Source organism: Ostrea edulis, chromosome 6 (genome assembly GCF_947568905.1).
Source record: "Ostrea edulis chromosome 6, xbOstEdul1.1, whole genome shotgun sequence".
NCBI lineage: Eukaryota > Metazoa > Mollusca > Bivalvia > Ostreida > Ostreidae > Ostrea > Ostrea edulis.
Window position 1 is genome coordinate 69,385,520 of NC_079169.1, and position 72,089 is coordinate 69,457,608.

General features: G+C 33.4%; 1 protein-coding gene across 1 annotated transcript; it reads left to right on the forward strand.

Annotated features, from left to right (window-relative positions):
- The first annotated feature begins 301 nt into the window (after positions 1-301).
- On the forward strand, positions 302-19,107 carry LOC125648477 (peroxidase-like protein). Its single transcript, XM_048875582.2, has 12 exons — positions 302-539; positions 5,760-5,925; positions 7,157-7,377; positions 8,490-8,678; positions 9,116-9,167; positions 11,832-11,959; positions 12,563-12,658; positions 15,133-15,231; positions 16,423-17,152; positions 17,428-17,606; positions 17,791-17,908; positions 18,694-19,107. Exons 1-12 carry the CDS (start codon positions 323-325, stop codon positions 18,947-18,949), a joined length of 2,451 nt encoding a protein of 816 aa, XP_048731539.2. The 5' UTR covers positions 302-322; the 3' UTR covers positions 18,950-19,107.
- Positions 19,108-72,089: the final 52,982 nt, after the last annotated feature.

The following is a 72,089-nucleotide window of genomic DNA, read 5'->3' on the forward strand; positions in this document are numbered from 1 at the left end:
CAGTTTCAAAAAAAAAAGTTAATCAAAGCTCCAATGATTGACACGTCATAATATATAACTTTATGATAGCAAAAAAGTAATTCATGCGGTTTCCAAAAATATTCATTCAACTTCCTGTGAATGTCATCGATCGAACGATATTATAGCGTCACAATAAAAAGAAGTAGATATGAAATTTATTACTGATTTATAGATATTGATATGTTTTAGTTTGACAGCGTCCATTTGACATTGATGCAGGCATATCTTATATCTTTAAATAGCACGTATTTAAAAGCTCTTTACTTTAATCGTTTTAATTAGATACAGCTGAAGTAGAAGGATGGAAGAATGGTATTGGGTCTTGATAGTTGTTTGTGTGGTAGCTCAAGCTGCTGCACAGGGAATGAATGATATCGTGAATGAAGCGGTCAACAGTGTCTTCAGGGGTGTGGCGGACAGAGGAGGCTCACCTATGGCCAGATTTGGTCAGACATTAGCTGATTTTGGGGGTACAGCAGGGACCGGCCCTTCGCCTACTTTGGGACAAATTCCTGCAAGTAAGTATCGAATACGGAAGCGTATTAGTGCCACGTTTTTACTTTTTATTTTTTTCATATTTTACACTTTAATCTGTCAAATTTACACTTTAATCTGTAAATTTTACACTTTAATGTGTAAAATTTACAATTTAATCTGTAAATTTTATACTTTAATCTGTAAAATTTACACTTTAATCTGTAAAATTTACACTTTAATCTGTAAAATTCACACTTTAATCTGTAAATTTTACACTTTAATCCGTAAATGTTACACTTTAATCTGTAAAATTTATACTTTAATCTGTAAAATTCACACTTTAATTTGTAAATTTTACACTTTAATCTGTAAAATTTACACTTTAATCTGTAAATTTTACACTTTAATCTGTACAATTTACACTTTAATCTGTACAATTTACACTTTAATCTGTACAATTTACGTAAGTGTAAAATTTACAGATTAAAATATAAAATTTACAGATTAAAGTATAAAATTTACAGATTAAAGTGTAAATTTTACAGATTAAAGTGTAAAATTTACAGATTAAAGTGTAAATTTTACAGATTAAAGTGTATAATATAAAATATAAAAAGTAAAAATGTGGCACTAATACGCTTCCGTAATCGAAAGATATAGTTGATAATTGCCCATTCTAAAAGACTTTCTCGCTTGTTTATTGTTTGTTAGGTGAACTATGCATATCATAACTTTTTTTTATTGAGGATATATCTTATGACTGACACTATATTAAAATATATGGGAAGTATCCTGTTGTGGATCTTTTCAATCCATCATTTTGCAACACATAAAATAAAAGTAATAATAATAATAATAACAATAATAAAGATAAATCAAATTTATATATTAATAAATAAAAGTAAAGTTCATATTTCAGGATCATAACGGACTTGTGCGATCTCTGAACGCTTTTGTAAGATGTGCGATCTCTGAACGCTTTTGTAATATGTACGATCTCTGAACGCTTTTGTAATATTTGGATGGACCGTCATAACCACATATAATTACTTTCTTTTGTACATGCAAATTCTTGAATATATCCTTAAAAATTAGAGTTAAATGTTAAAATCAGTACAAATAAACAAATTCAAGTAGCCACCAGATTCTTTTCCAATAATAGCCATAAAGTGGCCCATAACACTAAAATATTATGTAATGGCTCATTAAAACACTTCGTATGAAGCATGGTATCGCCATCGAAAGAGTGATTCAAACTCTCTATTATTTTATATGAATACGAAAGCAAAGATAACGAACAGTGACCAATTTCATAACTCCTATAACAGTATAAGCAAAACAAAATAGAAAGTTGGGCAAACACGGACCCCTGGATATACCAGAGATGGGATCAGGTGATTAGGAGGAGTAAGCATCCCCTATCTTTTGTGATTTTTTCCAGAAAGATAAAATATGTGTTTTGTATGTAAATAAGAAATTTTAGATTCCAAATGTTGCTGTTATTTGATGCATGATTTGAATATTTAATATAACTTGCCTAAAATACTCAGATAGACGTTTTAATTTTTAAAATAAGAAATATTTATGGAAATTAAAATTGAAAACGTTATTTGTTGATATCCACAGATAAAATATTAAATTAAAATGTCTTTTAGAAAAAAAAAGATATATAGGACAAATGTATTTGAAAAAGAAATTGAAATGAAATGACCAATATTCAGAAGGATTGCGATTTTTCAAACTTTAACTAAACCTGATCGGAATTATTTTTCAAAAAAAAGTAATCATAGTGGAGATTGTATCAATAGAAGTACATTCCCTTCATGTAAAATGGTTTACAGATTAAATGAATTGATATTTTAAAAATAAATTTCTTCATGAAATGTGCATACAATTAAAGTAGGGGTCTAGTAGCGTGACGTCATGTCCGGATCGAACTCCAGTATTGGTTCACGTACTATTATTATTGGGTGGATTTATACTGTTTTTACATTTACCTTGATGTTTTTTAATTTAGTAAAATGAATACAATAACACTCCATCACTTATATTTAAGTAGACTATGGATCCAATCTTCTTTCCATTTTTTGTCATCTAATTCACACATAAAACCAGAGGTACATATTTGTTTAATTGATATACAGGCCGGGGTATTACATGTTAAAATTATCTGTAAATTAAAAAAAATTCATGATATGCAATCATGCACTTGTGGAATTAAATAAAACAATTCTGCATTTGTTATATATTTGTTATCTTGTTATATATTTGTTATCTTCTGTTATGTGAAAATCATCTTCAAAATGGTTATTTTGGCCCAAAAATGTAAATATAAATTGAGATGCTGTGAAAATATTATGCTGAGAAAGGGCAGATTTTTTAAATGTATTTTAACAAGCATTCATATATGAACATAATATGTGAGTTTGAATGAAAAATCACAAGTCAAATTTTTAAAATATTCATATTAGTGGTGTTGCAGTGCCGTATTTTTGACTGCCGAGGGCCTGTATTGAGTTCAATTTTGTACCACCATTATTAAAAAACATGAAACTATGTTAAAATTTCACTTTTAATTATTTAGTTAAACATATTTATTTCATATTTGAGGAAAAAAATTGCAGCGTCATACCTCAAACAAAATTTTATGGACATATTCTAGGACTTCTTCAATGAATTCTGATATTGCCGTTTGACAAATGGGGGTACACGTAATAAAAATACCATAATTTACTCATTATACTGACAACCCCCCATTTTTTTGTTTTTATCATACCCTGAAATGAACAATCTAAGTATCTAAACTCAAATTTTTGAGAAATCACAAGTAGGTCCAGGACTAGGGACCTACCTTAACAACAATTTGATTATTTTAGTTAGTTCTATAAATTTGGATCGGGATTGGTACTTTTTTCTTTGGTTGGGTTCAAATATAAATATATAGCGATCGTTCTGAAATTTGGTAATTTCATTTCAATTTCTTTTAAAATTATATTTGTCTAATGTATTTTTTTTAAAGATTTGTATTTTTCCCCATATTTAAATATGTTTAACAAAAAATCTTTATAATTTATATAAATATTTTTTATTTCAAAACGTCTGTGAATCTTCTTTGCCGGTTTTATCAAATATTTATAACATGCATCAAATCAGAACGAAATACAAGTGATCGTTTATGAAGGATTAGCTAAAACTACACTTTTTACACTATTAATGTACGTAATTGTTAAAAATTGTGGTCCAACATCATATCTGCGATGACATCAATTAGATTACAGGGCTTCCTCAAGATCTAAAGAATGCCTGTAGGTACTGGCTGTTATTGTTATCAAAATAGCTCTCTGGTTTAGCTCTAAACCACAGTTTCTGCAGATGTCACTCCACCTGAGATCTATTGTTCAATGTTTGATTGACAGACGGCTAACAGTTTGGGGGTGTTGACTTAAAGTTGGGTCTTTAATTGCTGGGATAAAATTTAGAAATTCATTTCAAAATTAAGGATCATCTCCCTCATGCTTAGCTCTTATCCTTGGACGAATTTGGCTCCATTTTGTGGCACTCTAGTTTTCCTTTTAGCTCTTACAAGTTTATTGTTTTTTCGAATTTCCAAAATTTCGGCTTGAGTATCACTGAAGAGATATTATTTGTCGAAATGTGCATCTCGCGCATCAAAATTGGTACAGTATAAATTTTAAATCTATGTGAGCTCGAAATTCATACTTATATATTTTATTGAAATATATATTAACGGCAAACTGACAACTCAACTTTATGACCAACGGGATGATTTCAGCTTCTACATCATCAACTTCCCATAGATGGAGCAATATTCTTTTATAACCTGCATATGGTGTTTATATCCACAACTGGTTCGATATGCAAGAGTTGTTCTCTGTATGATCAGTTTTTAAATTGAGGCAGCCTACTGAAAACAAGTTGATGCTACAGGGGTTTCAACAGTATCGTTTAAAGTCAGTATTTCACAAATCATATGGTCGTTATAACGATCTAGTTTTCCAATACAACCTATCATTGGGTCAAATGCTATCTGACGTGTTTCACATCGATTGTTAGGCCGTTCTTGGCACACTGATTTTGACTACGGATAACGTTTACCTCATCAAGATATAGGGATCATGGAGGGCGTAACTGGTCGACAGGGGATACTTAATCCTCCTAGGCACCTGACCTCACCTCTGGTATATCCAAGGGTTAGTGTTTGTCAAACTGTCTATTTTGTATTGCTTACAGGAGTTATGAGATTAAACACTATTAGTTTTCGTCATCTTTCATATTCCTATGCAAAACTTTCAGCCAGAATCACCCCACCCCGTAATTATGGTTTCAGTAAGTTTATGCAAATTGCAAGTTTTTAAAGTTGTATGCACACGAATTGAGCTGACAAGTTTCAAACTTTATTATTCCATTTTTATTGGTTACAATGTTTAACTAAAATATTTGTAATAATCAAACAAAATTTGAATATCAGTTTTTTTTTAGTTACAAGTGAGATACAGCACTCACAATTCTTTGTGATGTAAACAAGGCTCGTGCCATGTTTTTGTCAAATTTTTTGTGGAGAGTACGTAATCACAAAATCTTGACTTGTAAGGATGTGTTTTTGTTTACATATAGATTGCTGAATTGAAAATAGCATGTTTAAAACAAAATGAGATGTGCCAAACACTAGAAAATATCTAATTGTGTTAAGAATTAACATGTAAATTGAAAACAATCTGCTTTAAACGAAACTTTTAGTAGTATATTTAACTATGTAATCAAAAACATGCCATGAGCCTTGCTTACATGCAAGGTGAAGATAACGAACAGTGATCAATCTCATAACTCCTACAAGCAATACAAAATAGATAGTTGGGCAAACACGGACCCCTGGACACACCAGAGGTGGAATCAGGTGCCTAGAAGGAGTAGGCATCCCCTGTTGACCGGTCACACCCGCCGTGAGCCCCATATCCTGATCAGGTAAACGGAGTTATCCGCAGTCAAAATAACAAAGAACTGTGAGCTCTGTATCTCCCATGTACCTCATCAGCTGGCATTCAAATTTTTGCTGACCATTAGAAATACCTTAGTTAAGCATTCTAAAATTGGAAAAATAAAATTTGAAAATTTTCAGCTCAAATCGTGTCTATGTCCCTTTAACTTTTCTGCTGAAGTGATTCATGAACTCCGTTTTCAACTGTTTTAACACGATGTAATGAGAGACCAATGATCTTTCTTCATTGATCTGCGACTTTCAGATCGAGTCTTTGGTGGTGGAATAGCATCGATGCGAACAAGTGGTCGGGGATCAGGGGCAGCACGGGCGCTATATAGATTTTCTCAGAGTTATGCGCCAACTAACAATGTCCTTCTCAGTGACCGATCAACGTGGGCAGCAATGACTTCAAAGAGAATAGCCGAAAGGTTTGTATTCATTCCAAAGCAATTTTTACTATTTACGTCATAAAGGTAAGCAGAATTTGTGTTAAGGAATAAGTTTGTTTTGAAACAATGAAAAAGAAGAGTAATGCATGCGAAACCCCCTCTTGAATAATTCTCTGTAAGGTGCCAGGTCCCTTAATGTGTACAGCACAGATGGGGTACAGATATGTGATGGAAATCGTAGTACATAATGGTAGCTTAATATTTAATAGTCATTTCTTACAATATTGTAAGGCTTGCCTCTTATAATCCTCATCACACATAATCACAAGTCCTTTGTAGATCCAATGTTTATTTTCTTCACGTCAAACAATTCATATGGATACACAAAAACTACGTTGGTCCATGATTAAACAATGTAATCTTGGAACCACAACCCGTATAAAATCATAATCTTTCACAGGGTCTTATGAGTCGTGGGAGATAGCTCAAGATTTCAAAAGAATAAAAATAGCATTGTACAGTACAGGGAATTAACTCTGGGAAAGAGAAACTACATCTAGGAATTAATCAATACTACAGTTGTAATAATAATAATTTTAGGTTGTCGGGAATTGAATTGTCAGAAAATTAGATGTCAGGATTCTGCAGTTGTCAAGTTATTGTGATTTTTCCAAATATTAAATAGTTTCTTTATAATGACTATGATCTTTTCCACCTAAGTTTCTCTTTTGTTCTGAAATTCATGTGCTCGTGAAAGCTATCTATAAACTGAGCAGTTAGGAATTAGTCAATTAAATTACTCGAATTCCTGACAAAGAAATCTTTTCTCAACTCATGCGATAAAAAATGTTATCTCGCTACAGAAATGATATACAAAGTAATATTAATTGACTCAATAGAAATAATTGAATACCTTGTTTGGTTAATTTATTCAAATCGGTGCAGAATTCACTGCACTATATTTTGTTACCAAATAAGAAAGAAAATATATCCTTGGACGTGAACAAAATAGTTCAAACCATAGGACAGTTATTATAACAATAAAAGACTGAATCATAACTAAACCTTATCATCTATGTGTGTCTTAAGCTGGACCTTATGTTTATATTAAACAAGGAAAAACAATATTTGAACTAAAGCAATCAATGAACAATAATAAACCATGGCAATTCAACAGTAATATTATAACTTCCTACAATATACCTGCATGATATAGATAATATATAAAAAGGATTTAGATGAGATTTTATGGAGAAAAAATATGATTTAGTACTGGGGGTACCGAACAAGCTTACCAGAGTGCAGCACAAAGTCCGGAAATTGCTGACAGTTTTCAACGAGCATTTGGTCAATACTGTTTTGAGAGCCCTCGGTGTGATCGTTGGGATCCATACCGAAGGACAGACGGACAATGTAACAATTTGGATGAACCTTTACTTGGATCGTCGTTCACTCCCCAGCAGCGTGTCCTACCGGCGGCTTACGACAACTGTAAGTGTTATCATTTCGTACTCGTCCTACCGGTGGCTTACGACAACTGTAAGTGTTGTCATTTCCTACTCGTCCTACCGGCGGCTTACGACAATTGTAAGTATTATCATTTCGTACTCGTCCTACCGGCGGCTTACGACAACTGTAAGTATTATCATTTCGTACTCGTCCTACCGGCGGCTTACGACAACTGTAAGTGTTATCATTTCGTACTCGTCCTACCAGCGGCTTACGACAACTGTAAGTATTATCATTTCGTACTCGTCCTACCGGCGGCTTACGACAATTGTAAGTATTATCATTTCGTACTCGTCAATACAACGGACACATCTTCTGAATTTAAGAGTATTAAAATTGTGAATATACAATGTATGTGTACATGTATCTATTTTCGAGTATTCATAATCAAAGACAGTTGCACTTTACATGTAACTAAGAAGTCTACATTTATTATTGGTGGAGATAACGAACAGTGATCAATTTCATAACTGCTATAAGAAATACAAACATAAGAGCTGGGCGCAAACATGGACCCCCTAGATATACCAAATGTGGGATCACGTGCCTAGGAGGAGTAAGCATCCCTTGTCGACCGGTTACACCCGCCGTGAGCCTTATATCTTAATTAGGTAAATGGAGTAATCCGTAGTCAAAATCAGGGTGTAAAGAACGGCCTAGCAATTGGTATGAAACACGTCAGACAGCATTTGATCCAATGAAAAGTTGTATTGGAAAACTGGATCGTTATAACGACCATAGGATTTGAGAAATACTGGCTTTAAAAGAGAATGATAAAACCACTGTAGCATCAACATGTATGATTTTATGCTTCATTTTCAATCTTCGATGTCACTTACATTCCGTGTTGTAAATCATTTGAATTCATCACTGTCAACTAAGGCTCTAGAATCGTTTTAGAAATACCATTTGAAATCGTTACTGTCATCAAAGCATGTAGAATCCCTGTAGGATCCGTTTTGAAAATAGCAATTGAATTCATTGCTGTCATAGAAGCGCCTGTAATCCGTTCTTAACATCACATTTCTATTATTTACAGTCATTGCTGTGCTGAACATAGTCCCGTCTCTAAATTGATTTGGGTTTACTTACAGTTATCGACCGCCCTAGAGTCCGTTCTGTAATCCCCTTTAAACGTCTCCCCAGTGCTAGAACAGTCAGCAACAACATTCTCCAGCACACGTTTCGGGCTATGACACCTGTAAGTTCCACATTCTCGACGTATCTCACTCATCACGGACAGTTTATTGACCACGATATCATCTCCACTCCCACCGAAACTGGTAAATATTCTGCAAAATGAACAACCGTTATATCATCTAATTCTAAAAGAAAGAAGAAAGTGTTTCGAAATATTACTGGAATGTAATAGAAGTCAATAGTATTGCAAGATCAACTTGACTTGCACTGTAAAAGCCAACATATTAGATAGAGTTATCGACCCCTGTTTTATAGATGAATGGGAAGACGACTCCAAGATTTTAAAAAATGATGACAGCTTTTATCCATTAGCTGCAAGGTTTTACAAAACAAAACGAAAAAATCAAATAATTTTGTTTTAAAATGTTCTTGATAAATATTTCGAATTTTGAGTTACTTAGAACTATTCTATTGTACATGGGTGCGGAGAGCTTTCATTGATCGAATGTATCGTGCGTTACATAGATAACCTGTAGAGTAATTTTCAAACACTGACGTCTTCAGTATTTATGAATTTTAGCTGGAACCATGGAAAATCCAATATCAATTGGAGACTGCTGTTTTCCCGTAAGGTAAGATTCTTCATTGATATTTTACTTTTGGTTATAGTATACGTTAAAACACACCATTATCATCAACGAATCACTGGATAGTAATGCTAGTATGTCATCAACCAATAACAGGGCTGATGCTCTTTGCGATATATCATTAGTGACCATACACTGTGAAGATTACTTATTCGTCATCGTTTTTAGCTCACCTGAACCGAAGGTTCAAGTGAGCTTTTCTGATCACATTTTGTCCGTCGTCCGTCTGTCTGTCCGTCCGTCCGTCTGTCTGTCTGTAAACTTTTCACATTTTCGACTTCTTCTTCAGAACCACTGGGCCAATTTCAACCAAACATGGCCAAAAGCATCAATGGGTGAAGGGCTTTCAAGTTTGTTCAAATGAAGGGCCATGTCCCTTTCAAAGGGGAGATAATCACAAAAATGCAAAAATAGGGTGGGGTCACTTAAAAATCTTCTTCTCAAGAACCACTGGGCCAGAAGAGCTGAAATTAACCTGAAAGCTTCCTGACATAATGCAGATTTAAGATTGTTCAAACCATGGCTCCCGGGGATAGGATGGGGCCCCAAGGGGGATCAAAGTTTTACACACAAATATATAGGGAAAAACTTTAAAAATCTTCTTCTCAAGAACCACTAAGCCAGAAAAGCTGAGATTTACATGAAAGCTTCCTGACATAATGCAGATTGAAGTTTGTCCAAATCATGGGCCCCAGGTGTTCGATTGGGCCACAATAGGGGATCAAAGTTTTACATACAAATATATAGGAAAAATCTTTAAAAATCTTCTTCTCAAGAACCACTGAGCCAGAAAAGCTGATTTTTACATGAAAACCTTCTGACATAGTGCAAATTCAAGTTTGTTCAAATCATGGCCCCGGGGGTAGGATGGGGCCACAAAAGGGGGGATCAAAGTTTTACATACAAATATATAGGAAAAACTTTAAAAATCTTCTTCTCAAGAACCACTGAGCCAGAAAAGCTGATTTTCACATGAAAACTTTCTGACATAGTGTAGATTCAAGTTTGTTCAAATCATGGTCCCCGGGGGTAGGATGGGGCCACAAGGGAGATCAAAATTTTACATACAAATATATAGTTAAAATCTTCTTCTCAATAACCACTGAGCCAGAAAGGCTGATATTTACAAGAAAACTTTCTGACATAGTGCAGATTCAAGTTTGTTCAAATCATGGCCCCCGGGGGTAGGATGGGGCCACAAGTGGAGGGGGGTAAAAGTTTTACATACAAATATAGGAAAAAGCTTTAAAAATATTCTTCTCAAGAACCATTGGGCCAAAGAAGTTGACATTTACATGAAAGCTTTCTGACATAGTGCAGATTCAAGTTTGCAAAAATCTTGGCCTCCAGGGGTAGTTGGGGCCATAATAGGGACTAAGGTTTTGCATGCAAATATATATGGAAAGTCTTCAGATATGGGCCAAGGTGACTCAGGTGAGCGATGTGGCCCATGGGCCTCTTGTTACAACATGCATTGATGTAATTTACCATGATGAAATCCGGATTTCATAAATGCTCTGAAATGACTGTCCGGATTATAGTAGTCACTGTCGTTTTTGTCGGAATATCAAGACTTTCTTTACTCTTATGCGCTTGTCTTTTATAAGTGAGATGTACTTTTTAAGCTATTGCATGATATGAGGTTGTGCAGAATGATGCATACAATAATCAGGGCGGGGTTGACCGGTCAATAGGGGATGTTTACTCCTCTTACGTATCTGACCCGACCTCTGGTGTATCTTGAAGTCATTGTTTGTACTTCTCTTGATTTTGTATTCTTTATATGATTTATACGATGGATGACTGTTCGCTATCTTCACATGTTCATGCAGTCACAACATAACTAAATATCTACTTCCCGTATCTCTCTGTGTGTGATGTCCTTTTAGAATATTGATACCATGGACCATAAAAATACTTCAGAATGAATTTGAGTCGAATCTTGAACTTTGAAGTTTGGATTGTATTTTCCATATAACCTGTTCGATCATTTTCGGATTTATTTTTTAAAATACACTTCCTTCTGAAACTGCAATTTCGTTTTCAAACTCTGTCACTTGGTGGTAGATCTTTCACCTATATACATGTAATTCAATGCTATAGAATACATGTCGACCCAAATTAAACGTGAACTCTCGAAGAACATACCAACGTCAAATCTTAACTTGTTAGTGACATTACAGAAACATTCTATGCTTTGACAGAAAGTACGTTTGGACTTTGTACACAACATAACGCTATCAAACACGGATACAGACTAAGTTGGATAGAAAATTGAAGCTAATTCTGGATTTTAATCGATCCAAAAATAATATCTTTGTGGAAAACTACATGTATCTCTGTTTAAATTCGTAATTGACATAAAGGGTTCACAAAAACCTGTCCTATCACTTTGTCTATGAATGTACAGAATTTGTCAATACTATAATATCAATTTTGTGCGGGTCAAATTTACATGAACTGAAAAAAACTGCTCTTTCCGTAGGGTTCCTAGACGTGAAAAAATGGGGAGGGCTCTCTACGGTGTTAATGATCAGTATTATAAAACGATAAGATAACGAACATTGATCAAACTCACAAATACCACTATGAACAGAAACTTTCAAAACTTAGTCACTTTACAGTAAATATTCCTTCCTTCTGATATAGTGAGCAGATAAAACCAGATGCTTGTTTCGAGATTTACGTGGAACAGCCGGATCCATTCTTTCCACCGGGTCAGAACTGCATGAACATCGTACGTCGTACAGGTGCACCACCTTTAAAATGTGAAAATGGTAGGGAATATTGACATTGCTTGTGATATTTTCCTTCTGAATAGCTTAGCACATTTTATGACATTGTATCAATTGTAAGAACTGGGGGGGGGGGGTAGAATGTAACAGTGTAACAAGTTCCCAAGCTTTTTGTTTTTAATTTGCAGTGCATGTAAGAATCATGCAAATGACTGTGATTCAATGATCAAAAGGTTTCCTGTAATTGTTTTTTTTCAAAATAGTTCATTCTCATCTGCTCTAGTATCACAGATTCAGCGATGGTGTATAATATGGTCCTAGCGCATGAGAAATGCACAATATTGTATCATATACATTTTGCTATTTGAAATACAATGAATACAATTTGTATACAAAGCATGGGAAATTTTCAAATATTTTGCGAAATTGGTATATAAAAAGTCATAATTATTTCCATGGTGCGAGCTTGCAGTACAATGAAACACAAAACAATTATTTACTGCTTCTTTCATGATATATGAAGTATATTGACCAATATTGTGTGATTCCTTAGTGAACTGTAACGTGAATATTTATGGCTATTATGTATGTGTCCGCATACAAATGACTGTCAACCATCTTAATGTTTGTGCTTTTCTTCTTTAGGTGTCCGGCAACAAATAAACCAGAGAACGTCCTTTGTAGACGGCTCTGCGATCTACGGTTCTGATTCCATTCTTGAGAGGGACTTGAGGTTACTTGGTAAGCAGTACAGTGTCTGCATGAACGTAAAAGAATACACTTTTATCACATTTACAAAAGAATAAAACTTGCATACTTTATATTTCATGTTCAACCAGCATAAATGAAATTATGTGTTCCTTCTAGGCACCTGATCCCACCTCTGATATATCCAGGAGTCCGTGTTTGCCAAACTCTCTATTTTGTATTGCCTATAGGAGTTTAGAGATTTATCACTTTTCGTTATCTACGCCTTTCTGAAATACAAATAATGTTGACTGAATTGCAGCTTTGTTTTGCTTTTACTAGTAGCTATGAAAACAAATTATCTATGTATAATGCACATTTATGCCAAATGAACTTAAACATGCTAAGTACAATAACAAAACTGTGATACCAAAATATCCCACAACCAAAGCAGTGGAAACAAAGTTCAAAATGCCCGTTATTATTCAACTCAGTGATATAGTGACTGAAGGGGAGGAAGTGGGGATTTGTTTTAGCTCACGCCGAAAATCCTCGGGGCCGAAAGGTTCATGTTAATATCCAATAAGGCAGATGCGCGGACACACTAAAGACTAAAAAAACCCAGATCCCATATGCATGTACATACAAATGTATAGTTATCAAAATAGTAAATGCATTTACAGTAGATCACGTAAATCCAATTATTGTAGACCTGAGGATGTTCAGACATAGAAGCTACTCTCCTTGCCATGTCATATTGTATATACCTTATTCCTCTGACAAATTGAATAAGACACCAGTTGAATTAATAACCTTTTATTAATTAGTGATTAATGTAAACATCTCCAAGGCATTTCTTGGTCTTGGCTTTTAGACAATGAGTAAAATTTATGTAAATTAGCTGATTGTTAATTACAACAATAATTTTACATTGGAAATATTATTTGTGCATTGATACCAAATGATAAAGGTCGATAACACATAATTGCTTGAAATATAAATGAATCAAATATCCATATGTGCAAATTCACTCTTTCAGGTACACTTCAAATTGAATATCAAATAATGTCAAATTGACAGATTTAGTGTACAAAAACAGGAACAACATGCGCATTCTTCCACAAAACGAAAATGAACACATGCTCCATATGTGTACATTGAAACCACCTCCACCATGTGGGGGAAGCGGTTAGTTCCTCCAGCCTAGCCAATGCCACATATCATTTAAATAATTTTTATGACTAATGAAGATTTGGATGCACATCTATCCCAATTGTCTTAAGGTAATCCATCCCTCTAGAATTATAAGTTCTATCTTAGATTTGATTGTTGATTCTTCAAATAATATATCTTAGAATCAAATACAAATGATAAAATAAGTATGTTGCGGTATTAATAAATCTTTTATCAATTAACACATATATACATGTTGTCCGTCAGAAAATTGCAATTTCCCTTAAACAGCATTATCATATTTTCACAAAAAACTGGTTAAAACGATATAATATTATTCAGGATATGGGGCTCACGGCGGGTGTCACCGGAAGATAGGGGATGCTTACTCCTCCTAGGCACCTGATCCCACCCCTGGTATGTCCAGGATCCGTGTTTGCCCAGCTGTCTATTTTGTATTACTTATAGGAGTTATGAGATTGATCACTGTTCGTTATCTTCGCCTTTCATTCATAACAATTCATGAAACTGTTTCTTTTAAAATATACAAAATGTTTGTGAAAAATAAAGGAAATCTATCACATAATGGACATGATAAATAATTTAACGAAAACAGAGTTATTATCCTTGGAATCAATATTTTGAAGCATATAATTGATGATTGAAATATAACATAGACTTTTGAAATATCTTATGGTTAACAAGACTTTTTACAATAACTTGAAAAAGACTCCAACAAAATCCATGTTGCTGTCATGCATAAATCTTATGAAATCATTGACTTTGGGAAATTTTATGGTGTCACAGGAGGGTGGAACTATGTTAAATTGTTCAATTACTGCACAAATTGCATTAAAAATAAATTCGTATCCTGCTCTAGACGAATGAACACCATCGCTTTCAAAGAGTAATTCATCATTGGAATTTATATCTTGATATTTAATGTATCCTCCTCCACCTCTTTAACAACAATGGAGCTGTTCAACCTTTTCAAAGATTTGTTCATGACTTTGACATTTACTGAATATCTCCATTCCCTTGTTGTTGTTTTTCTAGTCAACTTTTCCGTGGTGACGCGATTATCTCTTTTTCAAAAAGGAAGTATTCTAACAACAAAGCCAGTACATGAAAGAATTTCCGGAAATAACCATTCTAGAGTTCATTAAAAGTACAACTCAATTTTTGCTTGATACTAAAATATATGGATTTATTTTTAAATCAATGAATCTTATCATATACATAAATGTACCCATTCTGGTAAAACGGAAAGTTGGAATCATTATGGCTTACATTGTCTTCATTTTTGTAGTTAGAAGTGTTGTAAAAATATTAATTGATTATTTTGTCATATTTAGATCAAGGGAAGCTTAAAGAAGACTCTCAAAATCTGCTTCCACCGCATCCAAATGGATGCCCAGCGGAAGTCATGACCAACTATCACTGTTTCATCGCAGGTATGTTTAGCACATCTTTGAAATCAATTTTGTTTGTTCTATTCAAATGTCTATCACATAAACGTTTACGAAATTGCTGGATGGTATCAGTTTTTAACGTATACAATGTCATTGTATATGAATGACTCGTCGAATTGAAAAGAATTTAAACAAATCATCTTTGTTGACTGTATTACACATGTGTCATATTTAATATGTTATCATTTACAACTGACAGCTCAACTTTATGTAGCAATATTTCATCAATTTTGGCTCTCAACTGATTTGATACATAAGAGCTTGTTCTGTATATGATCAGTTTTTAAATCGATGTAGGCTACGGACTAATTTGATGTTATATTGTTTCAAAAATCTCGTTTAAAATAAGCATTTTGCAAATTCTATATTCGTTATAACGATATAATCTACAAATATAATCTGTCATTGGGTCAAACTGCTGTCTGACGTGCTTCATACCAATTGTTAGGTCGTTCTTTAGATATAAGTTTTGACTAAGGATTACTGTTCAGCTAATCAAAATATAAGGCTAACGGCGGATGTGAATGGTACAACAGGGAGTGCTTACTTCTCCTAGACATCTGATACCACTTTCTGGGGGTCCGTGTTGAACCTTATCTAAAACATTATTCTTCACATGAATTATTAGTTCGATCACTGTTCGTTAAATTAACTTTTACACCAGGCAAATACATCAATCCATTTCCAAAAGTGATTTGCTGAATTCAAATAGGCTAATCCCGACAATCTTATGAATATACAGTTTAGACAAAATATCGATACTAATTTGATTTCAGGGTTTGAAGGTTCAACATCGTTTGAATGGATTTGTAAGGTGGTCTTTACTAAATAGAAACACGAATATTCATCTTTACGTTTGAATAAGTTTAAACTGTAAGCTGTCCTTCACCTTCGATCATTGACCGGTTGAAGTACGATACGTACATTGTACACTTGTCAAGTACAACATAGATATCTTTCTCAGAATAGAGCAATCCTAGGCACCTGATCCCACCTCTGGTGTGTCCAGGGGTCCGTGTTTGCCCAACTATCTATTTTATATTGCTTGTAGGAGTTATGAGATTGATCACTGTTCGTTATCTTTACCTTGCATTCCAGCCATTAGTCATTATTTCTGCCATGGATCTCTTGATTGCTTTAGATTTAATCTTCGAAAAATGCTTTTGTTAATAGGAGATAACAGACCTAGCGAAACACCGACATTAACCGTTATGCACATCACGTGGCTAAGACGCCACAATTTAATTGCTGACGCACTGAGGCACGCCACAGGCATTACGGACGATGAAACTCTTTTCCAGGAAGCGAAAAGAATAGTGATAGCACAGCTTCAACATGTTACATACAACGAATTTTTACCCGGTGTACTTGACGATAAACATATGAATAAATTCAGTCTACGATCAACTCCAGTAGGACATGCTGAAATTTACAACCGCTCAATCGACCCAAGGACAATTAATGCATTTGGCGTGGCAGCTTATCGTATGGGTCATAGCTTCGTCAGAAATTCTATCGGCCATGATAGAGGATTTGGAAATGACCAAGAATTTCCGGTGAACCAGCACTTTGAGCGTCCCGACCTTATGTTTAATAATGGGTATGAATTCATGGCTCGGTGGATGTCAAGAGAGCCGAAATCTAGGTCAGACAGATTCTTGGTTGATGGAATCAGAAACAGATTGTTCGAATCCCCGCCAATGAATGGAACGCACAGATCGGAAACATTATCTTTCGATTTGGGAGCATTGAACATTCAGAGAGGTCGAGATCACGGTATTCCCTCCTACAATGCTTACAGACAATTTTGTGGATTCTACAGAGCTAAATTCTTTGCAGCTGTCAAGGGTGGACTAGAGTTTCATTCTCCAGAAGTAGTCGCTGCACTTCAGCGAACATATAGGTCAGCTTCTCGGATCAGCGAATCGTTTTAAACATATGACCTGATCATTTTATTTAAAAGTTTATTTTTAAAAGAATTGATGTTACTATGTTACAAACAGTAAAAATTAGATCAGTAAGAATTGAACCCTGAACTCGATAAAAGAATTGCTGTTTTTGTCTTTTGACATATGTTTTTGAAAGAGAATTGAAGTTTAGATACGATATACAGTATAAATCAAGTCAGTAATAAATTGAAAAATGTTACATTGAATTGAAATCGTTGTCCTTTGACAGGCACGTGGATGACATTGATCTCTTTGCTGGCGGTATGTCTGAGACTCCTCATCCAGGGAGCATCCTAGGACCAACATTCCAGTGTATCATCGCTCACCAGTTCAGTCTCTATAAACACGGTGACCGTTTCTGGTACGAACGAACCTTCCCAGAAAATCCAGTGGCGGCATTCACCTCTGGTAAATTCACCAACAAAATTAAATTCAAAGTTAGATTAAGAATAATATCTAGGTTGTAAATTCTGTCAACCAAGAAAGTTCCTAGCCTACTACATTAGTTTTACATATATACATCATGTGATAAAATAATGAGGTCATCAGATTTTGTCACCCAGATTAAAGTACTTTTAACTTGCCTTTTTAGCTGAATTAGCACAGATAAAGCAAACAACATACTCCAAGATCCTGTGTTCAGTTGTGAAGAATATAGGAGTAAGGCACTCTTTCCAACCCAATTTGATGTTACGACCTAATATCCCAGGGTGAGCTCTCTCTCTCTCTCTCTCTCTCTCTCTCTCTCTCTCTCGTTGGAATTAGAGTTGATTTCAGTAACTCTATTTTAAAATCAACTTTGTTGCGCAGGAAACTTATTTTTATGATTGAATCTTTTCGAAAAGCATTGTAGCAAATTCGAAAGATCTGCAAAATTGCTTTAAAACTGTTTTACAGGAAGAATACTAATTCCTCTAGGTGAATCATCTGTACTTGTAAAGCTGAAGCTCAAAATTGTAATAACATAACGGTATAATTGTCCACTGTTTTCATTTTGGACTGTTTGACCACTGCAGTTTTTAGCGCGCCATACAACAGATTTTGACTTCAGTTGAATATGGTTCATTATATTGATACCATACTTACCGTAACATTTAGATTTTTTCAATTGGTAATGTTTTCAGTCTATGTCAAAGCATTTCAATCTTAAGGAGGTACTCTACATAACCTTAATGGCTGACTTCCTTTTAAAACATGAATTAGATATAGATATCAGCAATATTTGTCTATTCATTACAAATACCATTGCCTAGCTGAATAACTCAGTAAGTTGACACTTAATACATCGACTGCTGAACTGTAGATCGCGGGTTCGAATTCAACTGGGGTTTTAATCTTTTTTTTTTATTGCTTTCTACTAAAATCAACTTTTCGACTAAATAAAGTAAATTTGAAAGTTTTCAATTTCAAAATACTGTTGCACATATCCTCCACTTTTCATCCATATCGAATTTCTCTAAATCGGAAAATTATGACCTCTTTCTTCTGTTTACAGCAATGCTCCAGTATCTTGTCATTTACTCTTGCAAGACAGTCCGCTCGGGTTCGACATCACACCATTTGCAGAAAAGCTTTTACGATTAGGCGGTCGTCGACGTCGAGATCCATTTGCATTGAGACCTAGTCCATTGAATCCAAGCATGCGCGGAATAATGCAACTGGAAGATCCGAGATCTGACAGGGATCATTTTCTGCCTCCCATGAATGCAGAGAGATTTCTTTGGACAGGAAGGAGAAAGACTTCATACTAGTACTCGATTGAAATAGTACTTTGTACAGAATTGAAGATTCGGATAGATAAAAAAAAAGTCATTTTATTAAAGCATGTTATTTCAATAGAACAGAACGATAACACGTATTGGCAGTCTTTGTCATGGCTTTACTTATTAAAATCATAATTCCAATTCAACGACAATGTTCATATCAATACAAAACCTCAGTACGTATATCAAATAATGAAATGCATGATATACAACGAATTTTGGATAGTTATGCTGTAGCATCAATAGTCCATGCATGTTTTGGTCAATCAATCAATAGTTCACTCAATATTTTCAACCAATCAATCAATATTTCAATCCACTAATGCAAGGTGAAGATAACGAACAGCGATCAATCTCATAACTCCTACAAGCAATACAAAATAGATACATGTAGTTGGGCAAACACGGACCCCTGGACACACCAGAGGTGGGATCAGGTGCCTAGGAGGAGTAAGCATCCCCTGTTGACCGGTCACACCCGCCGTGAGCCCTATATCCTGATCAGGTAAACGGAGTTATCCGCAGTCAAAATCAGTGTGCAAAGAACGGCTTAACAATCGGTATGAAACACGTCAGACAGCATTTGACCCAATGCGAGGTTGTATTGACGAACTAGATCGTTATAACGACCATAGAATTTGCGAAATGCTGACTTCAATCGAGACTGTTGAAATCCCTGTACCATCAACTTATTTGTCAGTAGCTTACCTCGATTTAAAATCTGACTATACGCAGAACAAGCTCTTGCATATCGAATCAGTTGAGATATACAAACACCATATGCAGGTGATAATGGAATATTGCTACACAAATATGGGAAGTTGACGATGGAGAAGCTGAAATCATCCCGTTTGTCACACAGTTGAGTTGGCAGTTTGCCGTTAATGTCTACTTTCAATAAAATATTTAAGTATGAAACAGAAGTGAACGACTCTGTGGTGTCCTTTATTTCGAGCTCACAGGGATACTAGTATATCAAATCGACATATGAATGAAAGCTATCATTGTTAATAGACAAAAGTCATCGATATATCTAAAAGTCGAATTGAAGGCCACAGTGAGAGATTTTTTCTTCTCACGTCGAAGTTTTTGAAGAAAGTCTGCTTCATATGAATATAAAAATAGGTCAGCTAACAAAGGAGCACAATTCGTGCCAATGGGAATTCCAACAGACTGTTGGAAGACCTGATCACCAAAGACCACGAAGATTTTGTCAATGAGGAACTCTAGCATATTTTTTATTTCAACTTCAGAGTACTTGTGCGTGGAATCAGAGTGGTGTTTAACAAAGTAAGTTTTTGAATGACTGATCACTAGATATGAATATTTTCGTTTTCCGTTTTTGTTGAAGAAGCAACTGTTTATGATGTCAAAAAGTCTAGTCTTTAATTTATCGTGAGGAATGGTCGTGTATAGTGTTGAAAAGTCATAGGTTTTAATGTTATTGATTTGGTAAAAATTCTGTGATTTCAAGTTTACTAAAAGTTCTTTAGAATTTTGAGAATCCACATTTGATTAACACCACTTCTGGCATATGTAGTCGCACAGTAAGTTTGAAGTTTCTCCTTCACAGCTGTTAACATTTTCGTGAAGAGCAAAGATGGGGGCTTGGTAGAGCACTTACTGGATCCAGCAATGTATCTTTGTAAGGGTGTTTATGTAGTTTAGGAATCCAGTATAGGTACGGTAACTCATATTCATTCGACCCATTGACTGGAATATTAAATGTGTCTAAAACTGAAGCATGGTTTTGAAGAATTTTATCTTTTGAAAGGGCAGTTAGAGTATAAGTATGATTACCAAAAGTGGAATTAATGCCAAGTTTGTTTAAAATACAGTTGTAATAATGAGCCTTACAAACAAAGACAATGTTGTTACTAGCTTTGTCAGCTGGAACCAAAACATATTCCTCATGTAACCTATCTAATTCTTTTATCACTTCTGGTTTACTAAACACAGAAAGATAGATGGTACGTACTTTTGTTTTCATGTGTCTAATGCGGGATTTTAATATCCCTCTTATGCTTTTAACCCATTCTGACAATGTATCAAGTTCTTCCTTTTTCATATTTAGCCCATCGTCTGGCATAATCTTCGACAGAACTCATAATAGAGATGAAGTTCTGTCGCCAATTAAAAGACCGAGGTTCTCTGTATTTAAGACCTTTAAGAATAAGTGATTTGAGGTCCTCATTTTCAACTATATCAACATCACCAGTAATGATATGTCAAGCTGGACTATAGTTGAAAGAAGATGAAGAACAAGAACATGTTGGTGGATTATGTATAAGATGGTCTATATCTAAGCACTACAAAGTTTGTTTATAATTAAAAAGTTTGGATGCAATAGTAGAAGTATAGCTGTAGGAAATACAGGGTGTAGACCTGAACTTGAAATAAGTTGGAATACACGACTGAACCCTTTCATGACGAAGAATGTTGCTCATGTTGACGGCATCTATTCCTTTGTTTGTAAATTTGAGCTTAAGGAACTGGCGGCATGATTTGGAAGGAATATCATCCATGGTCCGTGCTGGTTTATAGAGCCTGTGGTAGGCAACATCCATAATCATAGAGTTCAGTCTATATTCAGGTGTTGAAAAATCCAAGTATAGACTAGCCATAGCTTCTTCAAATAACGTGTGTAAAACTCTCAATGGAATAGAGTAAAGTTTTGTACGAATATGATGTGGACCTAATTGTCTGTTGACGTAAGGCAAAAGTGAATCAAAACGTGACATCATTTATACTTGGTCTTTTATATGAACGATGTCCATGACTGCGTTTTCGTCTTTGGGTATTGAGAAAGAGTCCCATCACATTCACGTTATTTCCTTGTGGACTAGTCAAATTTCCCACATCATATACATGATCATTGCATCAATCTGGAAATGCAGTGCCTAGGGTCCTGATCCAGTGATCTTCTCGTTGTCTACGAAAAGGGGTGCTTACTAATGTGTCAATCATTCAATATATCAATCAATACTAGTAATTCACTCAATATTTTCAATCAATCAATATTTCAATTCACTAATGTGTCAATCAATCAATATATCAATCATTCAATGTCAATAAGCCTAATTATTGGCCACGAACCTGGAATGAAACAAAATATGTGGCATGCTTAGCAAAATTCGACAATTGTCTATTATTGACCACTGACACCTCGTAAATTCGTAGAGCCATGACGCTTCGTGAAGGAGGAGAGTCGAGACAAGTTGACGTAAAGAAAATGGGTCTATTCACAAAAGAAAAAAGCACGTGGTGTGCTAATAAGATAGTCACGTGATCTCCACTTGACTTGTTTCAGAATAAAGGTGTCAAAACAAGCGTCGTGCTTTAAAATTATCTTTATTCATATTTCTACAATAGTTTGTTTTTGTGCACACATTTAATATTTTTATTTTTGTTTTATTCTATTTATAATATTCCGTAGTATTGATATATGTATCTATATTTAAGTTAGATACAAAACAATCAGCACATATACCTTCAGGAAACTTATTTTATGTCATTTAAAGTACAGCTTGTGTGTTTAAAACTTCCTTTTCTTGTCATTAGGCTTTATAAAAGTGAATAGGTAGTTGTGTATTGTTTATAACTTTCATTTCCAATAAAAAGTTTTACCTTTCGATACGTAGGTCAAATGGATGGGTCGCTAAGGGGTAAAATAATATCTAATTCAGACATTTTGTTTACCGTGTAGATGGTGTTTTGCCTGGCAAATACTTTTGACTTATTTTTGTGAATATTTGCAAAGATTCGCCAAAATAAAAATCGCTAAATTTAAATCAGAATACATATATGCATGTACAGTGTATAAATAAAAGGTTGAGTTCACCAAAATGTTATCCACTCAAATTGATGATGAACCTTAACTTGTAGAAACATATCCGTATTAATTCACGACATAACCCGAAGGTTAAAGAAATAAGCGAGGAGCCCCGTGCTCTGATTGAGGTAACTATTGATTCTGTCAATCAAATATCTAATTTTTAATTCTACAAAGAAAACTCAAATCTCTTCACTTTATTATCAAAGGTTGTACAAAATCTTGTAAAATATAAAAAAAAAAAAATTGTGTAACGCATCCTCTGGTGAAAGAATATCCTCTATGGTGTATTTCCTAAACTTTGAAGAAAAAAATCAAACACACTGAAAATTATGCCATGAATGAATATCCATTGAACAGAAATTAAAAATAAAATATCTTATCAAAATCTGTTTGATTCCTGAATGCACAATGTAAAAAGTAATTATATAGTATAGGATTAAACATTCTTTTTGAAGAATTTGTCGATGTGTAAACTCCGGACATTTTACTCACAAACTGAATAAATATTTCTTTTAAAAAAACACGTTAGAAAGACTGCTTTGTAAAAGGATGTTTTAGAAAGGAAGGGAAAATCCTTAGATATTTTCTGAAAATCCGATATAATTAGTCATAAGCTACATGGCATACATGAGAAGATAGTTCATGACAACCGAGTCCAAAATATCAAACATTAAACAAGTTAACTAGTGCTTATACACAGGGACGTCACCTAATATCATTTATCGATATGAATATACATCAGATAAACAGGTTTCATAATCAGTAAACAATGGATTAAGATTAGTCCTAGGATTTTCATACTTGTTTATGATTAAGGTGGACCGGGAAAAATGTTCTGACTCAAGAACTCGGGACAAGTGTAATAAAAACTACACGTACATTTACAAAATTTTCAATACATTATCTCATGTTACTTAACTAAAACTAACGTGTACACTTTATCTAGATTGTTTGCCCATTCAATGCCATTTTCAATAATCTTTTTTAAAAACTAATTATTAATGCATATTATTGTGTATTTGATGTGTACTTTTATGAGATCCTTTGATTTTTTTTTTTTTTTGCCTTAATTAAATCAATCTCACAATTTAACAGACTATGTAGAATACATAGCTCATGATCACACGGGTAAACGCGTTATCGACTATTCGGTTGTTATCGGACGTTCGGTTCAATGATGGTGTGTGTTTGGGAAACAAAGGATAAGTTCATACATTGTATATGGTTTTTATAGACACATTCTATGCAGCGGTGATTGTAATACTAATTAGGTATATGATCCTCCTTTCAACAGCTAAAAGCGCACTTCAGCAATTCCGATACAATGAAATTTCAAGATCTGTGTGCATACCTTAATCTGTGTTTATATTATATATTTAATATTTATATTTAACTAACTTACAACGATACGTGAGGCGAGTAGTGATATTGGGTATCGTGATATGTCATGAATTTTCAGATATCACTCTATGTTTGTATTAGATATCTCATTAATTTACCAATATTCATGTGAAGAGGAGTGGTATTAGATATCCTCATAAGCCATCAATTTTCAGATATCACCATTAAGGAAGTCAGCTACTTATACCTTTTGTAAACACTCAGTTGAAAAAGTTTATTCGTATTTTGCATTGCAACGTTATGTAATTGGGGATAATTGAGCATGGCATTTCATACGACTCCTCGTCCTCTTTAGAAATAAATCTGATAGATTATTAGATTATTGATGGCATTCTGATAGAAAACGTAAATTTTTGGAATTTTTAAAATACATGTAGGTGTGATGGAGTTTTTGAAAAATGCGCATTGGGTGTTAGAAAAAATGCAATTTGACCAATGGCTATTCCATTTAAAAATGCAGCATGTATTTTAACTTTTAAAAAGGGGGGAGGGGTAATATGAACGTTTTTGTTTATACTTTTGAAACTTGAAACTTTTTTAGTTCACTAAAGGCTCCACATAAAGCATAATAATACAAAAAAGGTAAGATCAACAACAACAACAACAATGTTGAACCTAATGAAGGAAACACAACATATGATATAAATATATGGACAGTACTACTATGATAAATTTGGCAAGTCCTATCATAGTATATTTGTCTTTACAGTTCATTAATTCACTATACCTACGTAATAGTATTTTGACAATCAGTTAAGCGTTTTGGCAAGACTCTACACCTTTCATGACGAAAATAAGTACAGCTGAACAGATAATGGAGTTCATCGCCTAGTTCTAGTTTGTTATAAAGAGAACATAATCGTTCAGACCTATCAATACTCAAAACCTGACAGATTCAATTGGCAATTTATGGCTACTGCATCTATTTAAAGCGACAAAAATTATACAGTAAATTTTGTGGTAGTGTAGTTAAATAAGTTTCAAAACCAAAAGTTGCCTTGTACATCCTATAATTAGAACACTTGGATGAGTTGTCTTGTACATTCTATAATTAGAACACTTGGATGAGTTGTCTTGTACATTTTATAATTAGAACACTTGGATGAGTTGTCTTGTACATTCTATAATTAGAACACTTGGATGAGTTGTCTTGTACATTCTATAATTAGAACACTTGGATGAGTTGTCTTGTACATCCTATATTTAGAACACTTGGATGAGTTGTCTTGTACATTCTATAATTAGAACACTTGGATGAGTTGTCTTGTACATTCTATAATTAGAACACTTGGATGAGTTGTCTTGTACATCCTATAATTAGAACACTTGGATGAGTTGTCTTGTACATCCTATAATTAGAACACTTGGATGAGTTGCCTTGTACATTCTATAATTAGAACACTTGGATGAGTTGTCTTGTACATCCTATAATTAGAACACTTGGATGAGTTATATATTTAATCTTTCCCGGTCTCAACAAGAGTCATAGCTCGCGAAACGTGTTCAAAGCGCGATAACTCTGACAAGATTACCCTTGTAGTCATTGAATCCGGATTATATATTTTTGTTTCAGATACCATGAATGATTTCACGTGCTACTACTGTAGCTTCTTGACATGCCATTTCGAATAATAGAAGAACATTGTTTAGTTTATTTATTTAAGAATAGGCACATATACAATATGAATACAAGACAATATCACAAAGGAACACATAGTTAAACAAAAGTTGTTGTTAAATACATAAGATAAAAGGGTAAACTTTAACAGCTATTTGACTTTAAGAGCACAGTGAATAAATTAATGTATTTGGCCAGGGATAACCCATGAAAGTCATATGGCTTATTTCCAATGGGGTCATTCTGATCTTACATGTATAATATGACATACACAACATATTTATATTATTAGCATAACAAAATGATGCGAACAAGACATTGAAAGACATCGATTTGAATTACATAAGAATACTTTGAATATCTTACATTTCAACAGTGCTGAGTATTGAAAATTGCTGGAATACAGAGCTTTGAATAAATAACAACTGTAATAACTATGTATGAACAAGATAATGTGGATCAATAATACAAGAAGTCACTATCTGCCATTTTCTTCATTTCATTGAGTAAATGTTTTTTAACTGCAGATTTGAATGAAAATTTATTGTTTATACATTTTATTTCATCGGGGAGAGAATTCCAATCTGAGATGCCGTTAAAATAAAAAGTTTCTGATTCCATTTTCTCAACCCATGGTAAAAAGAAATTAAGCTTACTTAATCTAGTTGATCTGGATGAACAATTTCATCTAAAATTATTTTTTCAAATAATCTGGACATTTTTCATGAAAAATATTAAAGACGTGATTCAGTCGAAGCTGTTTTACTCTATTGCTAATGTTCAAATACTCCAGCTTTTCAAATACTTCAGTGTTGATACTACTTCTAGGAGATAAATCTAATAACTTTGTTTTGAATAATCCGTAGTTTTTTCCTAAGCTTAACAGTCAAACCTTCGTACCGAGATGTGCACGCATAGTCAATATGACACTGAATTAAAGCATTACAAAGATATTTCCTGGACAGTAGAGATATACATTGTACCGATAACCATCCCAATGATATTACCAATCCACATGTAAATTAGATGTAACAATGCAACAATGCTAATTCCTACCTAGAATGTATAGTGGCTGACACATGCACCAAAATGCACGAACATAAACTCCATCGAGATGGACAGGGCTAAATACACGCCAAATTCACAAAAATGTGCTAAACGCAGTTTCACAGTTGATAAACTAGGTTTATCAACTGTAAACTATAGTTTACGGACCGTAAACTATAGTTAACGACGTTAATCTATATTTCACATCTGTAAACCATAGTTCACAGATAATCTATGTTTCACAAGCGTAAACTATAATTAACAATGAAAACAATCATTAGCGATTGCAAAACATAGTTTATCTGATAAATACGGTTTCACGATTGTAAACTACGGTTTACAAGTCATAGTTTATCTGATAAATATAGTATCACAATTTGTGAAACTAGGATTAACAATTGTGAACTATAGTTAACGAATGTAAATTATAGTTTACAAATGTGAATCTGTATTTATCAGCAAACTCTATTGTTAACGTTTATTTAAAGACAAATAAACTTGGATTAGCATTTGTAAACTATAGTTTACAGTCGATAAACCTAATTTATTAACTGTGAAACTGTTTAGCTCATTTTTGTGAATTTGGCGTGCCATACACACCCCTTTGTCCACCGTGATCAAACGCTAACTTGATGGTACACTCATTCTCTATCAGATGAGGACATGTTTTCCGACCATGAACGACATGTAATTTGGTGCCAATGCAATTTAGTCTGATAATTATGCAGAAAAGGCCTTTTTCGTGTACTTAGCACATTTATTCACTGACCATTTGATATTAGGCTATAGGGCTGATTTTTGCCTGATTGTTTGATATTCGTTTCTTTTGACACATTTCTCATTTTCATTGCATTCATTGAATTTCACACCACATATACTTGTACGAACATGAATTCAAATAATCACTCTTCTTTGAATAACATTGCAATTTAAGCCGGATTATGTTTGTCACCATAAGCGGAGTATTACATGTCTCTGTTGTAAGATAAAACGACGCAGAACTCCGCGTATTTTTGTATGTGAGAGTCATTTTTAATCTAACTTTATTGTATGATACATAGAAAAGAAGCAAGACCCGATGAAGAGATCATACAATTTGTTTATAAAAGCAAAAAAGAGCAAATAAAATGCACTTTTTATTAGAAGAGAAGTCTTTTCCGCCTTATTTTATTTCATATACAACTCATTAAATGGTCAATACTGAGTATTTCATGTGATTCTTGATATCCTCTACATTACTATCAACCTCATCTCCGATAACCAAATCTGGAGTTTCCGATAACATTCAAAACAACCAATTTTCATAAAACTTGATTTATTTGACAAAACAAAGAGAGATAACTCTATAATTTGGGTTAAAATCACGACTATATACATTATATAATATAGGAAACTTGAAAATCTTGCCACCAGAAAGAAAAAAATATATGTCTATAACTTTCAGTGAAATAGAAAATCTACCACATCGTCTCCTCGATCTTCTCCCGAAACCGCAGGAAAACAAAAACCATCTACGAAACTCATCAAAATATGCCCTACCGAAATGTAGGACAAATTGCTATAAAAACAGCGTTGTGCCATGGTATATTAGACAATTATATTAAACCCATCTTCTTGACACTTTTTAAATCAAAATATTTACGTGTATGTCTTAATCAAAATTACTTTTTATGACCCATATCATATAAAATTTTTATAGCATTTAAATTTTTTTTAAAACCAAATTATTAATGATAAATTTCCTTTGAAAACACCATTGCCCGTATAAATCTGTTTTATGCATGTTTTCATGTATTTGTCTGTTTTAACTTTGATTAGTGTATTCTGAGTACACCATGTACATGTACTTTCAACTATTTGGTTGCAAATGAAATCAATCAATCAATTTTTGTGAAATGGGCCCTGCAGATGTTTAGAAAATACTGGTTTATATAAAAAATGCAAACATGTACTGAAAATTTTATATGTTTATGAAAATTATTTGAAAAGTTAGATTCCGAAATTTGACTTGAGGTTAAGTACAGACTTGAGTCTATTTTCAGTTTATTGACTTGAGGTTAGCTACAGAGTTGAGTCTATATTTTCAGTTTATTGTCTTGGGGTTAAGTAGACTTGAGAGTTTATTTTCAGTGTATTGTCTTGTGGTTAGGTGCAGACTTGAGTCTATTGCAATTATTTTGATGCTCAGAGTAGTACAAATGAGTCCCAATATTTCAAAAAGGTCTTGGGATGCACACCTCCCCCCAACGGGAGGGGACGACCCCATCCGCACCTACTACCCCCCCCCCCCCCCCCCCGCCTTCAGCGCTTCGCACTTTGGTCAAACCTTCATCATCTGGCCTACATATTGAAATAGTCCTAGCTATGCCCCTGGTATGTTAGCTAATTTTGATGGGTTTTTTAATAAACCGAAACTTTCCATTTAGTGCCCAGACATTAAAACAACAAACCAGTTTCGAACTTAATGAAAGCTATTTTCAAACCATGAACCTAAACTCAAACTAGGTTTTGATCAATATATTCGCCCTTTTCCTTCCTTACCTTATCAAATATAAGACGTTATTACTGTGAATTTTAGCTAACTATCAAGCTTTCATATAAGTTCATGGATTACCCCACCCTGGGACATTTTTGTAGATGACTGCAATTGATGTGAAAATAACAAATGCCAAAGCTACAGATGAGAAAATTACAAAGGTCAATACGATTTATAAGGAGGTATGCTACACCAGAGAAATATGATATGGATGAAAAGTGGAAGATATGTACAATATCTTGAAATCTGAAACTTCCAAATTTACTTTATTTAGCCAAAACATGCAGTTTTGATACAAAGCAATCTGGAAAAAAAATAATAAAACCCCTGCTGGACTCGAACCCGCGATCTACAGTTCAGCATTCGACGCGCTTTTTTTTCCCCTTTCATATTTTATTCATTCGACGCGATAACATACTGAGCTACTCAGTCTGGCGATAATATTTTAAATGAAGAGAAAGACATTGCTACTATTTATATTTTCATCCATGTATTAAAAGGAAGTCAACCATTATGACGACGTAGAGTACCTCCTTGGATGCGATCAGTTATGAAAAATCGTCGTTAAAGATACTAAACAACTTCTTGAATTTATGCATGAATTATTTTTCTTATTTATCGTTTGCTCAACATTCTCTCCGTTCTCGGTCAGGGTTCGCACTGTGTTTGTTTAGCGTTTGTTCCGCGTTCGTTCTGCATTCGATATGGGAGCGGAATGATTCTATTCTAATCGATGAATAATGAGAAAAATAATTAACAGAAAACTAATTAATGAACAGAGCATTATACAAAACTTATGCAAATTAGGTATCCAACAGTGAGTAGAATGTACTAAAGTAAACATTTATTGTATCTATCTATCTAAGTTTTGATAATTTTTGAATAAATAGAATATGCCTATTCGTTTCTTGAATCAGACATATGTCAGGAGTGCTGAATACTGAATATAGAATTACTGTTATATCTATCTGTAATTACTCCAGAATTACTGTCATCTTGAATTGAATTACTGGAGGCGAAAACTCAATTTTACTTGTACCAAGCAACCGATTTTGATATGATGAGAAAATGATTTATTTTCCTCAACATCCGTCTTTTTGATATACAACAAGAACAAACTGTAGCTTATTTCTGGCCAGTTAAATGAATGATACATACCATTTGTTGAAAATACTGTTGCACATTTCTTTTCAACAGAACATTACCAGAGTTCACATACATTCCCTGACTGTATACATGCTTTCTAATTCAAAACTATTGTGCGTGAATTTGATTCGGTTATTGCTTTCTTTAATTAATCCAGTTACACCCCCAACAATTTCCAGTGATTGTATCTTAGTATGGTTATTAAAGTAAATTATCAATTGAATTATTGCTCTCTCGTTGAAATAGTGATATGTTCTTTTTACTGGGTGGAATAATTTAGCAATTTCTTTTTCAATTGTTGATTTATATTAAATGATACAATATGATATAATTAAACTAAAAATGCTAAATATATTATTAACTGAATTATAATTAAAGGTATTCTTATATCAATGCATAATATGTATTTTTTTGTTGAAAAAAAAGTTATTTTGGATTACAGAGCCCAATAATTCAAGTATATCATTCATGATTTACAAACCTTAATTGCTAGTATAATTCATGATGTCTGTAATTCAAATTAAAGAGCAATGGCTTAAGTTTCAGTAAAACTTTCTAATAAGGAACTCGCGTATTCAGAATTCTCTGTCATTATAAAATAATCAATTACTATAAAAACCTTGCACTATCTAATTTTCTATATGGATATAAAGAATTTGTGGAAGTCCAAGTGGCTTCCAAATAATCAAGTTTTTATTCACTGTACATACTATCAATAACATAATTAAAATGCACGCAATTATTCAAATACTGCTCTTAGACTCATTTGTATTAAAGATATCGTTCATTTAATTCATTTGCGCAACAATTCAAACACGTATTATATGTGCTTTGGTACATAAATTAATAAAACATGAGATCATGCATCCTTGTGTTAAAATTTGGCATTTGCATTTGGGGGTATATGTGCTTTGTAGCACATAGTATAAAAATAAACCCGCAAGGTATGTCTAATATGGTTTTTTTAGTTAGTTTATGAGTTGTTAAAGTTATTTAAATGGGGAAAAAATGGATTGACAGAAATTTCTAATAGTATTTACCTACTTTAATCTTTCCTCTAGGTGCAATGTCATTTGTGCATGCCTATTAGGACTTTTCACGCTTACGCGTCTCTCTCTCTCTCTCTCTCTCTCTCTCTCTCTCTCTCTCTCCATTGAATGGTTTAGAAGGGCCCTTTCGTGGCGGAAGAAAAGGTCCAAACAAAAGCATTCGTGCGAAACAGCACTTCATAACATTATTGATAAATGGTTAAGTAATATAGATAGTGGCAAATTAACAGGTGTTCTTTATATTGATCTTAGTAAAGCCTTTGACACTGTAAACCACCAGGTATTGTTACACAAGCTTTCTTCATTTGGTATTTGTCAAAATTCTTTTAAATGGTTTCAGTCTTATCTTAGCAGAAGATCACAATGTGTTAGATGGAAAGGTGTTTTGTCAGATGAAAAATATGTTACAATAGGAGTGCCTCAGGGGTCCATATTGGATCCATTGTTCTTCATTTTATTTGTTAACGATTATCCTAAATGCCTAAAGCACTCAAATGTCTATATATATGCAGATGATACATCTCAGGATGTTTCACATCAATCTATTGATGTTATTGAGCAAAGGTTACATGATGATCTTTTAAACTCTATGAAATGGATGGAAAGTAATAAACTTACGATGAATTTAGAGAAAACACAATGCATGTTGATTGGCACTGCACAAAAACTCTCAAAGTGTAGAAAAATGTGTATCAAAGTAGGAGATATTGTTTTAGATACTGTTAAAACGGCCAAACTTCTTGGTGTACAAATAGATGAATGTCTAACCTGGTCTGTACACATTGATTCTTTATGCAAGAAACTTTCACAGAAAATAGGCATTTTACGTCGTCTGCGAACTTTTATGTCAAATGCAGCATTATTAAAAATTTATAACACTGTTATATTTCCTCATTTTAACTATTGGTGCACAGTTTGGTGCTCAGCCAAAAACAGGGTTTTTATTGACAGACTTTTTAAGTTACAGAAAAGGGCAGCCAGAATTATATTGAAGGTGAAAGTAACTCAGACTTCTACAGCTGATATTTTTAGTGTTCTTAAATGGATGCCTGTTCATGATTATTTTGTATATAGAAAACTAGTGCTTGCTTTTAAGGTTCTTAATAACATGACACCAGAATATATGAAAGTTTTTAGTTTTGTCAGCCAAGTTAGTTCCAGAACAACAACAAGAAGTAGCGATAGTGGCATTTTATATTTACCAAAAGTTCGAACTGAATATTATAAACGGTCTTTTAAGGTATCCTCCACAATTTTATGGAATCAGTTGCCCGAGTCTGTCAGAAGCTGTGGTTCTATTACATCTTTTAAATCAGTATATTTCCAGCATTATTTCTCAAATAAGTGATATATAGATATGATGCATATGTTTATTTTCCCCCAGTGATATCATGTGTGTATTTTATGTATATATTTTATATTATGTTATCTATTTATATATTATCTCATTTATCTGTCTGTGAATATGTTTTATACAGGACCACAATGTAAACTAGTCATTTGTACTAATTGTGCTATCCTGTTTAAATAAAAGAATTTATTATTATTATAAACTCCACCTTGAAAAATCATGGATCCGTCTCTAAATGTTGGTAAAAACTACTCAGTGGATCACGTGATTTGTAAACCCGCGACAATCTTTCTTTCACTATTTTGAAGTTGGGCGAGCGACACTGACTGAGAATTGGAGTAAATTTCATTTTGTATTGATCATCAAAGAGTCTTCGCAGCAATCGAACAGTATTATATTTATATTGATAATCTTCACAGCATTAGAACGATCTTCCGTTTATCTACTACTTGTATTCCGAGAACAGATCTAACGAAATTCAAGATGGAGACGGCATCTAGGGTATGCATTATTTAAGTTATTTCATTTGTAGTTTTTACCTCACCTGAACTGAGTGAGCTTTCCTGGTGATAATGGTCGTCTTTTTTGTGCCTGTCCGTCCGTCTGTAAACTGTTCACATTCACATTTTCGACATCTCCAGAACCACGGGGTTAATTTCTGGCAAACTTGCCACAAAGCATGTTTGGGTAAAGAGGTTTCTATTTGGTGCAGATTAATCTCTGCGTCCTTTTCGAAGTGGAGATAATCAAGAATTAGTCAAACTTTGGTGGCATGTTTTAAAAATATTTTTGAAAAACTAGGCCACTTTTAACCAAACTTGGCACAAATCCTACTTGGGTGAAGGAAATTAAAGTTTATTCAAATGAAGCGTTATGTCGTCTTTAAGGTGGAGATAACCATGAAAAGGCAAAATAAGGTGGGGTCATTTAGAAATTAAGCAAAGAACCAATAGGTCACAAAAGTTGAAATTTACAAGAAAGCTTCCTGACATAATACATATTCAAGTTCGCAAAAATCAAGGACCCTGGGGGTAGGTTGAGGCCTAACTTCCTGACATACATGTAGTGCAGATTCAAGTTTGTTAAAATCAAGGCCCGTGGAGGTAATATGAGATCACATTATGGGTTTAAAGTTTTATATGCAATCGTATAGGAAAACTCTTTTCAAAGACCACTGGGCCAGAAAATTTACTTGAAAACTTCCTGACATAGTGCAGATTCAAATTTATTAAAATTATGGACCCAGGGGTATGGGGAGGTCACAATAGAGATGAAAGTTTTACATGCAAATATATAGGGATTATCGTCTCAAGAACCACTGTGCCAAAACAGTTTGAACTTTACATGAAAGCTTACTGAAATTCAAATTTGTATGCACCGCCATGAATATGGCCGGGGCATATAGTGTTTGTCATATCCGTCTTCCGTCCTTCCGTCACATTTTGCATTTGGCTCAGTTTCAAAGAAATCATTCAAAATATTTTTATCAAACACTATATGCGGATACATATTAGTGACATCTATTCATATTCTTTGATCTTGATATTTTCTTTGACCTTGACCCCACTTTCCTATTTGGTGTTTAGCTTAGTTTCAACTAACTATTGACAATATTTCTATGACAACTCTTACACTTATACATATTTGTGGTAACTATTTAACTATGGTATTATTTTTTACTTCGACCTTTCCTGTGACCTTGTCCCGTGGGTATCCGGGTTAGAATCGTCTTCATTACCCCTTGATTGTCGTAAGAGGCGACTAATTAAATGGGGTGGTCCTTCGGATGAAACCGCAAAAACCGAGGTCCCGTGTCACAGCAGGTGTGGCACGATAAAGATCCCTCCCTGCTCAAAGGCCGTAAGCGCAGAGCATTTGTCATTGTGAATAGAGCAGAATATCGGGTCATAAGAAGGTATCGATATATTTTTGTTTTTAAATATTGCATTACAAATGTCACATAATTCTTTTTTTCAAATTTTAGCGCCTGGGTGTAGGACGGGTCCACATTAGGAGATACAAGTTTTATATGGGGACATACAGGACATTAATTGAAACAAATTTTCGTCTTCTGCAAATGTTGAATAAGATCCGAATTTTTAATATTCTTTGATGTATAAAATATTTACAGGTTGCTGAATTTGTTCAATTTTGGACAATAATTTACAATAATTTACACAGACAACTCTTGGTTTATCTATCTACCTCCTATCACAGCTAGGACCTTTGATTCATACGATGCAAAGAAAGTATGTTGCAGCCTGATGCAAAGTTCTGTGAATCATGGCTTCATGGAAGGTAGTATGGTATATTTATGTGTATATAGTAATTATATTGTCTCTCCCTGACATGGGAAGGCAGTAATTCTGTTGTCTCTCTCTGACATGGGGAGGCAGTAAATCGTTTGTCTCTCCCTGATATGGGAAGGCAGTAATCCTAATGCCTCTTTCCTTCACTTGGGAAAGTAGTATGGTGTATTTATGTGTATATAGTAATTATTTTGTCTCTCCCCGACATGGAAAGACAGTAATTCTGTTGTCTCTCCCTGACATGAGAAAGCATTAATTTTGTTGTCTCTCCCAGGCATGGGAAGACAGTAATTATATTGTCTCTTCCTGACGTGGGATGACAGTAATTCTGACATAAGAAGGACAGTAATTCTGTTGTCTCTCCCTGACGTGGGATGACAGTAATTCTGTTGTCTCTCCCTGACATGGGAAGACAGTAATTCTGTTGTCTCTCCCTGACATGAGAAGGCATTGATTTTGTTGTCTCTCCCTGACATGGGAAGGTATTAATTTTGTTGTCTCTCCCTGACATGGGAAGGCAGTAATTCCGTTGTCTCCCTGACGTGGGAAGACAGTAATACTGTTGTTTCTCTGACATGGGAAGGCAGTAATTCTGTTGTCTCTGCCTCACATGGGAAGACAGTGATTCTGTTGTCTCTCTCTCTCTGACATGGGAAGACAGTAATTCTGTTGTCTCTCCCTGACATGGGAAGGCAGTAATTCTGTTCTATCCCTGACATGGGAAGGGAGTATGGTATATTTATGTGTATGGAGTATTTTTGTTATTGTAGATAGAAACTTTGTACCTCCCTCTGGCATGCTTCCATAGACACCACCATGAAGCAGATTCTTTCCTAGAGGTCACGTGAACATCCCCTGTGACAGGATTTACAGCCTCCTAGAGGTCACACGAGCAACAGGATTTACAGCCTCCTTGGATGTGCATTTTCCGGTCTCTCAGAGTTCCAGAAGGCCGTACAGTATGTACATGTTTTCAGATTTATTGATTGAGAGGTAAATGATGATGTATTTTAAACTCAAAATTAGATCTTCACTGTGACCAAAAGCTGTGTGTATTGTCATGGGAAATGATGATATATCCATATGTATTTTGACACAGAGATTGTTAGATTAGAGTTTTGGATTGATAAAAAAAAAATCAAATTGCTCTGAGGACAAGTACATACATCATTGTTTGCAAAGTCTGTAAACAGCAAATTTAGTATATTTAGAAGTATGACTTCACAAAAACTCTTACAAAGAAAGATACATTGCCTTTACAATATTCTCATAATGATACGGCCTAACAATGGGTATGAAACCCAATGATAGGTTGTATTGGCAGACCAGTATGATAATTTGTAACCCTCGTGTGAGATCATGAAATTGGCTTGAAAAGTAAAACTCATGAGCACATCACGAGACACCACATCACGAGACACCACATCATGAGATGACACATCCTGAGACACCACATCACGAGACACTACATCACCAGACACCACATCACCAGACACCACATCACCTAGACACCACATCACCAGACACCACATAACGAGAGACCACATCACCAGACACCACATCACCAGACACCACATCCTGAGACACCACATTCTGAGACACCACATCCCCAGGCACACCACATCACCAGACACCACATCACCAGACACCACATCCTGAGATACCACATTCTGGGACACCACATCACCAGACACCACATCCCCAGACACACCACATCCCCAGACATCACATCACCAGACACCACATCACCAGACACCACATAACGAGAGACCACATCACGAGACACCACATCACCAGACACCACATCACCAGACACCACATCACCTAGACACCACATCACCAAACACCACATCACCAGACACCACATCACCAGACACCACATCCTGAGACGCCACATCACGAGACGCCACAACACGAGACGCCACATCACGAGACGCCGTATCACGAGACACCACATCACGAGACACCACATCACGAAACACCACATCACCAGACACCACATCACGAAAGACCACATCACCAGACACCACACCACAGCACCAGATATCACACCACAAAACTCCACACCATCAGACACCACACCATCAGACACCACACCACCAGACACCACATCACCAGACACCACATCACCAGAAACCACATCCTGAGATGCCAAATCCTGAGATGCCAAATCACCTAGACACCACATCACCTGAGACACCACATAACCTGAGCCACCACAACCTGAGCCACCACATCACCAGACACCACATCACCAGACACCACATCACGAGACACCACATCCCGAGACACCACATCCCGAGACACCACATCCCAAGACACCACATCCCAAGACTTGACATCATGAGACATTCTCTCCTCTCTCATTCATTCCTTCTCTCTTCTCTCATTCATTCTTTCTCATTTATTTCATTCTCCCTCTTTCATTTGTTCTCTCTGCTCATTCATTCACTCTATCCTCTCTCATTCATTTTCTCTTCTCTTTCATTATCTATCCTTTCTTATTCATTCTCTATCCTCTCTTCTTCATTTTCTCTCTCTCTTCTCTCATTCATTCTCTCTTTCTCCTTTCTCATTCATTCTCTTTCTCCTCTCTCATCTCTCATCTCTTTCATTCTCTCTCCTCTCTCATCTCTCATCTCTTTCATTCTCTCTCCTCTCTCATTCTCTCTCTCCTCAACCAAACTTGGCACATAGCATCTTTGAGCGAAGAGCTTTCAAATGAAGGGCCATGCTCCCTTCAAAGGGGAAATAATCACAAAAGTGCAAAATTATGGTACAGCTGTTTAAAAATCTGAAGAACCACTCGGCCAAATGAGCTGATATTTACATGACAGCTCCCTGACATAGTGCAGATTGAAGTTTGTTCAAAACTTGGCCCCCGGGGGTAGGATAGGGCCACAATAGAGTATCAAAGTTTTACATAGAAATATAAAGGGAAAATCTTCTCAAGAACCACCGAGTCAGAAGAGCTAAGATTTACATGGTTCAGATTCAAGTTTGTTCAAATCATGGTCCCCGGGGGCAGGTTGGAGCCACATTAGGGGATAAAATTTTTACATGGGAATAAATAGAGAAAATCTTAAAAAAATCTTCTCAAGAACAAATGTGCCAGAAGAACTGATATTTATATGAAAACTTTCTGACATGGTGCAAATTCAAGTTTGTTAAAATCATGGCCGCCGGGGATATGGTTAGGGCTAAAATAGGGACTAAAGTTTTACATATAAATATATGGAAAGTCTTCAGATATGGACCAAGGTGACTCAGGTGAGCAAGGTGGCCCATGGGCCTTTTGATTCTCTCTCCTCTCATTCATTCTCTATTTCTCCTTTCTCATTCATTCTCTCATTCTTACCTCTCTCATTCAGTCTCTTTCCTCTCTTATTCATTCTCTCTATCTTTCATTCTCTCTCCTATTTAATTCATTATCTCCTCCCATTCATTCTCTCTCCTCAATCATTCATTCTCTCTCTCCTCTTTGATTCATTCCCTCCCTCCTTACATTCATTCTCTCTCACCTCTATCTTTCATTCTCTCTCTCTTTAATTCACTCTCTCTCCTCTCATTTATTCTCTCCTCTCACATTCATTATCTCTCCTCTTAGATTGCCTCTCCTTTCTCATTCATTTTCTCTCGTCTCCCGTGGGGACCCGGGTTAGAATAGGTCCTCAGTACCCCCTTGCTTGTCGTAAGAGGCGACTTAATGGGGCGGTCCTTCGGATGAGACCGCAAAAACCATTCACTCTATCCTCTTTCATTCTCTCTCCTATCTCATTCATTCTATCTCTCTCATTTCTCATTCATTCCCTCTATATCCTTTCACATTCATTCTCTTTCTCCTCATTTTTTCTCTCCTCTCATTTTTTCTCTCTCCTCTCTCATTCATTCTCTTTTTCTCCATTCTCATCCTCATTTATTCTTTCTTTCCTCTCTCACTCACCCTCTCTCTCTCTCATTCACCCTCTCTTATTCACCCTCTCTCTCTTTTTCACCCTCTCTCTCTCATTCACCCTCTCTCTCTCTTTCACCCTCTCTCTCTCTCTCTTTCACCCTCTCTCTCTCTTTCACCCTCTCTCTCTCACTCACCCTCTCTCTCTCTCTCTCTCATTCACCCCCTTTCTCTCTCTCATTCACCCCCTCTCTCTCATTCACCCCCCTCTCTCTCTCATTCACCCTCTCTCTCTCATTCACCCCCTCTCTCTCTCTCATTCACCCCCTCTCTCTCTCTCATTCATCCTCTCTCTCTCATTCACCCTCTCTCTCTCATTCACCCTCTCTCTCCTATTCATCTATTTTCTGTCTCCTCTGTCATTCAGTCTCTATCTCCTCTGTCATTCAGTCTCTGTCTCCTCTCATTCATTCTTTCATTTTTTAATTTTTCTCTCCTCTTTCATTCTCTCTCTCTGTTATCATTAATCCTGTCTCCTTAACTTTCTCTCATCTTTCATTCTCTCTCTCTCTCTCCTCTTTCATTCATTCTAACTCATCTTTCATTCATTCTCTTTCTCCTCTTTCATTCATTCTCTTACTCATCTTTCATTCATTCTCTCTCCCATCTTTCATTCATTTTCTCTTATCTTTCATTCATTCTCTCATCTTTCATTCATTCTCTCTCTCATCTTTCATTCATTCTCTCTCATCATTCATTCATTCTCTCTCTCCTCTTTCATTCATTCTTTCTCTACTGTCATTCATTCATTCTTTCTCTACTGTCATTCATTCCTTATCTCTCTTCTCTCATTTATTCTCTATCTCTTCTCTCATTCATTCTCTCTCCTCTCAATAAAGTTGTGGGGGTATACTGGAATCAGATTGTCTGTCTGTCCACCTCTCTGTAGATACAATCGTTTCTGGGCTGTAAAGCGTTATACTTTCCACTTACAGTCACCATATCATACATATGGACTACCCATGGGACAATGACCCCAATCGATTTTGGGGCCAAAAGGTCAAAGGTCAAGGGCACTCCTAGAGAAGAGACTACCCAAGGTTTTGTCATGCCCTCTCATTTCTAATCTTAGGAAAGAGGTAATTTATACACCCATTAGGATTGGGGTAAGTTGGGGTGTTCTTAATGAGCATAGCTCAAAGTATCTCTTGTTATTTCTGTCTCATCTCTCATTCATTCTCTTTCTCCTCTCTCATTCATTCTCTGCCGTCATTCAATCTCTCTCCTCTCTCATTCATTACTCTCATTCTTCATTCAGTCTCTCTAGCCTCTCATTAATTCTCTCTTTCTTCTCTCCTGCATTACCTCTCTTCTCTCATTCATTCTCTCCTCTTTAATTCATTATCTCCTCATTCATTCTGTATCTCCTCATTCATTCTCTCTCTTAATCATTCTTCTCACCTCTCTACTTCATTCTCTTTTTCCTCTCTCACTCATACTCTCACTCTCCTCTCTCATTCATTCTCACTCTCCTCTATCATTCATTCTCTCTCATTATTCATTCATTCTCTCTCTCCTCTCATTCATTCTCTATCTTGTTTTTCATTCATTCTCTCTCTCCTCTCATTCATTCTCTATCATGTTTTTCATTCATTCTCTCCTCTCTCATTAATTCTCTTGCCTTTCTCAGTCATGTTCTCTCTCTCCTCTCACTCATTCTCTCTTTCCTCTCTCATTCATTCACTCTCTCCTCTCATTAATTCTGTACTTTCTCATTCATGCTATATCTCCTCTCATTAATTCTCTCTTTCCTCACTCATTCATTTTGTCTCTTTCCTCTCTTTTATCCTCTTTCCTCTCTCATTCTCTTTCCTCTCTCATTCATACTCTCTCTCTCTCCTCTCATTAGTTCTCTTTCCTCTCATTAAGTCTCTTTCTTCTCTCATTTATTCTCTTTCCTTTCTTTTATTCTCTCCCCCTCTCTCTCTCCTTCTCTCTCTCTCTCTCTCTCTCTCTCTCTCTCTCTCTCTCTCTCTCTCTCTCTCTCCCCCCCTCTCTCTCTCTCTTTCTCTCTCTCTTTGTCTCTTTCCTCTCATTAATTCTCTTTCCTCTATCATCCATTCTCTCTTTCCTCATTCATTCTCTTTCCTCTCATTAATTCTCTCCCTTCTCTCATTCATTCTCTCTCTCCTCTAATTAATTCCCTCTCCTTTCTTTTGTCCTCTTTCCTCTCTAATTCATTATCTCTCTTACCTCTCTCATTAATTCTCTCGCTTCTCTCATTCATTCTCTCTCTCCTCATTAATTACGTTTCTTCTCTCATTAATTTTCTCTCCTCTTTCATTATCTCTCTCCTCTCTCATCCATTCTACCTCCTCTCTCATTCATTCTATCTCCTCTAATTAATTCTCTTTCCTCTCTCATTCATTCTCTTTCCTCTCTCATTCATTCTCTTTCACCTCATTAATTCTCTTTTTTCTCTCATTTTTGCCCTCTTTCCTCTCATTCATTCTCTTTCCTGTCTTTTATCCTCCTTCCTCTCTCATTCATTCTCTCTCTCCTCTCATTAACTCTTTCCTCTCTCATTAATTTCTTTCCTCTCATTAATTCTTTTTCCTCTCTCATTCATGCCCTCTTTCCTCTATCATTCATTCTTTTTCATCTCTCATTCATGTTCTCTCTCTCTCTCTTTCTCTCTCCTCTCATTAAATATCTCTTTTCTCTCATTCATTGTCTTTCCTCTCTTTTATCCTCCTTCCTCTCTCATTCATTCTCTCTCTTCTCTCATTAACTCTTTCCTCTCTCATTAATTTCTTTCCTCTCATTAATTTTTTTTCCTCTCTCATTCATGCCCTCTTTCCCCTCTCATTCATTCTCTTTTCTCTCTCATTAATTCTCTTTCCTCTCTCATTTTTGCCCTCTTTCATCTCTCATTAATTCTCTTTCCTCTCTCATTTTTGCCCTCTTTCCTCTCATTCGTTCTCTTTCCTGTCTTTTATCCTCCTTCCTCTCTCATTCATTCTCTCTCTCCTTTCATTAATTTCTTTCCTCTAATTCTTTTCGTCTCATTCATGCCCTCTTTCCTCTCTCATTCATTCTCTTTCCTCTCTCATTCATTCTCTCTCTCCTCTCATTAACTCTTTCCTCTCTCATTAATTCTTTTTCCTCTCTCATTCATGCCCTCTTTCCTCTATCATTCATTCTCTTTCATCTCTAATTCATGCTCTCTCTCTCTCTTTCTCTCTCCTCTCATTAAATATCTCTTTTCTCTCATTCATTGTCTTTCTCTCTTTTATCCTCCTTCCTCTCTCATTCATTCTCTCTCTCCTCTCATTAACTCTTTCCTCTCTCATTAATTTCTTTCCTCTAATTCTTTTTCCTCTCTCATTCATGCCCTCTTTCCTCTCTCATTAATTCTCTTTCCTCTCTCATTTTTGCCCTCTTTCCTCTCTCATTAATTTTCTTTCCTCTCTCATTTTTGCCCTCTTTCCTCTCATTCATTCTCTTTCCTGTCTTTTATCCTCCTTCCTCTCTCATTCATTCTCTCTCTCCTTTCATTAATTTCTTTCCTCTAATTAATTCTTTTTCGTCTCTCATTCATGCCCTCTTTCCTATCTCATTCATTCTCTTTCCTCTCTCATTCATTCTCTCTCTCCTCTCATTAACTCTTTCCTCTCTCATTAATTTCTTTCTTCTCATTAATTCTTTTTCCTCTCTCGTTTTTGCCCTATTTCCTCTCATTCATTCTCTTTCCTGTCTTTTATCCTCCTTCCTCTCTAATTCATTCTCTCTCTCCTCTCATTAACTCTTTCCTCTCTCATTAATTCTTTTTCCTCTCTCATTCATGCCCTCTTTCCTCTATCATTCATTCTCTTTCATCTCTAATTCATGCTCTCTCTCTCTCTTTCTCTCTCCTCTCATTAAATATCTCTTTTCTCTCATTCATTGTCTTTCTTCTCTTTTATCCTCCTTCCTCTCTCATTCATTCTCTCTCTCCTCTCATTAACTCTTTCCTCTCTCATTAATTTCTTTCCTCTAATTCTTTTTCCTCTCTCATTCATGCCCTCTTTCCTCTCTCATTCATTCTCTTTTCTCTCTCATTAATTCTTTTTCCTCTCTCATTTTTGCCCTCTTTCCTCTCTCATTAATTCTCTTTCCTCTCTCATTTTTGCCCTCTTTCCTCTCATTCATTCTCTTTCCTGTCTTTTATCCTCCTTCCTCTCTCATTCATTCTCTCTCTCCTTTCATTAATTTCTTTCCTCTAATTAATTCTTTTTCGTCTCTCATTCATGCCCTTTTTCTCTCTCATTCATTCTCTTTCCTCTCTCATTCATTCTCTCTCTCCCCTCATTAACTCTTTCCTCTCTCATTAATTTCTTTCCTCTCATTAATTCTTTTTCCTCTCTCATTTTTGCTCTATTTCCTCTCATTCATTCTCTTTCCTGTCTTTTATCCTCCTTCCTCTCTCATTCATTCTCTCTCTCCTCTCATTAACTCTTCCCTCTCTCATTAATTTCTTTCCTCTCATTAATTCTTTTTCCTCTCTCATTCATGCCCTCTTTCCTCTCTCATTCATTCTCTTTCATCTCTCATTCATGCTCTTTCATCTCTCATTCATGCTCTCTCTCTCCTCTCATTTAATATCTCTTTCCTCTCATTCATTGTCTTTCCTCTCTTTTATCCTCTTTCCTCTCATTCATTCTCTCTCTCCCCTCTCATGAACTCTTTCCTCTCTCATTAATTTCTTTCCTCTCATTAATTCTCTTTCCTCTCTCATTAATTCTCTTTCCTCTCTCATTAATTCTCTCTCTTCTCATTAATTCTTTCCTCTCTCATTAATTTCTTTCCTCTCTCATCCATTCTATCTTTTCATTCATGCTCTTTCTCCTCTCATTAATTCTCTTTCCTCTCTCATTCATTCCTCTCATTAATTCTCATTCCCCTCTCATTAATTCCCTCTCCTCATTAATTCTCTCTTTCTTCATTCATTTTTCTCCTCTCTCATTCATTCTTTTGTTCTATCTCATTCATTTTTTCTCCTTATTCATTCTCTTTCCCTCTCTCATTCATTCTCTCTCCTGTTATTCCTTCTCTTCCTTCTCTCTCATTCATTCAGTAAATGAATTAGTAAAAAAATAGTATGAATTAGCATAATGACAGAATTAGATCTAATACAGTAGATAAACTACCACAGACATAAGGAGAATTTTCTTGGATACTAGACTTGAATACGGTGTGTGAGAACAGTTGTTTAGAGTTCCAGAATTTAAGTCTGTGTTTTTGAGAATTTTCAAACTATGAATGTATTGCCTTTCTGTTGTAATAAACTAGATAAAGTAGCATAGTTCATGAGATATCACGTTACATGAAACAGTACAATAAATAGAATAGCATAGTATAGAAAATGTTACGTTACATCAAACACTACAATAAATAGAATAGCATAGTATAGAAAATGTTACGTTAAATCAAATAGTACAATAAATATAATAACAGTCTAGAAAATGTTACGTTACATCAAACAGTACAATAAATAAAAAAGCATAGTATAGAAAATGTTACGTTAAATCAAATAGTACAATAAATATAATAACAGTCTAGAAAATGTTACATTAAATCAAATAGTACAATAAATAAAATAACATAGTATAGAAAATGTTACGTTACATCAAACAGTACAATAAATAAAATAGCATAGTATAGAAAATGTTATGTTACATCAAACAGTACAATAAATAAAATAGTATAGTATAGAAAATGCTATGTTACATCAAACAGTACAATAAATAAAATAGCATAGTATAGAAAATGTTACGTGCATCAAATAGTATGATAAATAAAATAACATAGTATAGAAAATGTTATGTTAAATCAAACAGTACAATAAATAAACTAGTTAGTATAGAAAATGTTACATCAAACAGTAAAATAAATAAAATAGTATAGTATAGAAAATGTCACGTTACATCAAACAGTACAATAAAATAGTATAGTATAGAAAATGTTACGTTACATTAAACAGTACAATAAATAAAATAGCATAGTATAGAAAATGTTACGTTACATCAAATAGTACAATAAAATAGTATAGTATAGAAAATGTTACGTTACATTAAACAATACAATAAATAAAATAGCATAGTATATAAAATGTTACGTTAAATCAAATAGTACAATAAATAAAATAACATAATATAGAAAATGTTACGTTAAATCAAATAGTACAGTAAATAAAATAACATAGTATAGAAAATGTCACGTTACATCAAACAGTACAATAAATAAAATAGCGTAGTATAGAAAATGTCACGTTACATCAAACAGTACAATAAATAAAATAGCATAGTATAGAAAATGTTACGTTACATCAAACAGTACAATAAATAAAATAGTATAGTATAGAAAATGCTATGTTACATTAAACAGTACAATAAATAAAATAGTATAATATAGAAAATGCTATGTTACATCAAACAGTACAATAAATAAAATAGCATAGTATAGAAAATGTTACGTTAAATCAAATAGTACAATAAATAAAGTAGTTAGTATAGAAAATGTTACGTTACATCAAACAGTAAAATAAATAAAATAGTATAGTATAGAAAATGTTACGTTACATTAAACAGTACAATAAATAAAAAAGCATAGTATAGAAAATGTTACGTTACATCAAACAGTAAAATAAATAAGATAGTACAGTATAGAAAATGTTACGTTACATTAAACAGTACAATAAGTAAAATAGCATAGTATAGAAAATGTTACGTTACATCAAATAGTACGATAAAAGAGCATAGTATAGAAAATATTACATAACATCAAATAGTACACTAAAATAGCATAGTATAGAAAATATTACGTTACATCAAACAGTACAATAAATAAAATAGTGTAGTAAAGAAAATGTCATGTTACATCAAACAGTACAATAAATAAAATAGCATAGTATAGAAAATGTTACGTTACATCAAATAGTACAGTAAATAGAAAAGCATAGTATAGAAAATGTTACGTTACATCAAATAGTACAATAAAATAGTATAGTATAGAAAATGTTACGTTACATCAAACACTACAATAAATAAAATAACATAGTATAGAAAATGTTACGTTACATCAAATAGTACAATAAAATAGCATAGTATAGAATATGTTACGTTACATCAAACAGTACAATAAATAAAATAGCGTAGTATAGAAAATGTCATGTTACATCAAACAGTAAAATAAATAAAATAGCATAGTATAGAAAATGTTACGTTACATTAAACAGCACAATAAATAAAATAGCATAGTATAGAAAATGTTACGTTACATCAAATAGTACAATAAATAAAATAGCATAGTATAAAAAATGTCATGTAACATCAAACAGTAGAATAAATAAAATAGCATAGTATAGAAAATGTTACGTTAAATCAAATAGTACAATAAATAAAATAACATAGTATAGAAAATGTTACGTTACATCAAACAGTACAATAAATAAAAAAGCATAGTATAGAAAATGTTACGGTAAATCAAGTAGTACAATCAATAAAATAACATAGTTTAGAAAATGTTACGTTACATCAAATAGTACAATAAATAAAATAACATAGTATAGAAAATGTTACGTTACATCAAACAGTAAAATAAATAAAATAGCATAGTATAGAAAATGTTACGTTACATCAAACAGTAAAATAAATAAAATAGCATAGTATAGAAAATGTTACGTTACATCAAATAGTACAATAAAGTAGCAGAGTATAGAAAATGTTTCGTTACATTAAACAGTACAATAAATAAAATAGCGTAGTATAGAAAATGTCACGTTACATCAAACAGTACAATAAATAAAATAGCATAGTATAGAAAATGTTACGTTATATCAAACACTATAATAAATAAAATAGTATAGTATAGAAAATGCTATGTTACATTAAACAGTACAATCAATAAAATAACATAGTTTAGAAAATGTTACGTTACATCAAATAGTACAATAAATAAAATAACATAGTATAGAAAATGTTACGGGCATCAAATAGTATGATAAATAAAATAACATAGTATAGAACATGTTACGTTAAATCAAACAGTACAATAAATAAACTAATTAGTATAGAAAATGTTACGTTACATCAAACAGTAAAATAAATAAAATAGTATAGTATAGAAAATGTTACGTTACAATAAACGGTACAATATATAAAAAGGCGTAGTATAGAAAATGTTACGTTACATCAAACAGTAAAATAAATAAAATAGTATAGTATAGGAAATGTTACGTTACATCAAACAGTACAATAAATAAAATAGTATAGTATAGAAAATGCTATGTTACATTAAACAGTACAATAAATAAAATAGCATAGTATAGAAAATGTTACGTTAAATCAAATAGTACAATAAGTAAAATAACATAATATAGAAAATGTTACGTTAAATCAAATAGTACAGTAAATAAAATAACATAGTATAGAAAATGTTACGTTACATCAAACAGTACAATAAATAAAATAGCGTAGTATAGAAAATGTCACGCTACATCAAACAGTACAATAAATAAAATAGCAGAGTACAGAAAATGTTACGTTACATCAAACAGTACAATAAATAAAATAGTATAGTATAGGAAATGCTATGTTACATTAAACAGTACAATAAATAAAATAGTTTAATATAGAAAATGCTATGTTACATCAAGTAGTACAATAAATAAAATAGCATAGTATAGAAAATGTTATGTACATCAAATAGTATGATAAATAAAATAACATAGTATAAAAAATGTTACGTTAAATCAAACAGTACAATAAATAAACTAGTTAGTATAGAAAATGTTACGTTACATCAAACAGAAAATGAAATAAAATAGTATAGTATAGAAAATGTTACGTTACATTAAACAGTACAATAAATAAAAAAGCATAGTATAGAAAATGTTACGTTACATCAAACAGTACAATAAATAAAATAGCATAGTATAGAAAATGTTACGTTACATCAAATAGTACGATAAAATAGCATAGTATAGAAAATATTACATCACATCAAATAGTACAATAAAATAGCATAGTATAGAAAATATTACGTTACATCAAACAGTACAATAAATAAAATAGCGTAGTATAGAAAATGTCATGTTACATCAAACAGTATAATAAATAAAATAGCATAGTATAGAAAATGTTACGTTACATCAAATAGTACAGTAAATAGAAAAGCATAGTATAGAAAATGTTACATTACATCAAATAGTACAATAAAATAGTATAGTATAGAAAATGTTACGTTACATTAAACACTACAATAAATAAAATAACATAGTATAGAAAATGTTACGTTACATCAAATAGTACAATAAAATAGCATAGTATAGAATATGTTACGTTACATCAAACAGTACAATAAATAAAATAGCGTAGTATAGAAAATGTCATGTTACATCAAACAGTACAATAAATAAAATAGCATAGTATAGAAAATGTTACGTTACATCAAACAGTGCAATAAATAAAAAAGCATAGTATAGAAAATGTTACGTTACATCAAGTAGTACAATCAATAAAATAACATAGTTTAGAAAATGTTACGTTAAATCAAATAGTACAATAAATAAAATAACATAGTATAGAAAATATTACGTTACATCAAACAGTAAAATAAATAAAATAGCATAGTATAGAAAATGTTACGTTACATCAAATAGTACAATAAAATAGCAGAGTATAGAAAATGTTACGTTACATTAAACAGTACAATAAATAAAATAGTATAGTATAGAAAATGTCACGTTACATCAAACAGTAAAATAAATAAAATAGCATAGTATAGAAAATTTTACGTTACATTAAATAGTACAATAAAATAGCAGAGTATAGAAAATGTTACGTTACATTAAACAGTACAATAAATAAAAAAGCGTAGTATAGAAAATGTCACGTTACATCAAACAGTACAATAAATAAAATAGTATAGTATAGAAAATGTTACGTTACATCAAACAGTATAATAAATAAAATAGTATAGTATAGAAAATGCTATGTTACATTAAACATTACAATAAATAAAATAGTATAGTATAGAAAATGCTATGTTACATCAAACAGTACAATAAATAAAATAGCATAGTATAGAAAATGTTACGTGCATCAAATAGTATGATAAATAAAATAACATAGTATAGAAAATGTTACGTTAAATCAAACAGTACAATAAATAAACTAATTAGTATAGAAAATGTTACGTTACATCAAACAGTAAAATAAATAAAATAGTATAGTATAGAAAATGTTACGTTACATCAAACAGTACAATAAATAAAATAGCGTAGTATAGAAAATGTTACGTTAGATCAAACAGTACAATAAATAAAATAGCGTAGTATAGAAAATGTTACGTTACATCAAATAGTACGATAAAATAGCATAGTATAGAAAATGTTACGTTACATCAAACAGTAAAATAAATAAAATAGTATAGTATAGAAAATGTTACGTTACATCAAATAGTAAAATAAAGAAAATAGCATAGTATATAAAATGTCACGTTACATCAAACAGTACAATAAATAGAATAACATAGTATAGAAAATGTTACGTTAAATCAAAAATGTAAAATAAATAAAATAGTATAGTATAGAAAACGTTACGTTACATCAAACAGTACAATAAATAAAATAGCATAGTATAGAAAATGTCACGTTACATCAAACAGTACAATACATTACAATAAATAAAATAACATAGTATAGAAAATGTTACGTTACATCAAACAGTAAAATAAATAAAATAACATAGTATAGAAAATGTTACGTTACATCAAACAGTAAAATAAATAAAATAGCATAGTATAGAAAATGTTACATTACATCAAACAGTACAATAAATAAAATAGCATATTATAGAAAATGTTACGTTACATCAAATAGTACAGTAAATAAATATTATAGGTCTTAAAGTATTACATTACATTAAATAGTAGAGAAAATAAGATGGTATAATTCATAATGTGTTACATTATAAAATATAGTACAGCAATTAAATTAGAGAAATAGGACAGTAAATGAAATGGAGAAAATAGGACAGTAAATGAAATAGAAAAGTATGTTAAATGAAAGATCCCGTGGGGATCCGGGTTAGAATAGTTCCTCAGTACCCCTTGCTTGTCGTAAGAGGCGACTAAATGGGGCTAAATGATTAAAATAGTTTGCTAAATTAAATACAAGAGTAAGTAAAATAGAACAGTAAGTAGAATAGATAAAATAGTACGGTAAATGAAACATCATAGGGCATTAATTTAAATAATATGGAATAAGTAAAATACTAAATAAAGTAGTACAGTAAATGAAATAGGTTTAATAGTGCAGTTAATTAAAGAGCATAGTCAATTAAATATGTTTCATCAAATGGTACGGTAAATAAGGTACAGAAAATTAAATATTTGCATCAGATAGTAGATATGATAATAGATTGAATAAAATGATAAAGGAAATGAAAAGTAATGTAATGAATTAACATAGTGAAATAATTAGTTCAGTAGATAAACTAACACAGACATAAGGAGATATAGTAAGGAACAGGAGAGTGATATATTTGTACAATGAAAATTTTCTTGGATACTAGACTTAGAAACGGTGTGTGAGAACAGTTGTTTTGAGTTCCAGAATTTAAGTCTGTGTTTTTGAGAATTTTCAAACTATGAATGTATTGCCTTTCTGTTTTCATAAACTAAATAAAGTAGTATAGTTCGTGAGATATCATGTTACATCAAACAGTACAGGAAATAAAATACTATCGTATAGAAAATGTTATGTTACCTCATAAAGTACAGTAAATAAATATTATAAGTCTTAAGATATTACATTAAATAGTAGAGAAAATAAAGTAGTATTGTTAAGATAATACCGTACATCTAATAGTCTCTACTCTCATTCATTATCTCTTTCTCCTCTCTCAATCATTTTATCTCTCCTGTTCATTCTATCTCCTCTCATTCATTCTTTCTTCTCTCTCATTCATTCTCTCTCTCCTGTCTTTCATTCTCTTTCCTCTTTCATTCATTCTCTCTATTCTCATTCATTCTCTCTATTCTCATTCATTCTCTCTACTCTCATTCATTCTCTTTTATTCTCTCTCTCTCTATCATTCTCTCCTCTCATTCATTCTTTCATCATTAATTCTCTCTTCTCTTATTAATTATTTCTCTCCTCTCATTAATTCTCTTTCTTTCCTCTCTTTCATTCTCTCTCCTCTCTCATTCATTCTCTCTCCTCTCACTAATTCTCTTTCCTCTCTCATTTATTATCTCCCTCCTCTCATTAATTATCTTTTTTCCTCTCTCATTCATTCTCTCTCTCCTCATTCATTCTCTCTCCTCCTTAGTTATCTCTCTTCATTAATTATCTTTCTTTCCTCTCTCATTCATTCTCTCTCTCCTCTCATTCATTCTTCCTCTTCTCTCATTAATTCTCTCTCCTCTCATTAATTATCTTTCTTTCCTCTCTCATACATTCTTTCTCTCTCTTTCATTGATTCTCTCTCTCCTCTCAATAATTCTCTCTCTCCTCTTATCTATTCTCTCCTTCCTCTTATTAATTCCCTCTTTCCTCATTAATTTTCTCTCTCCTCTCATTAATTATCGTTCTTTCCTCTCTCATTCATTCTTTCTCTCTCTCTCTCATTAATTATCTTTCCTCTCTCATTCATTCTTTCTATCCTCTCATTCATTTCCTTTTATTCTTTTTCCTCCCTCTCTCTGTCTCTCTCCCTGTCTCTCTCCTCTCATTCATCCTCTCTCGTTCATTCTCTCTCTCTCTCTCTCTCTCTCTCTCTCTCTCTCTCTCTCTCTCTCTTATTCATTCCTCTCTTATTTATTTTCTCTCCTCATTCATTATTTCTCTCCCACATCATTCATTATCTCTCTCATTAATTCTCTCTCTCCTCTCAATAATTCTCTCTCTCCTCTCTGATTAATTTTACCTCTCCTCTCTGATTAATTCTCTCTCTCCTCTCTGATTAATTCTCTCTTTTCTCTCATTAATTCTCTTTCTCTCCTCTCTCATTCATTCTTTTTCTCCTATCCAATTCATTCTCTCACCTCTCTCCTTCATTCTCTCTCCTCTCATTCATTCTCTCTCCTCTCATTCATTCTCTCTTATTCTTTGTCCTCTCTCTCTCTCTCTCTCTCTCTCTCTCTCTCTCTCTCATTCTCATTGATTCTCTTCTCTCATTGATTCTCTCCTCATTCATTATCTCTCTTCTCTCATTAATTCTCTCTCCCCTCTCATTAATTTTCTCTCTCCTCTCATTTATTTTCTTTCTCCTCTCATTAATTATCTCTCTCCTCTCATTAATTATCTTTCATTCCTCTCTCATTCATTCTCTCCTCTCTCATTCATTCTCTCTCCTCATTCATTCTTGCTCTCCTCTCATTAATTCTCCCTCCTCCCATTATCTTTCTTTCCTCTCTCACTCTCTCTTTCTCCTCTCATTTATTCTCTCCTCTAATTCATTCTCTTATTTTCTCTCCTCTTTCTTTCTTCCTCTCTCTCATTCATTTTCTCTCCTCTCTCATTCTCTCTCTCTCATCATTCATTCTCTCTCATTCATTCTCTCTCCTCTCTCATTCATTATCTTTCCTCTCATTAATTATCTATCTCCTCTAATTCATTCTCTCTCTCCCCTCTCATTCATTATTCTCTCCTCTCATATTAATTCTCTCTTCTCTCATTAATTATCTTTCTTTCCTCTCTCATTCTATTTCTCGTCTCATTTATTCTCTCGCCTCTCATTCATTCTCTTATTCTCTCTCCTCTCTCTTTCTTTCTCTCACTCTCTCTTTCATTCATTTTCTCTCATTCATTCTCTCTCCTCTCTCATTCACTCTCTCTCATTCATTCTCTTTCCTCTCTCATTCACTCTCTCTCATTCATTCTCTCTCCTCTCTCATTCACTCTCTCTCTCATTCATTCTCTCTCCTCTCTCATTCACTCTCTCTCATTCATTCTCTCTCCTCTCTCATTCACTCTCTCTCTCATTCATTCTCTCTCCTCTCTCATTCACTCTCTCTCATTCATTCTCTCCTCATCGATTCTCTCTCCTCATTGAATATCTCCCTCGTTTCTCATTAATTCTCTCTCTTTTCTCATTAATTTTCTCTCTCCTCTCATTAATTCTCTTTCTCTCCTTTCTTATTGATTGTCTTCTCTCTCATTCATTATCTCCCCACTCTCATTCATTCTTTCCTCTCATTCATTATCTCTTTCTCTCTATCTCATTCATTGTCTCTCCTCTCATTCATTCTCTCTCCTCTCATTCATTATCTCTCTCACCTCTCTCATTCATTCTCTCTCATTAATTCTCTCTCGCCTTTCATTAATTTTCTCTCTTATTAATTCTCTCTCTCCTCTCTTTAATTTTCTCTCTCCTCTCATTAATTAATTCTTTTTCTTTTCTCTGTCATTCATTCTCTCCCCTCTCTCATTCATTCTCTCTATCCTCTCATTCATTGTCTCTTTCCTCTCTTATTCATTCTCTCTATCCTGTCATTCATTCTCTCTCCTGTCTGAATCATTTTCTCTCCTCATTCATTCTCTCTCTCCTCTCTCATTCATTCTCTCTCCTCACATTCATTTTCTCTCTTTCCTCTCATTAATGTTCTCCTCTCTCATTAATTCTCTCTCTCCTCTCATTAATTCCCTTTATCCTCTCATTAATTTTCTCTCCTCTCTCATTAATTCTCTTTTCCCTCTCATTAATGTTAAATCTCCTCTGATTAATTATCTCTCTCCTCTCATTAATTCTCTTTCCTTTCATTAATTCTTTTTTTCCCTCTTATTCATTCTCTCTCCTCTCTCATTCATTCTCTCTATCCTCTCATTCATTGTCTCTTTCCTCTCTCATTCATTCTCTCTATCCTCTCATTCATTGTCTCTTTCCTCTCTTATTTATTCTCTCTATCCTCTCATTCATTGTCTCTTTCCTCTCTCATTCATTCTCTCTATCCTCTCATTCATTGTCTCTTTCCTCTCTCATTCATTATCTCTATTCTGTCATTCATTTTCTCTCTTCTCTCTTTCATTCTCTCTCTCCTCACATTCATTTTCTCTCTTCTCTCTTTCATTCTCTCTCTCCTCACATTCATTTTCTCTTTCCTCTCATTAATTCTCTCTCTCCTCTCATTAATACCCTTTATCCTCTCATTAATTTTCTCTCCTCTCTCATTAATTCTCTTTTCCCTCTCATTAATGTTATATCTCCTCTGATTAATTCTCTCTCTCCTCTCATTAATTCTCTTTCCTTTCATTAATTCTTTTTTCCCTCTTATTCATTCTCTCTCCTCTCATTCATTCTATCTCCTCTCTCATTCATTCTATCTCCTCTCTCATTCATTCTATCTCCTCTCTCATTCATTCTCTCTCTCCTCTCATTCATTCTCTCTCATTCATTCTCTTTCATTCATTCTCTCTTATTCTTTCTCCTCTCTCACCCCCCTCTCCTGTTTTCTCTCATTCATTCTCTCCTCACATTCATTCTCTCCTCATTAAATCTCTCTCATCTCTCATCATCTCCCTCCTCTCATTAATTATCTCCTCTCTCATTAATTTTCTCTCTCCTCTCATTTATTTTCTTTCTCCTCTCATTAATTATCTCTCCTCACATTAAGTATCTTTCTTTCCTCTCTCATTGATTATCTGTCTCCTCTCTCATTAATTCTCTCCCTACTCTCATTAATTCTCTCCCTCCTCTCATTAATTCTCTCCCTACTCTCTCATTAATTTTCTCTCATCTCGCAATCATTCTCTCTTCTTTCATTCATCCTTTCTCCTCTCTTTCATTCTTTCTCCTCTCTTTCATTTTCTCTCTCCTCTCATTAACTTTTTTCCTCTCTCATTTTCTCTTTCTCTCTTCTCTCATTCCTTCTCTATTTTGTCTTTCACTCATTTTCTCTCTCTTACCTGTGTTCATTATATCGCTTTCCTCCTTCAATCTTTGTCCCTTTCTTTCCTCATTCATTCTCTCTTGTCTCATCAAGTTATAACATTACATATTAAAGTATAATTATTGGAATAGGATAGTTTATAAAATATTAAGTAAAGTAAAGAGAGTAGTATAGTTTATCAAACTTTACGTTATATCAAATAACACAGTAAATAAAATGGATCATAGGATAGTATGCTACATTAAATAGTACAGTAAATAAAATAGTATATTTCATAAAATATTCCATTACATGATATAGTACTGGAATTAGAATAGTATAATTTATAAAATATTTCATTACATGATATAGTACAGGAAATAAAATAGTATAGTTCATAGGATAGTATGCTAAATTAAGTAATGCAATAAATAAAATAGTATAGTCCATAAAACATTCTGCTATATTAAATAGTGCAAGAAATAAAATAGTATAGCTCATAAAATATTTCATTACATGATATAGTACAGGAAATAAAATAGTATATTTCATAAGATATTACTTTACATTAAATAGTATAGTAAATAAAATAGTATAGTTCATAAAATATTTCATTACATGATATAGTACAGGAAATAAAATAGAATAGTTCATAAGATATTACTTTACATTAAATAGTATAGTGAATGAAATAGTATAGATTATAAGATAATATATTACATTAAGTAATACAGTAAATAGAATATCATAGTTCATAGGATCTTATGTTACATTAAATGGTACATCAAATAGTACAGTAAATAAAGTAGTGTATTTCATAAAATATTACGTTACATCAAATTGTACAGTAAATGAAATATAGTTTGTAAGTATAGTTCATAAATACACTCGTATCAGATAGTATATATTATGATACATTAAATAGTAGAGTACAAAATAGTATAGTTAATAGAATATTAGGTTACATCAAAGAGTTGATTACAGGTCGTTATCTTCACCCAATCGTAAATAAGACAGTATAGTATATAACATATTACGTTACATCATAGAGTACAGTAATTAAAGTGTTCAGTTCATAAAATTTTACGTTTCAACAAATAGTGCAGTAAATAAAGTAGTATGATTGATAAAATATTACATTACAACAAATAGTACAATAAATAGATAGTATATTTCAAATATTATGATACATTAAATAGTAGAGTAAAAATAGTATACTCAATAAAATATTACGTTACATTAAATAATACAGTACATAGAAATTTATAGTTCATAAAATGTTACTTTACATCAATTTATAAAGCAAAGAAAATAGTATAGTTCATAAAATAGCCCGTTACATCAAATAGAACAGTAAATAAAATAGTATAGTTCATAAGATATTACGTTACATCAAATAGAACAGTGAATAAAATAGTATAGTTCATAAGATATTACGTTACATCAAATAGAACAGTGAATAAAATAGTATAGTTCATAAGATATTACGTTATATCAAGTAATATATAGGAAATAAAATGGTATAGTTGATAAGATATTACGTTATATATTAATTAGTACTGTAAATAAAAAAATAAATGAAAGACCCCGTGGGGATCCGGGTTAGAATAGGTCCTCAGTACCCCTTGCTTGTCGTAAGAGGCGACTAAATGGGGCCACATGATTAAAATATTTTGCTAAATTAAATACAAAAGTAAAATAGAACAGTAAATATAATAGATAATAATAGTAATAGGATATTAAATGGACGGGTACAGGAAACGGAATAAGTAAAGTAGTAAATAAAGTAGTACAGTAAATGAAATAGATATAACACCGCAGTTTATAAAAGAGCATAGTTTATTAACAATTACGGTACATGAATTAATACGGTGCATAAAATAGAACAGTAAATGAAATAGGTGTAATAGTACAGTCAATAAAATGGTATCTAATCAATGAAATAATACTGCATATGAAATAGTACAAAATGTGAAATAGTGATGCATAGTCAATACAATTGTATGGTAAATATAGAAGTATGGTAAATACAAAATAAAATTTTATAATAAATGAATTGATTCTATTAATATGATCTAATGGTAAATGAAATATATTGGTAAACTTTACCTCACAGTAAATAAGAGATTAAATCATTCAGTAAATAAAACACTACAGTGCAAATTCTTATGAATGCAGTGTCTAGATATCTGGAACTCACACACACACCGTTATTTAGACATTGCAATTATGAGGATCTTGTGAAATATAAAAAAGGGGAGTAAATGAAATAGGAAAATTAGGACAATAAATCAACTAACACTAGATAAGATAATATGGGAAAATAAGTGTAAAAAATAGGGAAAGTAGGAGAGTAAATGAAATAGGAAAAATAGGACAGAAAATCAAATAAATGGAATAAATCAGTAAAATTAACGTTACAGTGAATAAGAGATTAATTCTTTCAGTTGATAAAACACTATAGTGCAAATTCTTATGAATGCAGTGTCTAGATATCTGGAACTCACACACACACCGTTGTTTAGACATTGCAATTATAAGGACCTTGTGAAATATAAAAAAGGGGAGTAAATGAAATAGGAAAAATAGGACAATAAATCAACTGACATTAAATAAGATAATATGGGAAAATAAGAGTAAATGAAATAGGAAAAGTAGGAGAGTAAATGAAATAGGAAAAATAGGACAGAAAATCAAATAAATGGAATAAATCAGTAAACTTAACGTTACAGTGAAGAAGAGATTAATTCTTTCAGTTGATAAAACACTATAGTGCAAATTCTTATGAATGCAGTGTCTAGATATCTGGAACTCACACACACACCGTTATTTAGACATTGCAATTATGAGGATCTAGGGAAATCTAAAAAAGGGGAGTAAATGAAATAGGAAAATTAGGACAATAAATCAACTGACATTAAATAAGATAATATGGGAAAATAAGAGTAAATGAAATAGGAAAAGTAGGAGAGTAAATGAAATAGGAAAAATAGGACAGAAAATCAAATAAATGGATTAAATCAGTAAACTTAACGTTACAGTGAATAAGAGATTAATTCTTTCAGTTGATAAAACACTACAGTGCTAATTCTTATGAATGCAGTGTCTAGATATCTGGAACTCACACACACACCGTTATTTAGACATTGCAATTATGAGGATCTTGGAAAATATAAAAAAAAAAAAGGGGGAGTAAATGAAATAGGAAAATTAGGACAATAAATCAACTGACATTAAATAAGATAATATGGGAAAATAAGAGTAAATGAAATAGGAAAAGTAGGAGAGTAAATGAAATAGGAAAAATACGAAAAATAGGACAGAAAATCAAATAAATGGATTAAATCAGTAAACTTAACGTTACAGTGAATAAGAGATTAATTCTTTCAGTTGAGAAAACACTATAGTGCAAATTCTTATGAATGCAGTGTCTAGATATCTGGAACTCACAAAAACACCGTTATTTAGACATTGCAATTATGAGGATCTTGGGAAATATAAAAAAAAGGGGGGGGGGTGTAAATGAAATAGGAAAATTAGGACAATAAATCAACTGACATTAAATAAGATAATATGGGAAAATAAGAGTAAATGAAATAGGAAAAGTAGGAGAGTAAATGAAATAGGAAAAATAGGACAGAAAATCAAATAAATGGAATAAATCAGTAAACTTAACGTTACAGTGAATAAGAGATTAATTCTTTCAGTTGATAAAACACTATAGTGCAAATTCTTATGAATGCAGTGTCTAGATATCTGGAACTCACACACACACCGTTATTTAGACATTGCAATTATGAGGATCTTGGGAAATATAAAAAAAAAGGGGGGGGGGGAGTAAATGAAATAGGAAAATTAGGACAATAAATCAACTGACATTAAATAAGATAATACGGGAAAAGAAGAGTAAATGAAATAGGAAAAGTAGGAGAGTAAATGAAATAGGAAAAGTAGGAGAGTAAATGAAATAGGAAAAATAGGACAGAAAATCAAATAAATGTAATAAATCAGTAAACTTAACGTTACAGTGAATAAGAGATTAATTCTTTCAGTTGATAAAACACTATAGTGCAAATTCTTATGAATGCATTGTCTAGATATCTGGAACTCACACACACACCGTTATTTAGACATTGCAATTATGAGGATCTTGGGAAATATAAAAAAAAAGGGGGGGGGGGAGTAGATGAAATAGGAAAATTAGGACAATAAATCAACTGACATTAAATAAGATAATATGGGAAAATAAGAGTAAATGAAATAGGAAAAGTAGGAGAGTAAATGAAATAGGAAAAATAGGACAGAAAATCAAATAAATGGAATAAATCAGTAAACTTAACGTTACAGTGAAGAAGAGATTAATTCTTTCAGTTGATAAAACACTATAGTGCAAATTCTTATGAATGCATTGTCTAGATATCTGGAACTCACACACACACCGTTATTTAGACATTGCAATTATGAGGATCTTGGGAAATATAAAAAAAAAGGGGGGGGAGTAGATGAAATAGGAAAATTAGGACAATAAATCAACTGACATTAAATAAGATAATATGGGAAAATAAGAGTAAATGAAATAGGAAAAGTAGGAGAGTAAATGAAATAGGAAAAATAGGACAGAAAATCAAATAAATGGAATAAATCAGTAAACTTAACGTTACAGTGAATAAGAGATTAATTCTTTCAGTTGATAAAACACTATAGTGCAAATTCTTATGAATGCAGTGTCTAGATATCTGGAACTCACACACACACCGTTATTTAGACATTGCAATTATGAGGATCTTGGGAAATATAAAAAAAAAAGGGGGGGGGGAGTAAATGAAATAGGAAAATTAGGACAATAAATCAACTGACATTAAATAAGATAATATGGGAAAAGAAGAGTAAATGAAATAGGAAAAGTAGGAGAGTAAATGAAATAGGAAAAATAGGACATAAAAATCAAATAAATGGAATAAATCAGTAAACCTAACATTACAGTGAATAATAGATTAATTCTTTCAGTTGATAAAACACTATAGTGCAAATTCTTATGAATGCAGTGTCTAGATATCTGGAACTCACACACACACCGTTATTTAGACATTGTAATTATGAGGATCTAGGGAAATCTAAAAAAGGGGAGTAAATGAAATAGGAAAATTAGGACAATAAATCAACTGACATTAAATAAGATAATATGGGAAAATAAGAGTAAATGAAATAGGAAAAGTAGGAGAGTAAATGAAATAGGATAAATAGGACAGAAAATCAAATAAATGGAATAAATCAGTAAACTTAACGTTACAGTGAATAAGAGATTAATTCTTTCAGTTGATAAAACACTACAGTGCTAATTCTTATGAATGCAGTGTCTAGATATCTGGAACTCACACACACACCGTTATTTAGACATTGCAATTATGAGGATCTTGGGAAATATAAAAAAAAAGGGGGGGGGAGTAGATGAAATAGGAAAATTAGAACAATAAATCAACTGACATTAAATAAGTTAATATGGGAAAATAAGAGTAAATGAAATAGGAAAAGTAGGAGAGTAAATGAAATAGGAAAAATAGGACAGAAAATCAAATAAATGGAATAAATCAGTAAACTTAACGTTACAGTGAATAAGAGATTAATTCTTTCAGTTGATAAAACACTATAGTGCAAATTCTTATGAATGCAGTGTCTAGATATCTGGAACTCACACACACACCGTTATTTAGACATTGCAATTATGAGGATCTTGGGAAATATAAAAAAAAAAAAAGGGGGGGGGGAGTAGATGAAATAGGAAAATTAGGACAATAAATCAACTGACATTAAATAAGATAATATGGGAAAATAAGAGTAAATGAAATAGGAAAAGTAGGAGAGTAAATGAAATAGGAAAAATAGGACAGAAAATCAAATAAATGGAATAAATCAGTAAACTTAACGTTACAGTGAAGAAGAGATTAATTCTTTCAGTTGATAAAACACTATAGTGCAAATTCTTATGAATGCAGTGTCTAGATATCTGGAACTCACACACACACCGTTATTTAGACATTGCAATTATGAGGATCTTGGGAAATATAAAAAAAGGTGGGGGGGAGTAGATGAAATAGGAAAATTAGGACAATAAATCAACTGACATTAAATAAGATAATATGGGAAAATAAGAGTAAATGAAATAGGAAAAGTAGGAGAGTAAATGAAATAGGAAAAATAGGACAGAAAATCAAATAAATGGAATAAATCAGTAAACTTAACGTTACAGTGAATAAGAGATTAATTCTTTCAGTTGATAAAACACTATAGTGCAAATTCTTATGAATGCAGTGTCTAGATATCTGGAACTCAGACACACACACCGCTATTTAGACATTGCAATTACGAGGATCTTGTAAAATATCAAAAAGGGGAGTAAATGAAATAGGAAAATTAGGACAATAAATCAACTGACATTATATAAGATAAAATGGAAAAATAAGAGAACAAATGAAATAGGAAAAATAGGAGAGTACACGGAATAAGAAAAATAGGACGATAAATCAATTAAATGGAATATATCAGTAACCTTGACGTTACAGTGAATAAGAGATTAATTTGTTCAATAAATAATACGCTATTGTGCAAATTCTTATCAATGCAGTGTCTAGATATCTGGAACTCACACACACACACCGCTATTTAGACATTGCAATTATGAGGATCTTGTGAAATATGAAAAAAGGGGAGTAAATGAAATAGGAAAATTAGGACAATAAATCAACTGACATTAGATAAGATAAAATGGGAAAATAAGAGAGCATATGAAATAGGAAAAATAGGAGAGTACATGGAATAAGAAAAATAGGACGATAAATTAAAGATAAAAAAAATGAACACTACATGAATTAGAAAAAAATTAGACAATAAACCACATGGCCTAGTCAATAAAATAATGCGGAATATAAAATAGTGCAAAATGTGAAATGGTACAGTAGAGTCAATATAATATTGTGTGGTAAATATAGATACAAAAATGACATTTTACAGTAAATCAACTGATACAATAAATATGATCGAATGATGAATAAAATATATCAGTAAACTTAATGTTACAGTCAATAAGAGAGATTAAATCGTTCAGTAAATAAAACACTACAGTGAAAATTCTTATGAATGCGGTGTCTAGATATCTGGAAATCACACACACACACCGTTATTTAGACATTGCAATTATGAGGATCTTTGGAAATATGACAAATGAAATAAGAAAAATAGAATAGTCAGTGTAATGAGAATTTTTTTAATAGTAATTGAAATAGAGAAACTAGAAGAGTAAATCAAATAGAAGAAGTAGGAGAGTAAATCAAATAGAAAAAGTAGGAGAGTAAATCAAATGGGAAAAGTAGAGTAAATCAAATAGGAAAGGTAGGATAGTAAATCAAATAGGGACAGTAGGAAAGTAAATTAAATAGGACAAGTAGGAAAGTAAATCAAATAGGGAAAGTAAGAGAGTAAATGAATAGGAAAAGTAGGAGAGTAATTCAAATAAATAAAGTAGGACAGTAAATCAAATAGGGAAAGTAGGAGAGTAAATCAAATAGGGAGAAGTGGGACAGTAATTAAATAGGAAAAGAAGGACAGTAAATCATATAGGAAAACTAGGACAGTAAATCAAATAGGAAAAGTAGGACAGTAAATCAAATTGGAAAAGTAGGAAAGTAAATTCAAATAGGAAAAAGTAGGAGAATAAATCAAATAGGCAAAGTAGGAGAGTAAATCAAATAGGAAAAGGAGAGTAAATCAAATAGGGAAAGTAGGAGAGTAAATCATATAGGGAAAAGTAGGAGAGTTCATCAAATAGGAAAAGAAGGAGAGTTTATCATATAGGAGAAGTAGGGAAGTAAATCAAATAGGGAAAAGTAGGAAAATAATCAAGTAGGGAAAAGTAGGAGTAAATCAAATAGGAAAAGTATGAGAGTAAATGAAATAAAAAAGAGAAGGAAAGTAAAATCAAATAAAGACAGTAAAGTAAATGAAATAGGAAAAGTAGGAGAGTAAATGAAATAGGAAAAGTAGAGTGAATCAAACAGGAAAAGTAGGAGAGTAAATCAAATAGGAAAAGGAGAGTAAATCAAATTGGAAAAGTAGGAGAGTAAATGAAATAAGAAAGGTAGAAGAGTAAATCAAATAGGAAAATGAAGAAAGTAAATCAAATAGGGAAAGTAGGAAAGTAAATCAAATGGAAAAGTAGAAGAGTAAATCAAATAGGAAAAGTAGAAGAAATCAAATAGAAAACGTAGGATAGTAGATCAAATACGAAAAGTAACAAACTAAATCAAATAGGAAAAGTAGAGTAAATCAAATATGAAAAGTAGGAGAGTAAATCAAATAAGAAAAGTAGGACGATAAATCAAATAGGAAAAGTAGGACCATAAATAAAATAGGAAAAGTAGGAGAGTAAATCCAGTAAGGAGAGTAGGAGAGTAAATCAAGTAAGGACTGTAGGAAAGTAATTCAAATAGGAAAAGTAAGAAAGTAAATCAATAGGAAAAGTAGGAGAGTAAATCAAATAGGACAAGTAGGAGTGTAAATGAAATAGGAAAAGTAGAGTAAATCAAATAGGACAAGTAGGGAAAAAATTGAATAGGAAAAGTAGGAGAGTAAATAAGAAAGGGAAAAGTTGGATTGTAAATCAAATAGGAAAAATAGGAAAGTAAAGCATATAGAAAATAGTAGAACAGTTAATCAGATAGGGAAAATAGAGTAAATCAATAGAAAGAGTAGGATAGTAAATGAAATAGGAAAAGTAGGAGAGTAAATCAAATAAGAAAAGTAGGAAACTAAATCAAATAGAAAAAGTAGAGTAAATCAAATAAGAAAAGTAGGAAACTAAATCAAATAGAAAAAGTAGAGTAAATCAAATAGGAAAAGTAGGAGAGTAAATAAGAAAGGGAAAAGTTGGATTGTAAATCAAATAGGAAAAATAGGAAAGTAAAGCATATAGAAAATAGTAGAACAGTTAATCAGATAGGGAAAATAGAGTAAATCAATAGAAAGAGTAGGATAGTAAATGAAATAGGAAAAGTAGGAGAGTAAATCAAATAGATAAAGTAGGAAACTAAATCAAATAGGGAAAAGTAGGAGAGTAAATGAAATAGGAAAAGTATGAAAGTCAATAAAATACGAAAAGTAGGGAAGTAAATCAAATCGGAAAAGTAGGAGAGTAAATGAAATAGGGAAAAGTAGGACAGTAAATCAAATAGGAAAAGTAGGAGAGTAAATCAAATAAGAAAAGTAGGAAACTAAATCAAACAGGAAAAGTAGAGTAAATCAAATATGAACAGTAGGAGAGTAAATCAAATAGAAAAAGGAGTTGAGTAAATCAAATAGGAAAAGTAGGACAGTAAATCGGATAGGGAGAGTAGGAGAGTAAATGAAGTAGGAGAGTAAATAAGAAAGGGAAAAGTTGGACAGTAAATCAAATAGGAAAAGTAGGAAAGTAAATCTTATAGAGAATAGTAGGAGGTTTAATCAGATAGGGAAAGTATGAGAGTAAATCAATAGGAAGGGTATGAGAGTAAATGAAATAGGAAAAGTAGGAGAGTAAATCAAATAAGAAAAGTAGGAAAGTAAAGAAAATGGGAAAAGTAGGAGTAAATCAATTAGACAAAAAAGTAGAGGAAATCAAGTAGGAAAAGTAGGAGAGTAAATCAAATAAGAAAAGTAGGACAGTAAATCAAATAGGGAAAGTAGGAGAGTAAATCAAGTAGGGACAGTAGGAAAGTAAATCAAATAGGGAAAGTAGGAGAGTAAATCAAGTAGGGACAGTAGGAGAGTAAATCAAATAGGAAAAGTAGGAGAGTAAATCAAATAGGCATAGTAGGACAGTAAATCAAATAGGAAAAGTAGGAGAGTAAATGAAATAGGAAAAGTATGAAAGTCAATAAAATACGAAAAGTAGGGACGTAAATCAAATCGGAAAAGTAGGAGAGTAAATGAAATAGGGAAAAGTAGGACAGTAAATCAAATAGGACAAGTACGAGAGTAAATCAAATAGGAAAGGTAGAATAGTAAATCAAATACGAAAAGTAGGACAGTAAATCAAATAAGGAAAGTAGGAGAGTAAATCAAGTAGGTACAGTAGGAAAGTAAATCAAACAGGAAAAGTAGAGTAAATCAAATAGGAAAGGTAGGATAGTAAATCAAATAAGAAAAGTAGGACAGTAAATCAAATAGGGAAAGTAGGAGAGTAAATCAAGTAGGTACAGTAGGAAAGTAAATCAAATAGGAAAAGTAGGAGAGTAAATCAAATAGGCATAGTAGGACAGTAAATCAAATAGGAAAAGTAGGAGAGTAAATGAAATAGGAAAAGTATGAAAGTCAATCAAATAGGAAAAGTATGAAAGTCAATCAAATAGGAAAAGTAGGAAAGTAAATCAAATAGGGAAAAGTAGGAAAGTAAATAATATAGGAAAAAGTAGGAGAGTAAATCAAATAGGGAAAAGTAGTACAGTAAATCAAATAGGGAAAAGTAGGACAGTAAATCAGATAGGGAAAGTAGGAGAGTAAATCAATAGGAAAATTGGGAAAGTAAATTAAATAGGAAAAGGAGGAGAGTATATCAAATGGGGGAAGTAGGAAAGTAAATCAAACTGGAAGAAGTAGGAGAGTAAATCAAATAGGGAAAGTAGGAGAGTAAATGAAATAGGAATGTAGGAGAGTAAATAAAATAGGAAAAGTAAGAAAGTAAATAAAATAGGGAAAGTAGGACAGTAAATAAAATAGGAAAAGTAGAAAAGTGAATCAAATAGGAAAAGTAGGGAAGTAATTCAAATATGAGTAGGAGAGTAAGTCATAAAGGAAACATAAGAGAGTAAATCCTGTCGGGAAAAGTAGGAAAAATAATCAAATAGGGAAAGTAGGACAGTAAATCAAATAGGGAAAGTAGGACAGTAAATCAAAATGGGAAAGTAGTAGAGTAAATCAAATAGGAAAAGTAGGGAAGTAAATCATATAGAGAAAAGTAGGAAAAATAATCAAATAGGGAAAGAAGGAAAGTAAATGAAATAGGGATAGTAGGAGAGTAAATGAAATAGGGATAGTAGGAGAGTAAATCAAATAGGAAAAGTAGAATACCAAATCAAATAGCAAAAGTAAGACAGTAAATCCAATTAGGAAAGTAGGAAAGTAAATGAAATAAGAAAAGTAGGAGAGTAAATCAAATAGAAAAAGTCGGAGAGAAAATCAAATAGGAAAAGTAGGAAACTGAATCAAATAGGAAAAGTAGGGAAGTAAATCAAATAGGAAAAGTAAGAGAGTAAATCAAATAGGAAAAGTAGAAAAGTAAATCATATAGCGAAGAGTAGGAGATTTAATCAAATAGGAAAAGTATGGGAGCTAACCTTATAGGTACAGTGGGAAAGTAAATCAAATAGGGAAAAGTAGGGGAAATAATCAAATAGGGAAAAGTAGGAAAAATAATCAAATAGGGAAAAGTAGTAGAGTAAATCATATAGGGAAAGTAGGAAAGTAAATCAAATAGGGAAAAGTAAAAGAGTAAATCAAATGGAAAAGTAGGACAGTAAAGAAAATTGGGAAGGTAGGAAAGTAAATTAAATAGGAAAAGTAGGAGAGTAAATCATATAGGGAAAAATAGGAGAGTAAATCATGGGGCTCACGGCGAGTATGACCGGTCAACAGGGGAAGCTTGCTCCTCCTAGGCACCTGATCCCACATATGGTGTGTCCAGGTGTCCGTGTTTGCCCAGCTATCTATTTTGTATTGCTTGTAGGAGTTATGAGATTGATCACATTACAGTATATAGAACAGTAAATTGAATAGAATAGTATAGTTGATATGTTACGTTACATCAAATGGTACAGTAGATAAATAGTTCATGAGATATTACCCTAGATTAAATAGTACAATAAATAGTATAGTTCATAAAATGTTACATTACCTAATATAGCAAAAGTAGGCATTAATTGAGGCTCTTTTTACTCAATCACTGGTAGCCCTAAAGGCTACCAGTGTTTGGGGTTTTTTCCAGAGAGACCTGTCCACGGGATGACGATATCGAAACACTTGAAGGATGATAGTTGGGAAGTGATGGCTTCACATGGAAAAAAGGTAATGTAAAAAAAACATTACATGAGAAGTGAAGATAACAGTTATCAATCGCATAACTCGTATAATGAATAAAAGATAACATTACAATGATTTATGATATAAATGGAAAATATCTTATCAAATATCTCTTGAACTTCTTAAGCTGGGACATTCATATTTTGAATATAGATTCTTTATGGCCAGACCTGGTTATACTTTGGTGTTGATGTTCAGCAACGGCTCACAAGGAGAGACTTATCTTGATCAAACAACGAGGAACTACGTGGATAATGTTTGGTGGAAGACAATGAACTATGGATATTTGTCTGGATCAGGAGACGTGGAACTACCTGGACGAAGATTTGATGAAAAACAATGAACACTTGAGACTTATCTCGATCAGGAGACGTCGAACTACCTGCAGAATGATTTGGTGGAAGGAAATGAACTATGGATACCTGCCTGGATCAAGCGACAAGGAACTACGTGGAGGATGATTGCTGGAAGACAATGAACTATGGATATTTGTCTGGATCAGGAGACGTGGACCTACGTTGAGGGTGATTTGGTGGAAGACAACGAACTATGGATTGTCTGGATGAGGAGACATGGAACTACGTGGGTGAAGATTGGTGGAAGACAGTGAATTATATATATTTGTCTGGATCATGAGGCGTGGAACTACCTGGATGATGATTTGGTGGAAGACAATGAACTATGGACACTTTTATATATCAGAGGACATGAGACCACGTGGAAGATAATTGGTGGAAGACAATTATAGATATTTGTCTGGATTATGAGATGTGGAACTACGTGGAGAATGATTGTTGGAATACAATGAATTCTGGATATCTGTCAGGATCAGGAGACGTGGAACTACGTGTGCGATGTTTGGAAGACGATGAACTATGGATATTTTTCTATATCAGAAGACATGAAACTACGTAAAGGTTGATTACTTGGAATACAATGAATTTTGAATATTTGTCTGGATCAGGAGACATGGAACTACATGGATGATGATTGATTGTAGATAAATAACTATTGAGACTTTCCCCTATGAGGAGACGCGAAACTACGTGGATGATAATTTGGTTGAAAATAATAAACTATGGAGTCTTGTCCGGATCAGGAGACGAACTACGTAGAGGATTATTGGTGGATGACAGTGAATTATAGATTTTGGTCTGAATCAAAAGACGTGAAACTATGTGGGGGATGATTTGGTTGACGATAATTAACAACGGATATTTGTCTGGATAAGGAGTCGTGGAACAACGTGGAATATGATGTGGTAGAGGACAATCAACTATGGATATCTATGTACATCAGGAGACATGAAACTACGTGGAGTATGATTGATGGAAGACAATGAATTATATATATTTGTCTGGATCAGGAGACGTGGAACTACGTGGAGGATGATTGGTGGAAGACAATGGGTCATAGATATTTTTCTGGATCAGGAGACGTGGAACTACGTGGAGGATGATTGGTGGAAGACAATGGATCATAGATATTGTCTGGATCAGAAGACATGGAACTACATGGAGGAGGAATTGGTGGACGAAAATTAGCTATGCATATTTGTCTGGATCATGAGACATGAAATGAACCTACATGAAGGATGATGTAGTGGATGGCAATGAATGAACTACAAATATTTTTTCTGGATCAGGAGACGTGGAACTAAGTGAAAGATGATCTATTGTAGAGAAAGAACTATTGAGACTTTCCCCCATGAGGAGACGCGAAACTACGTTGAGGACAATTTGGTGGAAAACAAACTATGGAGACTTGTCTGGATCAGGAGACGTGAAACTATTTGGAGGATGTTCAGATGGAAGACAGTGAATTATAGATATTTGTCTGGATCTAGAGAAGTGGAAATACGTGGAGGATGATTTGGTGGAAGACAATGAACTATTGAAATTTGTCTGGTTCAGGAGACGTGGAACTCCGTGGAAGATGATTGTTTGTAGACGATGAAGTATGGATACTTGTCTTGATGAGGAAACGTGGAATAACGTTGATAATAATTGGTTGAAAACAATGAACTATGGATATTTAACTAGATAAGAAGACATGGAACGACGTGAAGGATCATTGATAACTACGGATATTTGTTTGGATCAGGAGACATTGAACTACGTGGAGGATGATTTGGTGTGAACACAATGAACTATTGAAATTTGTCTAAATAACAAAACATGGAACTATGTGGAGGGTGAATGGTGGAGGAGAATGAATGTTTGATGATTGTGTGGATCAGGAGATATGGAACTACGTGGAAGATGATTGGCTGCCGACAAAGAACTATTGAGACGTTCCCCTATGAGGAGACGTGAAACTATGTGGAGGATGATTTCGTGAAAAACAAAGTATGGATATATTTGTCGGGATCAGGAGACGTGGAACTACATGGAGGATTATTTGGTGGAAAACAAACTAGGATATTTATCTGGATCAGGAAACGTGGAACTCCGTGGAGGATGATTTGATGGAAGGAAATGAACTATGGATATTTGTTTGGATCAGGACACGTAGAATTACAAGGAATTATTGAGACTTTCCCGTATGAGGAGACGCCAAACTACGTGGAGGATGATTTGGTGGAAAACAAACTATGGAGACTTGTCTGGATCAGGAAACGTGAAACTATGTGAAGGACGATTGGTGAATTATAGATATTTGTCTGGATCAGAAGACGTGGAACTACGTGGGGGATAATTTAGTGGAAGACAATGAACTATGGACATCTAGAGACATCAAAACACGTGTAGGATGAACGGTGGAAAACAATGAACTATTGATATTTGTCTGGATCAGGAGACATGACATTACGTGCAGACTGATTGGTTGTAGACAAAGAACTATTGACTTTTACCTATGATGAGACGTGAAACTACGTGGAGGATTATTGTAGGAAGACAATGAGCGATGGATATTTGTCTGAATCACAAGACGTGGAACTACGAGGAAGATGATTGGATGTAGACAAAGAATTATTGAAATTTTCCTTATGAGAAGACGTGAAATTACGTGGAGGATGATTTGTTGGAAAACAATAAACTATGAATTGTTCTACATCAGGAGACATAAAAATACATGGAGGAAGATTGGTGAGAGACATTCAATTATGGATATTTGTCCGGATCAGAAGATGTGGAGGTATGTGGAGGATGAATTGGTGGAAGACAATGAACTATAGATATTTGTCTGGATCAGGAGACGTGGAGCAACGTGGAAGATGAGTGGTTGTAGACAAGGAACTGTGGAGACTTGTCTCGATGAAGAGACGTGAAACTACATGGAGGAAGATTTGGTGGAAGAAAATGAGCTCTAAATATTTTTCTGCATCAAGAGATGTGCATCTACATGGTTGATGATTTGGTGAAAGACAATGAACTATGAATATTTGTCGAGATCAGGAGACGTGGAACAATGTTGATGATTTGGTGGAAAACAATGAACTATGAATTGGTCTACACCAGGAGACATAAAGCTACGTGGATGAAGTTTGGTGAAAGACGGTGAATTATAGATATTTGTCTGGATCAGGAGACGTGGAAGTACGTGGATGATGATGTGGTGAAAGACAATGAACTATAGATATTGGTTTATATCAGGAGACATGAAACTACATAGAGGATGATTTGGTGGAAAACAATGAACTATGAATTGGTTTATATCAGGAAACGTGAAACTATGTGGAGGATGATGAGTGGAAGACAATGAACAATGGATAATTGTGTGTAGATCAGGAGATCTTAACTTAAGTGGAGGATGATTGGTGGACGAGAATGAAATAAGGATAAATGTCTGGATCAGGAGACGTGGAACTACATGAAAGATGATTAGTTGTAGACACAGGGAGACAGGGAGACATGTCCCGATGAGGAAACGTGAAACTATCTGGATGATGATAGAGAATGAATTATAGATATTTTTCTGGATCAGGAGATGTGAAACTACGTGGAAGATGATTGGTGGAAGACATTCTACTATGGATATTTATCTGGATCGGAAGATGTGGAGCTATGTGGAGGATAAATTGGTGAAAGACAACGAACTATAAATATTTGTCTGGATCAGGAGTCGTGGAGCAACGTGGAAGATGAGTGGTTGTAGACAAGGAACCGTGGAGACTTGTCTCGATGAGGAGACGTGAAACTACACGGAGGAGGATTGGTGGATGACAATCAGCTCTAAATATTTTTCTGCATCAGGAGACGTGAAACTACATGGTTGATGATTTGGTGAAAGACAGTGAACTATGGATATTTGTTGGGATCAGGAGACATGGAACTACGTGGAAGATGATTCGTTGTAGACAATGAACTATGGAGACTTGTCTGGATCAGGAGACGTAGAACTACGTGGAACTACGTGGAGGATGATTCGTTGTAGACAATGAACTATGGAGACTTGTCTGGATCAGGAGACGTAGAACTACGTGGAACTACGTGGAAGATGATTGGTTGTAGACAATGAACTATGGAGACTTGTCTGGATCAGGAGACATGGAAGTACGTGGTAAACGATTTGATGGAACGCAATGAACTATGGATATTGGTCTACATGAGGAGACATGACACTATGTGGGGAATGATTGGTGGAAGACAATGAACTATGGATAATTTTCTGGATCAGGAGTCGTGGAACTACGTGGAAGATGATTGGCTGTAGACATTGATTTATGGAGATTTGATTGGATCAGGAGTCATGGAACTACGGGGGTGATGTTATGGTGGAAGACAAAGGAGACATGGAACTATGTGGAGGAAGATTGGTAGAAGACATTCAATTATGAATATTTGTCTGGATCAAAAATGTGGAGCTATATGGAGGATGAATTGGTGGAAGACAATGAACTCTAGATATTTGTCTAGATCAGGAGACGTGGAGCAACGTGGAATATGAGTGGTTGTAGACAAGGAACTGTGGAGAGTTGTCTCGA

What these genes read in the sequence shown, in the direction of transcription:
- LOC125648477 (XM_048875582.2), top strand. Translation starts at nt 323, where the DNA reads ATGGAAGAATGGTATTGGGTCTTGATAGTTGTTTGTGTGGTAGCTCAA. An exon ending in CTCCACTCCCACCGAAACTG is followed by an intron (nt 8,679 to 9,115) that starts GTAAATATTCTG and finishes TATGAATTTTAG; the next exon opens with CTGGAACCATGGAAAATCCA. An exon ending in ACCTTTAAAATGTGAAAATG is followed by an intron (nt 11,960 to 12,562) that starts GTAGGGAATATT and finishes TTTCTTCTTTAG; the next exon opens with GTGTCCGGCAACAAATAAAC.